Source organism: Rhipicephalus microplus, chromosome 8 (genome assembly GCF_043290135.1).
Source record: "Rhipicephalus microplus isolate Deutch F79 chromosome 8, USDA_Rmic, whole genome shotgun sequence".
In the NCBI taxonomy this organism is placed as follows: domain Eukaryota; kingdom Metazoa; phylum Arthropoda; class Arachnida; order Ixodida; family Ixodidae; genus Rhipicephalus; species Rhipicephalus microplus.
The window spans coordinates 111,415,209-111,487,297 of NC_134707.1; the positions used below are offsets into that span (position 1 = coordinate 111,415,209).

A 72,089-nucleotide genomic window follows, 5' to 3' on the forward strand; every position below is an offset into this window, starting at 1 on the left:
TAAATACCCACATTACAAAGACTACATGCACTAAAATCCGGAGAACTCTGAAGAAAACACATTTTAACAGGGCCTCTCAAACCTTGCCACCCTCACCATATATTTATTTGTGGGTAATCAAGACTAACAGTACAATAGCGCTTTAGTACTCATAAAAATATGCACATCAAAATAGGACTTTTTTTTCAAAATACCCCTAAAGGCCCCCGACAAGGGCATTACATAAGGGGACATATAAATATAAATTTGAAAAATAACGGAGTGAAAATAACAGTAAAAAAGTGCAATCTTGACACTTGGATACATTTGGTAAGAAATAACAACAACAATAAAAAAATAAATGCAAACTACAACATTCGTTGAAATTAGGAACTGAAATAACTAGACACAAGCAGTAAAAAAGCTAGAAGTGCAAGCATAGAAGGCAGTTACAGAATGCCTTCTAAAACACGGTACATGAAATACAGGAAATCTACAAAGAAGTACACAAATACTTACAAAAAGGCATACGCTATTAAAAAAAATCATGTAGGACACTAAATGGATGACGTCAATGTGATAATGCCACGTGAAATCCGATTGAACGTGAGCACCGTAGACAATCTTCCTGCGAAGTCCCCACGCTTTGCATTTTTGGCCACTCCAGGCAGAACTTTCAACTAGTCATCTTCGGGTGACCTTATGGAATATATTCAGCAGTTTCTGGATGATGAAGTCATATCAATAGTGATAAACCAAACCAGCCGCAGAGCGGCTCAAATGTCAAAATGCTCTCCTCCAGGGAAGCACTTTTGCTTACAAAAATGGGTGCCAGTGACAAGATGTGGGCATTCCTTGCTCAACTGCTATTGCAGAGAACAGTTCACAAGCCTATACATGAGTGGTGCTGGTTCAAGAACAAGTTGCTGCCTACACCTGTTTTTGGAGAAGTGATGCCCTACCACCGGTTTCTGGTAATTGTGCAAATGTTGCACCTTGTGGACAATGCCAGCATACCCGACCTTATTGGCCATCCACAGCCGAAGCTTTACAAGATATGGTCAATTTTGGAACGATTGTAGAACTACCACTCGGCATGTATACTAGACAGAGACATATTGCCATAAAAATATCCGAAGGTCGGTAGTCCTCGTGAGCCTCTGCCTCGAACACCCTCGTTCTCTTCTTCTTCACGCGTGTTGGCTGTCCGGTGTAATACCGTGCGCATGCAGGGCCGGCTCGTGCATAGCGGCTGGCTTCATCGCTAGTAGTCGGGCCAGTAGCATTTCTCTTCGTTCCCGACGTCCGTGTTGCGTGGAGCAATGGCAATTTCTTGTGGCAACATCAATTGACAAAAGTTTAATGCTTTTAAAGGAAGGCTAGGATGAGCAGTACATCTCCCTGAAGACATCAAGATTTGGCTTGAAGCTTTTCTTGCTTTGTGAGACAATTTCGGGATATGCAAAATCGAGACGGGAGCCGTCAGATGAAAAAAACATAGTTGGATAACAGGATGAACAGTGGAAGAGCCTCAGACTAGCTGGCCGGCAATTCGATAGAAGAACCTATCTCTTTCAAAGGCCTTTGAAAAAGATGGGTCTTTTTATCGAAACTTTGGGAAATATATGTCCTCCTATCGAAACGTCGGCCAGCCAGTCTGAGGCACTTCCACTGTTCATCCTGATTGTGCAACTATCTTGGGTATATATGCGGGATGCCTCGATCTACAGACTAAAAGGCACAAATCTCGGCCCACCAGAAAAGCTCGAACTTTGTTCATCAAAGTTCGTTCATAAAAAAGTTACAAAGCTGTTCGAGCCCTTGCTAGGTAAGGGGTACTGCCTGGAAACTTTTATACTTTGCCAAAACTCGTCGACCTCCATATCAAACACCGCACGCGTGTGTACAACACCGTGAGACCTTGCAGAAAAGATGTGCCTCCAGATTTCCAGACGAAGAAGCTGGAGAAGTGAGCAGTTCAGGCCTACCAGCACGGTAAATGTATTGCTCTCCTATGGCAATACAAAAAAGTAGTATCTTTCATGAGTACAGTGTACACTGCAAGCATGGAGACATGCAAGGATTCGTAAGGACAAGTCATCACAAGGACAAGCATCGTGCGTAGATATAATCACACCATGGGTGGTCTGGATGAGGCAGATCATATGCTGTTCGACTACGCTGTCCCTAGAAAGTGGCAGAAGATATACTACAAAAAAGATTTCTCGCCACTTGATTGATGAAGCCGTATTAAACTCTTTTGTCTTGTGTCAAAAAGATGGCAGAAAGATGGGCCACCTTGACTATCGCCCCGCTATAATCGAGTCGATCCTGAATACGTAGCTTGATTCCTCAATAAAAATGAAACGCAAGTGACCGCTTGATGCCCTTAACCCTGTACGTCTCAAGGAACGGCACTTTCCTTATTACATCCCGCCAAACGAAGCCAAAGCAGCGCTAACAGGAAAATGTTTCATTTGCTGACGATAGAGAGGAAAAAACGGGAAGAAGCTGAGGAAGGAAACTCGCTTCTGCTACGTAGTCTGTAGCAAGCCACTTTGCATTATTTCATGTTCCAAAATTTTGCACACAGTCTCGAAGCTTTCGAAGTGAAATTCCCCAATGGTGTTAATTCTATAGAAAAGAATAAAAAATATGGAGTCTGGGACTGTTTTGTTTACAGGGTTTTTAATTTTGTAGCATCACATAGCTGGTTCTTATGAATATTTCCTAAATAAACCTTATTTCGTGGATTTGACCAAGTATGTGGTGGAAATATTTTTTAACATCGACAAGCTACTGTTTAAAACTATCAGATTCGAAATCAGCAACAAACAATTGACACTTTTGACCAAAATAAAAAAAATGAGTGGTTAAAGGGTTAATTATCGCACATGTGCCTTTTGAGATCAATTTTCTACGAAAATGCCTGAATACAAAATGGACATTTATACAGTTAATCGTCTGTATGCCAGAAAATTTGCTGTCTCGGAAAGCTTTCTTTAATAATGAAGAGAAGACAAAGTGGTCTCGTGATCAGCTGAAATGCACGCTAGGTGATAAAAAAAACTGTGCTATACTGCAACACAGAATGTCGCATGTTTCTAATATTGACAGCGCATCATGCCTTACCCATTTTATCTGAGAATATATGGAATATAATATAGCACCACTTACGGAACCCGAAATTTATGTGGACCTCCAAATTGTGGCTGCTCCAGCAATTTGCGCACTTGCACTGCTGGTGGGGTTCTTGCCTGCGATGCAGCCACTTTGAAAACTTTAAAAAATCATGTTTTTCAGTCGGAACACTATGCGAGTTCCTTCACACTGGCCATCATTTTTTAACCACACAGAAAGAGGAAATAGTTGTATCATGAGTTATGATGCTATGTAGTGCGGAGGACATGCTGCTTTTAAGTCACCGCTCCGTTGCAGTGACGCACAACTTTTATCTACGCGCATGAATTAAAAATGTCTTGTTTTTTGTTAGCCGCAATATTAATTGACAACTAACAGACAGAGAAGCCGACAAGATATTAAGTGTGGTTTGTCCATGAAGCAAATAGTCAGTAAGCCCGCATCTTATTAATACCTGCAGAAAGTTCAACTACGGTGTTACCTCAGTAACCAAATAAAGTTGAGCCTATTTTATATCCCGATTGTAGAATTCCACAATACTGCATGACATCTTTTTCTTGCTTCTCAGCTTCAATGTCCTAATGCATGTCACATTTATAAGCATAGTCATATTCATATAAGGTTACCAAAAACACAATTTCATGTAATTTTTCATTCATTGGTCAGAAAAGTATAAAAATGGCTTGAATGCATAACTTCTAAGTAAGCTTTGATGCTTAATGAACCTGATGATTTGTATGATGACAAAAAAAAACACAAAATGAAGCAATGAACAGATCACAAAATTACAAATGTAAATCAAAACACCACTATCAAGAAACCTTACTACATATTATTCTTTATATAAATCAAAAGAAATATGATTACCTAACTTAATACAAAGCAAATGAAAAATCAATAAACTAGCTTGAACGTCCATGTGAGTATAATACATTCTATATAAGGCACAAACAAGTAAGCTCAATAAAAACAGATGAATAAAATCACACTACGTAAAATGCAGACATCACTGAAAGAAGGTAGAAAGAATGATGCAACAAAAACAAAAAATGCAGTTCAAACTAAATTTTTTCCATCCAACAGTAGCATAAGATTCCCATTAGGCTTGCCAACTTGCACCTGAAGGAGGAAAAATAACAATGTGTGAGAAACGATGAACTAAAAGAGAATGACTATCATCTTTAGGAGCACTGCTACGTGAATTGCACTCTAGTTGTGCATGTCAAGTTAGAGCATGCTGTATTCTTGCATCTAAATTACCTTTTAATTGAGGTTCAATATTTCATAAGCCAATTACTTATAAAAATGTGTAAAACGAAATTCCCGCTTGCTGCAAATTAGAAAGACCATTACATGAAGCAGATTGTTACACAGGGATTTTCAAAAAGGTCGTATGAACATGACAGAACGTCCCGTGAAAAAACCACCAAGAAACTGGAAAATTCAACAGAACTGACTGAATACAACCTATTATACTTCTTTTTTCACTTCACCTCTAGACTTCATCAAATTTACTGATCAAAATGTAAAAGACAATGCCACCTTTTGAAAGGAGCTAAATAAAGTTTATTTTACAAGGTACATCACAGCAATGAATGCATTTAGTCTACTCAAAAATTTGAACAAAGATTGATGACATTGTAAAAGATGACTTTATAAGAGATGCTTTTAAAGTAAAAGTTATCACTCTTTTTCGGACAAAAGAGTGATTGCCATATGAAACAGTGAAAGTGTGCATCACAGAGAAAGAACACCCCTGTTCGGTCGAGGCAATAAGTCAGCGAAAAAAACACTTTCAGTAGCATTGTTTAGGAATGGCACTAGGACACTCATGATATTCATAGTGTGTGATGCTAGTCACTGCTCACGCTTTGCCTGTCAAAACAATAATGCTTCTATTAAACACCTTCCAACGAGGGTTCATCATCTTGAGATGTGAATTGCCATTTCTGTGCACAACTAGCAAGGAAAGGACCACATACGCTGAGCCAATGGTGAATTAAGCATGTTTGTTGCCTAATGTCTCTTCCCTGCTTGTGGAAATATTTTTGTGAAGTCCTTTTGGGAAGCCACTTCAGTGTTTGATGAGACGGTGGACATAGTGTGCTTCAGCAAGAATTTTCAATCTCATGTACATTTTAGGGAATATTCAACACGAAAAAATGAATATTGCAGAAAATTTGTTTGGGTCATTCATTCGTTCCTAAATATGAGTCCAATAGTTCGGTAATAATTTACACTGCAATAACAACTAACCTCTGTGCATGCACCAGATTTTTTTTTACCAATTCTATTCGCTTTAAATTTTCTTCACAGAACCTTAGCTCTAATAAATGCAAGTTTCATGCATTAATGCCTATCCCAAATTTCTTTTCTGAAGCTGGCCTCACTCGAAATTCACAGTATTACGTTTGTAAGTTCAGGTCCCCTTCCAATAAACTTTGTATTGTGACTGTAGCGCTGAGTCTCCACGTTCTTCTAGTCTTTTTTTGTTTGTGTGTTTGTGTGCGAGAGAGAGAGAGCTTTTTTTTACTGGTCCTACTGTGTTTAGGTGTGTGTGCATTGCAAGGGCCTCAGGTGGTGAAGAGAAATCAGGAGTTACCCACAATGGTTTCTACACCATAAAGTCATTCTCAAATATAAGCGGCCATAACTAGACACTGTCTGCTTCTTATCAGTAGTATCATATCTCAACTATGGCCTAAACAGACGCATGGAATCTAGCCAATCTCCTATCAAGATTGCAGATTCCTACAAGACTGTGTGCTATAATCGACAGTTGCACAAAATTATAAAATATATATTCCGTGGCAGGATTTGCCTGGTTTCTCACTTAACAATTTTGATGAGACAGTGCAGTTAAAATCGATACCAGAACCACCATTCTGGCTGCACGACGACAGCAAGCAACAGTACACGCAAAAAGAGAACGCAGGTGGCAACACCGCCTTAAAGAAACTCCCTCACCAGCTGCCGTAACATCACAGATTTGGCACTGTCTAGAAAGGCTTATGCAGTTCCTCAATATCTGGAGTTTAGCGTCCCAAAACCACACGATTGTGAGGTACAATAGAGCTCTGGAAATTTTAACCACCTGAAGTTCTCCACTGCAAGCCTAAATAAACTGCACGGGCCCCAATATCTTCATCCCCATTTAAAATGCGGCTGCGTTAGCTGGGATTCCATCCCACGACTTTCAGTCAGAATAGAGCGACGTAACAAGTAGACCATTGGGGCACTCACTGTTCCTCTCTTTATACTTGTGGAAAAGTGAAGCAGACTGTTTTATGAGTGAGCCAGACACTTAGGTTGTCAAATGTCATAGTATTTTAGTGCTGATGTGGACAAATTGTGAAAGAATACCTTGAAATCCATGACATTACCTTAGTAGTTTTCAGCGACACATGTAAAAGTGAATTTTGAAATAGATTTCCTTATCTATAAAAAAACTTAGAGCAGTGAAATTAAGAATATTGCAATTTTTAGTGTGCATTCACCAAGTCAAAATGTATAGTTTCAGTTCACTGTTCTTTTATTACGTGCCACATTTCTTTACATAAACAAGCTCAACTGAAAATACTAGAAAACCCAAATGCGTGGTAATGTGTAGAAATAAAAGCACAATAAAAAATTCCTTCAATACACTAGTGCCATGTAAGCAATGCTCACTGAAACAGAGGATCCATTTTATAAAGCTAGAAAAAAGAAACATCAACAAGATAACATAACATAAAATTTAAAAAGTAAATGCTTCGTAGTGTAAAAGAACTTCGTTTGGTAAACCACTTCATTCAATACTGCTAACAATACCTCATTCCTGTAATCAAAGTATATGTGAGTGTCAGTATTTAAAGCATGGTAAGCGATCCCTTATCAAATAAACAATCTTCAAATGGACTTCAGACCCATGCAGGTCTGGTGTATTCAAGAAACACAAAATTTATTGGCAACATTGACCAATAAAATTTCTTTCTACTTCGTATGATAAGTCTCTGGTGGACTCAGAGGACATTGTCGATCGTTCTCAATGCTTATAAACTGCGCATCTCCCAGTGGATTCTATCACCACCCACATTTTCTTTTTGCACTCTGTCTTGCTTATCAAGCTTCTTTTCGTGGTCAGGTTGGTGTTTTCGGTATGGCGAGATTGTAATTTGCTGATACGGAAAAAATGGTCTTTCCCTTCACAAACCTTTTAGGGTTACATGTTTTCTATGGACACAGAAGTTCGACAGCAACCTTTTCACAGAGGTATGAGGAGTAAAAATTCTTATCTAGTATGTAGATTCAAGTGTAGTAAAGGGCTTCATTGAGCAAATGAATCCAAAGCTGCCCACAGTTTCTGCATCATGTTAAACTCATCACTTTTAAGAACGAGCTCTCATAATTACAATTTACATCTCATCAATCAAATGAAAGGCACAAAAAAGCTCATTTGTGTTTTCTGATGCAAGCCAGTTTTTTTGGTAAAACTTTGTTCATATTGATCATTCGACAAATATTACCCTTGTAACCCTCTGTGAAACACCACTTTTGAAATGAAAGTTTTCGCTTAGTATATGTAAAAACCATTTCAGATAACTAAAAAAAATACTTGACACTACTTTTAAGAAAACTGGCACAATAAGCACCAAGAAAACAATGGTACACTCATACACCACTTTTTTTATCATGTGGCATAAAAGTGGTACATATGTGCTCCGACGTTTCTGGGTGGTATAAAAAGGGAAAACGTTAAGAAGAACAATGTTTACAACTTTAATGGGACTGTTTACTTAAGCATTCAATGCACTTGAAAACTTGGCATCTTCTACAGAAGTAGCTACTGAGCATTTAGGCCGAACACACACGAAAGCGACAGGCGTATACATCAGCCAATGCGATTTGCTGACTACAGTACTTCGCTACTACTAAAGCAAACTATAATTGATGCTGCTTAAGCAAATAAACCTTTTACTCCAACAAAATGGTAATTGTTGACCATGTCGAAGTGTATCAATATCAGCCAATCAGGAATAACACCATAACTAAGATCGAGCACAAAAAGGGACTGACAAAGGAAACTCAAAAATGAGAGCAGAAAAAATCTGTGCTGCGAGTGGTTTGCAAGGCGTTCATCAATATGTGGGTAAATTGGATCTTTTTAAAGAGATCTCTCAGTGATGTTTTCAAGGTGCTCATTTAGGCCAATACAGCAGATAGTGAGCAGTGATGAAGACATGAGCGAAATCCAATTTGCTGTTAGTGCTACATTTCGCAGTGAAGTGATAACTTGAAATAGTCTGATACTATTTCTCGGTAACCTGCACGACTAATAGAAGTGGTACCCATTCCGGCCATTTTTATTTACGGGTGTTATACACAATGAAAAATTAACACACATTTGTACCACTGTCCTACGAAGGATTAAGGCAAAATGACAAGCCCACCACCAAGTAGAAATCTAGCTACAGTGCACTGCAAATTAGTAACGCTGCCAGAATAAATCTTGGAAACAAGAGAGCACATCATTTTCAGCATAATATATATATATATATTATAAAGGAGATTTATCAAGCAGAAAGGTTGGTGCTTGGTAGGCTTGGAAGGCGATGCACCAGCCGCAATTTCCGAGCTCGAGCCGCTGCTGCACACTCGATGCTGCTGCCTCTGCGCCGGAGTACTTCCTCTTCTTTACAATGGCCCCACGGAGAAAAAAGGAGCCATCCTGGCGACATAGTCCTGGGCAGGCGCCGTTTAACCGTGGTATTGCTTGAGCCTCTGGACGTGTACAACATCGCGGTTGCGACGTCGCAAGTCTGATGGTGGCGTAAGAGGCTCAATGAGGTAGTTTACTGGCGAAGTTTGTTCGACAATACGTTATGGCCCATCGTACTTTGGCAGAAGTTTGGAAGAGAGCCCAGGTGTGCGATGCGGCACTGACAGCCATACAAGAGAACCCGAAAGAAAAACGGGAGTTGAGGTCTGGGCATCACGAATTGCTTTTTGCCTGTTTTGGTCATCGCAGGTAAAGCGACGAGCTAACTGGCGGCATTCTTCTGCGTGTCTGGCGGCGTCCAAGATCGGTAGGCACTCGGACGCGTCTGGTCGATAGGGCAAAATGGTGTCAATGGTGTGGGAGGGGTGACGGCCGTAGAGGAGGTAAAAAGGGGAGAAGCCTGTTGTCGCTTGCGTTGCCGTATTATAGGCGTATGTAATGAATGGGAGAACTAAGTCCCAGTTAGAATGGTCAGGCATCACATACATAGATAGCATGTTACCGAGAGTACGATTAAAGCACTCGGTAGCCCCATTGGTTTGTGGGTGGTAAGCGGTACATGTGCGATGTACAATAGCACATTCAGTGAGCAATTTTTCAATGACCTCGGACAAGAAGGGGCGGCCGCGGTCACTGAGGAGTTCTTGAGGGCCTCCATGACGCAACACAAAATGACGCAGTAGGAAAGTGGCAACCTCCTGTGCTGTAGCCGTTTTAAGAGCAGCGGTCTCAGCATAGCGCGTTAGGTGGTCAATGGCAACTATTATCCACCTGTTGCCAGTCGGAGTCAATGGAGGTGGCCCATAAATATCTATTCCAACCCGTTCGAAGGGTCGGGAAGGGCATGGTAAAGGCTGCAGTTCAACGGCGGAGGCGTGTGGTGGAGATTTTCGGCACTGACATTCGGCACAAGAGCGGACGAAGTTGCGGACGAAGGTATACATGCCACGCCAGTAGTAGCGATGTCGAAGCCTTTCGTAGGTCTTGAAGACTCCTGCGTGGCCACATTGTGGGTCAGCGTGAAAAGAGGAACAAATCTGCGACCTCAGGGTTCGTGGAACGACGAGCAGCCACTTGCGTCCCTCTGGTGCGTAGTTACGTCGATAGAGAAGCGTGTCACGTATCGAGAACTGTGGAACTTGGCGCCGAAGCGTTCGCGTCTTTGGGAGTTCAGAAGTGTCGGAGAGATGATTGAGGAGAGACGCAGTCCACGGGTCATTGCGTTGTTCGATAGCAATGGTGTCAAAGTCAAGCGATGACAATGTGGAATCGCAAGCGGAGTCAGCTGTGGCATTCTGGGACAGGGGGGAACGGGAAAGGGCGTCGGCGTCAGCATGCTTCCGTCCTGACCGATAAACCACGCGTATGTCGTAATCTTGAATTTTCAACGCCCAGCGAGCGAGGCGGCCAGATGGGTCTTTTAACGTCGAAAGCCAGCACAGCGCGTGGTGGTCGGTCACGACGTCAAAAGAACGACCATATAGATATGGGCGAAACTTTCCAAGGGCCCACACAATGGCCAAGCACTCCTTTTCTGTGACGCTGTAGTTGCTCTCAGCCTTGGTAAGTGTGCGACTAGCGTATGCCACGACGTATTCCTGATGTTCCGGTTTACGCTGTGCGAGCACAGCACCCAGGCCTACACCACTGGCGTCGGTGTGGATTTCAGTTGGAGCTTCAGGATCAAAATGGCGTAGAATGGGTGGCGTCATAAGAAGCCGTCGCAGGGTGGTGAAAGCCTCGTCGCAGGCAGGAGACCACGATAAGAGGTCTTTACAGCTGCTGAGAAGTTGCGTGAGAGGTGATATAATAGACGCGAAGTTTCGGACGAATCGCCGGAAATACGAACACAAGCCGATGAAACTTCGAAGTTCTTTGATGGTGGCAGGTTTAGGAAACGCCGTAACAGCTCGCAATTTCTCGGGATCCGGGAGGATGCCTTCCTTGGAAACAACGTGGCCCAAAATGTTCTGTTGACGCATGGAAAATCGACATTTTTTGAGGTTTAATTGCAAACCGGCGTTAGTTAAGCAAGTAAGGACGTGCTGAAGGCGACGTAAGTGTGTGTCAAAGTTAGGGGCGAAGACCACGATATCATCGAGGTAACACAAGCATATCTTCCATTTTAGTCCACGCAGGATGTTGTCCATCATTCGTTCGAACGTTGCAGGTGCATTGCAAAGTCCGGAGGGCATGACGGTGAATTCATATAAGCCGTCTGGCGTGACAAAAGCGGTTTTGGGGCGATCGGCCTCCGCCATAGGCACCTGCCAGTAGCCTGACCGCAAGTCTAACGAGGAAAAGAACTCGGCACCCTGCAAACTGTCCAAAGCATCGTCAATGCGCGGTAGTGGATAGACATCCTTCAGCGTGATCTTGTTCAATCGCCGGAAATCGACACAGAAACGAATAGAACCGTCTTTCTTTTTGACGAGAACCACCGGAGACGCCCATGGGCTCTGTGAAGGTCGAATGACGCCTCTGCGAAGCATGTCGTCTACTTGGTCAGCAATGACGCGGCGTTCTGTAGCGGACACGCGATATGGTCGTTGTCGCAGCGGTTAGTGGGACCCAGTGTCGATGTGGTGTTCTACTGCTAAGGCACGGCCGAGAGATGTTTGTTCAACGTCGAAAGAGTGGCGGTAGCTCTCAAGAATGGTGAGGAGTTGCGAACGCTGCGAAGATGTCAAATCTGCAGCGATGAATGGTTGAAATATGTTTGCCGACGTTGAGTCAGGCGCTGAGACGACAGCCAGTTCACAGACGGAGGTAGAAAGCACCTCATCAGGGATGGATATAATTCTGGAAGAACTGATTGTCTCAACGTGGCCAAGGCACTCGCGACAAAGTAGGGATAAAGACGACGACTCATGATTATAAATTGGCATTGTGGTTGACCCTTCTACAAGATCGAGAGCAGCAAAAGGCAGGGGGAGAGCTCTTCGGGCGACGAATATTGGAGATGGTGTGAAGAAGACCGTGCCGTCGGATATGGCGCTGCATGAAACTGGCACGAACGCAAAAGAGCATGGAGGGATGTAGGTGTCATCGCTAACGACAAGTTTAGCGGCAAACTGGGTGTCGACGGACGCTTGGTCATCCAGTGAGCAAAATTCGACCTCAGCCCTAGCACAGTCGATTACGGCGTTATGACGCGACAAAAAGTCCCATCCCAAAATGATATTATGGGAGCATGATGAAAGAACCACGAACTCTATCGTATACAGAACGTCCTGAATTGTCACGCGGGCTGTACATACTGCGGTCGGTTGAACAGGTTGAGCACTGGCTGTGCGAAGCGATAATCCGGAGAAAGGCGTCGTAACCTTACGAATTGAGCGGCAAAATCCAGCATCTATAACCGAAACAGCTGCACCGGTATCTACAAGAGCGACAGTAGGGATATTTTCGACGAACACATCAATAACATTGGTAGGTGACAAATGAGGAGTTGGGCAAACCGAAACTTGCGCAGTTCTTGCCTCAGGAACTGCGTCGTCTAGTTTTCCTCCTCGTTAGGTGCGGGCCGTCGACGCATAGGAGAAGGCGAGCGGCGGCGTGGAGAGGGCGAGCGAAGACGTCCCGGCCGAGGGCGGTGGTCGTCCTGGTAGCGGGCTGGCATTGGAGTGGAGGAACCGTATCGCGCGTTGGAGTCAAGCGGGAAGAAAGGCTCACGGCGGTTTTCATTGGTGATATGCGTCCGGCGGCGACAATACCTTGCGACGTGTCCGGGGTATCGACAAGCGTAACATATCGGGCGATTATCGAGGGTGCGCCACGGGTTGGCGGTGTTAGTGCTGGTCCAGTGAACTGGAGCTGGGGGATAGCTCGCGCGAGGCTGGAACGGAGGCGCAGGCGCCTTGCGAGTTGGCATGGCTGCAGCCGCGGCGTAGGTGAGAGGAGCAGCCACAAGATTAGGCTCGCGAGCAGCTGGTAAGGCCTCGGCGACCTCTCCTTGAATGACGTCACGTAGAGACGATGGTAAAGTTGTGGTAGCTTCTGGTGTGAAAGGCACCAAGGAAAGCTGTCGTGCAACTTCTTCGCGGACAAATGCTTTTATTTCGGCTATTAGTGACGCGTGGTCATGACCACTGATCACACTAGACAGCGATGCCAAATCGTGCGCTGGAGGACGTCTTGTCAGAGCTCGCTGCTTCCGCAATTCATCATAGCTTTGGCAGAGGCTAATTACGTCGTTAACAGTGGTCGGGCTTTTCGCCAAGGTCGGGCTTTTCGAAAATATATATATATAGTAATGAAGAGAAATAGACAACACCCGATCCTGGGCCAGCTGTTCTTATTCTGCCTCTTCTTCCTCGCTCACCTAGCATGCGCGTCTGTGCCAGAGTGCCAGTTTTGGTCTTCGTCATCACACTCGGCCATGACTGCAAGAATTGTCGATGGGCCACACGACAATGTTCATGTGGGTGAGGCTAGCTGCAGCAGTTGATTTTGCTTCGGGTTGGCGGGGTCGGCTGCATCGTCGTGGTCGGCCCCGACTACGCTGGAGGTTTGTCGAAATTGGCTCCGGTGGCCGACACCGGCTATGCCGTCTGGGTCGTTTGCTATGTCGTGGTAGGAACTGGGTCCTGGTTGGTCTCTTCGTTGATGATGACTCCGCGGGACGACATTGACTGTCGCGTGGCAGTCTATAGACTCGGCCACGCTGCGACTTTTCAGAGAAAGCAGTTCGACTTCGATTTTGTTTTGGTGGATTGAGCAGCCATTCTCGTGGCAGAAGTTTCCCGCGCAGGTGTGCTTTTCTTGGAGAAGGTTCTGGCGGGCGGCCCCGACTGGATCGACATGGTCGCAGGTTGATCACAGAAAGCTTTCCTTTGTCCCATCACATTTTAGAAAACAGGGCAGGAAATGGTGGTTCCAGCAGCGAAACAAGTAGCATCTTACGCAGCCGGCTGCGCAATTTCCGACGGATTGAGGGATGTTTTTTTGGTGCGATTAAACATCTGCACTAACTTGGGGTGAATCCTTCGTGGTGACCTGTGGCGTGGCTCCTGCACCGTGACTTGCGTAGTACGTGACTTGCGCAGCATCGTCGCTATGGGGCTCCCGGACGCTATAAAGTCAGCGATTCTTGAAGCCATGCTGCGTACTGGCGGGAGATCCTCGACGGAAGCCGTTTCGAAAATTGGAGACTCTACCGATTCAGGCAGTGCATGCGTCGCACACATATCCTCTTCCGTCTGGTCAGATTGGATGTTATTAGACTCAGCAGAAAGACCTGTCTCACTAGGTGGTAGAATGTTCAGTAGGATGGGGGCCGGTGCCTCTAAGTCGACCGGATGATCTGTGTTGGGGCCTCTTGCGGAGCGTTGTGCAAAGCTTGCCATCACGGACCTGCCGGACACAGCTGCACCATCTGGCTGGTGCTCCTCAGGAGCTCTAAATATGACCGCAGAAATGCCTGTGCAAGGCACAGTTACACGATCGTGATTGTTCCCTACATCTTGGTCACCGAGAGATGACAGGATGGTAGGGGCTCAAATTGCATCTTTTAGGTCAGGCTTTTCCCCAGTTTTGTCCTGAGAGAAGGTCAAGTTGCATGGGCAGGTGGCACAGGGAATCGGACTGAAAGCAGCTATGAGCTTGAAGCTCCACTCCGCCCATGACTGCTTCTTCCAACCTTCATACCGGTGCCACGCCGCTGCACCTTCCCGAAGACGGTCTATGGCCGCATACCATTTCTCATTCTCTGTTCAGGCCGCGCGCATTGCTAGCACGTTGACGGTTGCCACCCAGCTGTCGGCATTGTTCCAGAACCCGTCGAGTTCTGGCAGTTCGTAGGTGGATGGCGATGGTGGGGCGGCTTGTGAGAATGCTGATATCACTGAGGCAACGCCGTCGAGCTGGTCTGATAGCTGCAGGAGGGTGCCCCAAAGCTGCCTTCGTTGCTCCAATGGGCTTGCCTCAAGCTGTTCTTATTCTGTCTCTTCTTCCTCACTCACCTAGCATGCACGTTTGTGCCAGAGTGCCAGTTTCGGTCTTCGTCATCACAATGTATATATATATATATATATATATATATATATATATATATATATATATTGTGAGCATTATTTATGTGTCCCATCTTTTCATCTGTACATATTCATCCTCACCACTCCAGTTTAGGTTGTGGGGCACATACTCGAGAAAATAAAAAAGAGTCTTGAGGGTCCTGGACGCCGTCTTAAAAGCGCAGGCGTTGTTGCAGACACGTGAGCTTAACTTCGTATAGGCCCGGGATGTGAGCTCGAAACTGGTGTGTCAGTCATCGAGGCCAGTTCCTCCCTCACGACGTCGCATGGACTAGTAGCAGGTGGCGTAGTTCGAATATCAAGGTGGTGAGGTGAAGCCTGTGCATGAAGTTCCTCGCCGATTATAGAGCGGATCAATGCACGCAGCTCTGTTGTGTCATGACTCGAGCTCAGATCAGACATATCAGGTTGCACAAGAGTGGTCTGAAGCTCCTCAAGGCGCTGACAGGTAGTGACAACATCGGCTACGGTTTGAGGATTCTGCACCACAAGCGCATTAAAAGCGACAGTCGCAATGCCTTTCAGCAGGTGGCGCACCCGGTCGTTTTCCGCCATATAATTGTCGATGCGGCGGCAGAGGGTGAGAACATCTTCGATGTAAGAAGTGTAAGACTTGCCGGGGTGTTTAACACGTGCACCAAGCCTCTTCTTGGCGATATCCAAGCACACTGATGGGTAGGCAAACATCTGGCGGAGCTGATGTGTAAAGGCGGGCTATGTCGGAAAATCTGCAGCGTGGTTGAAAAACCACGTTTTCGGGACACCTGTCAAGTAGAATGCAACGTTGGTGAGTTTTCCAGGCTTATCCTAGTTGTTGATCTCACTACTCGAGCCAGTCTTCCATGTCTTCACCCAGAAGCCCTGCGAACAGCGGAGGATCCTTTTGAGGGCTGGTGACGAGGTGAGAAGGATTTCTTGGCGATGGCAGTGGTGGCGAAGCTGGTGCACTGGGTTGGTCGGCTTGCGACATTACCGAACCCAGGTCGTTTAAGCGGCGGCCTGAAAGGAACTCCAGGGATGCGTTCAAGCAGATTCTGGAGGTGTCTGAGAGTGCGAGAGGACGCAAGAACCGGGCAGCACTCTCCAACACATGTAAGATGGCGTTCAGTTTGTTTGTTTGTTTGTATCCTTTAATCCATGGCTCTTACCCACTCTGGGGGATTGGCCAAGAGAACAAATAGCCTCATATGAACGATAACTGCATTATTGCTTACAACGAAAAAAAGGGGGGGGGGAGTTGTATAGTTAAGACAGTATGTTGGGAAAAAAAAGAAATAAACCAAAGATTTAGATAGTGAGAAAAAATCAATAACAAAGTAGACAGTAATAGCTACAACTTGATTTTGGGAGCCAACCAGACAGCTGGTTTTGCCAAACCCGATTAATTTGGTATGTCACGGATTTATCCAGAATCGAAAATTATTTTTCGACCCGTTTTTTTTAGTATTTGTTAACGAAGGCTTAATGTTGAAAAACGTTTAGAGTCTTGAATAAAATTACACACCGCATCGAATGCATCTCTGTGGCAATTTCCCAAAACAGAGGCACCAAAACTTAGAACATTTTCTGCGGTTAAGTTTAAACCTAGCTTCGCAAATGGAATAGCTAAAAGTCGTTTCCTAATTAATGCATAGTTACGACATGTGCCAAAATAATGTTCAATAATTTCTGATTCTTCGCAGAACGGACAAAGGGGGGAAAGTGTCAGACCAGCTCCGTGTAAATAAAAATTTAATGGGGGGACACGGCACCGGAATCTAGAAATTATCATTTCAAGTTTTTTTGACGGACTCCACTGGGCTTTCCATGGAAATTTGAGGTGCTGATAATCTGTCCATTGTGTGATATTTTCTAAACTATCTAAACGGTGTGTGCAGCTCTGACAATTTCTGAACAATCTCATGCCCTAGCAGCGTTCCACACATTTGCACCGCCGCATTTAAAACTCCTCAAATTAGTGTGGGTCCCAGGTCACTGCGGATTACAATTAAATGAATTGGCAGATGCTTTGGCACGAGCATCACTCGATGGACCAGTAATTTCAGTACTTCCCGAGTTAGAATACTTATCAGGGGTTAGATATAGGAAATTCGATATTTTTACAGATGGCGTTCAGGACCCTCAAAACTCTTTTTTATTGTATCGAGTATGTGCCCCACAAACTAAACTGGAGTGGTGATGATGAGTATATACAGATGAAGAGATAGAATGCATAAATATTTCTCACAATATATATATATATATATATATATATATATATATATATATATATATATATATATATATATATATATATATATTTATATATATATATATATAAATATCTGTTTGACGCTTCTAATACCTGTTCTATTCTATTGCCTCAACGAATGAGGGCCAAACAGCCACCACGCAGCTATTCTTAGCGCACTGAAAGCAATAAAATGCAAACGGATTCACACATCACCACTGGAAGCATTGCAGTATCAAGAATTACCAATGCAAAACGTTCAACATACAGGACACTAATAGCATTTACACAACTAATTTTGCTGGGGCAACTGATAAATGAACAAACACCCATATTAAAAATATTGCAATTTATCATGATTCAAAAGCTTGAAAATAAAAACATTCCAAAATACATATGCCACAAAAGTGATTAGATTAGATGTTTCGAGCTCTGTCATCAAAAGTGCCATAAATTGTAGTGAGCAAGAGAATACAGGACATTTTTTTGTGCTCTTGCACGCTAATTCTTTATTGCTCAATAACATAAACTACGTAGTCCTGTTGTTGCTATTCCTATATGTATTTACCTGCTCTGTATTTCTATCGACGTAGTCCTCAAATAGAGCACAGCGGTTGGAGAAGTGTTAGAGGGCTCTTTTGACGCGTACTGAACAGCAATAACAGAGTTGTCGCTGATATTGGTGCCCGAGAAGTAACAAAGGCACATCAGAAAAAGAACACTATGATCACAAGCAGTCAAAAAATTTCTATTCACGTGTATTCATGGGCTTTTTATGACTTGTATGAGACTTAAAAGTTGTGTGGCTTGAAAAATGCATTACGTGAATGCTGACAAAATGAATACAATGTGTGCCATTGGGATTCCGCCGTAATTCTCTTGCTGAATGTTCAAGACGGGAACGAAGAGGAAGCTCGCAGCCTTCAAGTCCCAACAGCTTTTCAAAACTCCTGCACGCTTCTTCAACTGGTCTTTATTAGTACATTCGACAAAGGCTGCCAAATAAAAAGTTTCGTAACTGCAAAAAATTTACGGACATCTGTAGATACAAGAACAGTGTTGCTGATATGGGCAGCTTGCAAGGAGACTCAACTGAACTAATAAAATCTCAAGCTATAGATCAGCCAACACTGCAAAGATAAGATTCTTAAATGCAAGTCCTACATTTCACGGGAGCCAGAATCTCGTTACGAACCTCCACCTCATGCGGGCACAAAAATGTCACTAAGTGCAACGCAAGACAATATGAATGTACGTTAACAAAACTAGGCAAATTGTGAACAGCTGCAAGTGATACAAAAAACCTGAAGCATGGAGCAAGCATTCCTAATTTATTTACCTCTCAAGAGAGTTTCTTCCTCAATGAAATAGTGTAGTGCTCAACTGATTGGAACGTATGTAGTTTTCTTCAATGAGAGAAGCAATGTGTCAGGTGAACAAATGCCTTTATGAGCTATTTGCCAAAACCACATGTAAGGAAGAAAATAAAAAAAGTAAAAGAACAGAACACAGGTATTGCAGTAGAAAGTTATTTTACAGAGAGGGGTCCATAAACAAAAAAAAACTATCCCAGTCATGAAACAGGTGCCTGTATTTCTGGTGCCAGAGTGACCATGATAGTAATAATATATTTATTAACTCTAGGGTATTACAAGCTCAAACAATGGTGCAATCACAAGGCAGCCTTAATGAAGAACTCAGCATTATATTTTGCCGCCTAGAGTTTTTATATATGGTATTAATATACGTACACTGACGATGCTCCATGGAGGCCCCTCCCCCCTCGAAATACGGCTGTCATTGTCAGGATTTAGTGCTGTAATGTCATATAGTGTTATGGCTACGGTTTTTATAAAATATTTCTCCCTGTCAAAGTGTTCAAAAGCACCGTGTCGGATGTAGCCGAATAGAGGAGTCACTGGGAATTCCACATAAGCATTCACTTGTGATGGCACCTGCGCAAATGCCTGTTGAGGTTGCACTTCGACACGAACGTGTAAGGACATAACGGGCACTTCAACGGTCGATCGCTTGTGTGAGTGTACAGATGCCCTCTCATTGTGGACTTTCAAGAGTTCCTGGAACACAGGTGGCACTTTCGTGGTCGCTCGCCTCTGTGAATGCGCAAGTGACGTACCAAATGAGATTTGTCTGAGAAGCTCTGAGGGCAGAGGTGGCACTCGCCTTTGTGGATGCACAGGTGACGTACCAAATGGCTTTTCTGTAAAAACCTCTGCGGACACAAGTGACACCGAAATGACCGCTCGCCTGTGTGAACACTCGTGTGCCTTTTTATATGAGACAAGATATCAGTCTCATAGTCACAGAAGTCACAGCCGTGGCAGTGTCGATAATGTGACATCAGACCGCTTTTGCTTGCTGGGTGAGTGGACCACTCCAGTCCTGCACAAAGAAAATAAGACCGGTGAACTTAGCACTAGTTTAAACAGCAAAGCTATTTAAGCGTTTCATTGTGCCAGTTTGTGTGACCAGCTCAACACGAAGAGGGTATGTGCTAAGCACCTTTGAGCATAGCATAGTCGATCATAGTATAGCAATATAGCACTGAAATCGGAAAGGAAACTGAAGGGGAGGCAGAGTGCTGCAAGGGTAAGGAAACGGTTGAGAAGGCAATATATAGCACAACCATTGACAGTGTAGCACAGCAAGAAATGTGAAATGGAAGTCAGGGTGAGGAAGTGATAGGAGGGTTAGAAGGAGAAAAAGGAGTGAGAGGGTAATACACAGCATAACCATTGACAGCATAGCACAGCAAGAAATGTGAAAAGGAAGGCAGGGTGATAAAGAGATGTGAGGGTTACAGGAACACTCAAGTTAAATAAAAATTTACGTCAGAGTGAAGACTTTATGAATTGTGAATTCCATCTCACATGTCGCACTATATTCTCTGAATCTCATGTTCTCAAGAGGTACAATTATCGATAGGCAGTGTTTACTGACCATGCCAAAAAAGTGTTGTAGGGTGATTTTCAGTAATACCATCATAGCATACTTAACCTATGATCTCAGGAGCCAAATCAAGTCAGTAAGTAAACTAATTTCATATCTCGGCACGTATTCTCTCAAAACTTCATGTTACAATAAACTTTAGCTATATTTACTATTTATGTACTCTATGTCACGTCTCTGCTTGATTTGTATACTAAAATGTCTTCATGTATTAGATATTTACTCGCCTAAGCATGCTCAACTAAATGTAACATAGTACCCAAATGCACGTTTTATCTACAAAAAATGCATTAACCACTTAATTTACCGTATAAATGTATTTAAGCAATGAGGCTGAAAAGAACAGAGGCTCCATAAAATAAAGGCCCCAATCAATACCAAAGTAAGCAAATTAAAGGCAAAATTAAATAGTAAAGGCACAGAACTATAAAGAAACACTGTAGCTTAAATTTGTCTTCTTTTAATCAGCTGATATATTAATACTTTAGAACATGCAAGTGTCAGTATTTGCACCACACTAAGCGTGCCTACGACAAAAGAAAAAAAAACACATCAAACTAGCTTGAACATCTAGGTGAATATAGTAGATCCTATGAAAAGTACAAACATGCGAGCTTCATCGAAAGAAAAACGATCACATTACACTATATATAAAATGCAGAGACTCTTGAAACAAGAGAAGGTGAAAGACGACGAAGCTGTTGCTGCTTGGCTAAGTAGCTCTGTCTGGTGGCACTGGAACTGTTCGGACGCCATCACCGCTGATCTTCCGCTGAACCGGGCTTCGTTCTGAACCGGGCTCGTCCCTTCGGACTCTTTCGGACGGTGGTTTGGCTGAGTTTTTGGGTGAATTTGACCTGTTGAAACTAGCTGACGTGGCATATTACTTCTTTAAGCAATCGAATTAGTGCTAATGTCTAATTCATCTCCTGGCCAAGGGCATAGCCCTTGGTCAGCCTCCTTGCCTAATGATGAATTGTCATTGGAATGTTTTTTTCCGCAGTGGTGTTGGAAGCATCCCTGTTGCGCTGGTGCCCTCGAGTGGTGGATTTATTAGGCTCAATAACCCGAAGGCGATCCAGGTGGGGTTGCAGGCCATGACGCCGCACTTTCAGCTGATAAGTGATGTTCGTCAGTTCGGAAGAGGTGGTTTGGTATGCAGATCGTCAGATCCTTCGTGCGTTTCTGACATCCTAAAATGCAAGACATTTGCTTCGGTCCCGGTAAGTGCATTTATCCCGCCTCATTTAGCGTGCACTAAGGGAATTGTACGAGGAGTCGACTCTACATGAACGCCCGCTGAGACTCTGGAAAAGCTGTCTGATGCTGGGGTCATAGCTGTGTACCGATGCAACCGATTAGTTAACGGTGAGAAAGTCCCCACTGAGTCGGTTATTGCTACCTTTGCCGGCACTTCCTGTCCATCCGAGTTGAAAATATGGCCGCTCATTTTCAGAGTCGAACGTCTCGCTTCTCGTCCTCTCCAATGTCAAAACTGTTGGCGTTTTGGTCACAGTGCAGGGGGCTGTAAATCAAATTCACGTTGCCGCATCTGTGGTGATACCCATCCATCGAAGGAGTGCATCGCCGAAATCGAAAAGTGCTGTCTCTGTGCAGGAAATCACGCGGCCGATTATCTGAACTGCACCGCAAGGTCCAATGAAACGCAACTTCTAGAAATCATGGACAGACGTCGTTGCTCGCGGCGAGAAGCAATAACAGTTGTGAAGGATAGAGCCTTTGGATATGCCGGAGTCGCGTCGAGGCACGAACAACTAAGTGAGACGAAGATTCTTAATCTTATTGAGGCTGCAGTAGAAAAGGCGATGTCGAAAGTGCTGGAACACATAGTTACGAGCGTGAGTGAGTGCATCTCTCAAGTGTTTTGCTCACAGATGACACAGCTGGCTTCTGCGATAGCAGTACCGATGGCCAAGTCGGCACCTTGTGCAGTGGAAGTTATACCGAATTTAGCCCCACAGCGACAATCCCGCGAGGAGAAAACCCCAATTTTGTCCGTACCTTCTACGTCGACCCACGTGGAGGATCAGAATGAAATGGACGTATGCCAAGATTTCAGGCGTCAGAAGCGCACTGGATCTCCATTAAAATCTCCTTGCCCAAACACAAAACCCAAAAAGGGCAGCGAAAATGCCAGTGCACTTTTTAAGGAGAGTATTTTAGAAGCTGCCGTTGCTGAAGTGTTTCGCTCGTCAACATAGATACCTTGAAAGTACTACAGTGGAATTGTAGGTCTTTGATTTCTGCTTCTACTGACTTACTTTGCTTAATTAATCAGTTATATCTGGATATAATCTTATTACAAGAAACCTGGCTTAACCCTGTTAAGAATTATCATTTAAACAATTTCAGAGCATTTCGGTTAGACCGTCCATCACTAGGAGGTGGTCTAATTATACTAGTCTCGAATAAATTTTGCCGCACAGCGAGCATAGCTTTTCAGCTTATGTCCACAGACTGTGAAATTTTGGCAATAGACCTCTGTCTGCCCGGGCACCACCCTTTTTCACTTATAAACGCATATTTTCCAACGGGTTTGCATGATACTCAACAATTAGATACTGCCTTAGCTAATTGCAAGAATGATTTCCTTCTGACTGGTGATTTCAACTCACATCATGTTTCATGGGGATTTCGAACAGACCATTTTGGTACTCTTCTGTGGGATTGGATGATTAATAAAAATCTTACCTGCCTAAATGATAGAGAGCCTACTTTTATTCGCGGACGGACACGATCGGTATTAGATCTCACGTTTTGCAGCCCAAGTGTTTCAATAAAGTCTTGGAAAACAATTGATTTCTCTTCAAACAGTGACCATCTTCCTGTATACTTTGAAATCTCATGTGCTGTGAAATCTATTGAAAGGACAAAGAAAACATTGATCAATTACAAAAAATTTAAAGACTGCTTGCGTTCCAACATTAGGGCTGTGTCCAGTGGTCAAAATGAAGACCTCGGCAGAAATCTCTGTTCTGCTTTGAAAATCTCCAAGAACACTTCAGAATTTGTAATTGCTTCGTCGTCATCCAAAAGTGCCCAACGTAGTAGATGGTGGAATGATGAGTGCACACGAGATTATAGAAGAAGAAAAGCCGCATGGAAAAGACTTATATGTAATCAGAGTCCAAAAAATTGGAAGGATTATCAGTTCATTGCGGCAACATTTAAACGCACTGTATCGCGAGCGAAAGAGCAATATGACCAAGAACATTTCGAGTACCTGTCTAAATCAAATAACAAACGTGCTTTATTCAACTTCCTTCGTGGTAGGAAGAAGACCCCTATACCAGGAAACGTTGACTCAGTAGTTTACACCTCACAGGAACTACAGGAATCATTGAATCAGTTGGCTAAAGAATTAGAAAACAGGTTCTCAACGCATCTTCCTAATTCGGCTTACACAACAACCATCTATGACTACACAGAAATATCGACTTCCGAATTAAATCAGGCTATGGAAAGATTGCCAAATGCTGCACCAGGCCCCGATGGAATAACAAATACAATGCTAAAAATACTTCACAGGGAATATCCGAGTGATCTGTTAGGTCTCGTCAATTATTCCCTTAGAAGAGCATGGATCCCTTCTGAATGGAAGATTGCGAAAATTATGCCATTGCTTAAGAAACAGGGGGCAGGCTATAATTTAGACAACATACGACCGATAGCGTTAACATCTAATGTAGTAAAACTTATTGAAAGGGTACTTCATGGTCGTATAATTAGGTTTATTAACGAGAAACAACTGTTGAGTTCTTCCCAAATTGGCTTTAGATCTGGATATTCCATAAGGCATGCACATGTAGATCTGGAAAGTCGTATTCATATTGCCTGTCACAAAAAGCTTTTTGCGGCTTTAGTAACGTTAGACATATGTAAAGCATATGATAGTGTAGAGTATTCTATCTTGACTAATCAGTTATGGAGTCATGGACTTCCACCTTATATAGTAGCATGGGTGACGGAATTTTTAAGTAGAATAGAATTCTATTGTTATCAAGGCGGTTTCTCTTCCTGTAAGCACAAGCAAACCCGAGGTGTACCTCAGGGGTCAGTACTTTCCCCGGTTTTATTCAACATATTGCTTAGTACCATCCCCGTTCATCCAGAAGTGAAAACCTATGTTTATGCCGATGACATTGCTTTCTTTGCTATGTCACATGACTTCCACTGTCTCTACACTATCTTGCAAACATATCTTAATAAAATATAACATTCGTTGGATGGATTGATGTTGAACCTCAATACCGGTAAATGTGCTATTCTCGTTTTTCCAATCAAAGATCCCGTGCACATATCTATTAATTACAAGCTTCAAGATATCCCACAAGTACAATCATTGAAATATCTTGGAGTTATGTGTAATGAGCATCTAAATTGGCGCCCTCACATTGAATACATCGCGACAAAAGCAGTACGCGCGATGGAGGTATTGCGGAGGTTGAGCAATTGCAGATCAGGTATGAGAAGAAAGGCACTTTTGATTATATATAAAATGTATGTCCGACCTGTGTTGAAGTTTGGCTGCATTCTTTTTTCTGGTGCGCCAGCCTACAAACTTCGGCCGCTCGTTCTGTTGGAAAGAGAGGCTTTACGGCTCTGCTTAGGACTTCCAAAGTATACTGCAAATGCAGTGTTATACCTTGAAGCACGAATACCAACCTTATTATGTCGCTTTAACATTGTTACTGTGCAGACCTTTTTACGACTATATGAAGCACCGTTTAACCCTGAACAAATTATTTTTATTTCCAATCCTGACCTATTCTTCTCCGTGCATTGGCCCAGATTTACCAAACCACAAATAGTATTTGTTCAATCGTTACTTGAGCCCCTAAATGTACACGTTCGTGATCTGATTCCTTTAACTGAGCAACAAAATTCTCCAGAAATTGTTTACCATGATATCTTCCCAACTCACGCAAAGCTATTACCTACAGGCATTTTAAATGGTTTATTGCAGGACCATTTAAGTACTCTGCCAACAAATGTCATTATAGCAACGGACGCATCTCAATCACATGAAAAATCAGGCGTTGGAATATATTGCCCCGTACTTGAGTGGTCATTTTCACTTCGCTTACCGGAATTTCTTCCTGTCTTTCTGGCTGAATTCATGGCAATAATGTTAGCTTTGCGAAAGGTAAATATTTCCATTCCAGTTGTAGCAGTTATAACTGATTCATTATCAGTGTGCTCTTCTCTGTCCGCATCTGGTCACTCACCTATAGTGAAACTTTTTAAATCGTTAATCCCCTGTCATCTCCGAAGTATTCATTTAATCTGGACACCAGGGCACAAAGTTTTGTTGTTAAACGAAAGAGCTGATTCTTTTGCGAAGGCATCCCTTTCGACACCAATTATTCCTATTTTCCCCCATACAGTACACATTACGGTGGCGCGATTTCGCACACTTAAAATCAGGCAAAATTTATCTGACCCTGCACTGACGGCTTCTCCAGAGTACAAACACTTGTTATTTCCCTGGCGCAGTGAACTGACTAAATCAAGGATGATGGAAGTTGTCATCACGAAATTTCGTTGCCGCGTTACCTCCCTCAATTTTTACTTGCATAGATCAGGCATATTGAATTCCCCTATGTGCATTTACTGTAATCAAGAGGAAACGATCAGTCATTTTTTATTACATTGTCGCCGTTTCGATTTATTCAGGCAAAGCATACTAGCACCACCTCTTCAAAGACTGGGCTTGCAACTATCACAGCCTGATCTTCTTTCATTTGGAGCCTCTACACTGGGTTTCAGCCACAGGGATGTTTTATTCGCCGTTCAAAAATACATCACTGCGACTAAACGATTTTCTTGCTAAATTGCTGTCTCAAAATTTGTCTTATTTTTTTTTCTGCAAACTTGATATCGGTATTTCAAATCAAAATTAAGTTACAAAAAAAATTGTAGAATGACACAATGCTGAAAGTTTAGGGCAAATTCACCTTAAAATCGGCCAATCCCCTTCTTTGGGTACGAGCCATTTCTACAGGGAAACAACAACAACAACAACAACAGCTCTGTCTGCATTCATCGTTTATTTTTGTTTATATTACGACTGAGCACTGCTCAAGACGTCGGACGACTCGAAAAGGTACCTGCCGTATCGACAAACGACGGGTGCTGCGCAGCCCGCCACGTCGAAATGTGCTAGAAGAAACGAAACAAGCACATTGAGAACGCCGCCATGACCTCCCAATGTGTGACACCAGGCCAGAAGCACCAGCTGGTTTGCGCAAGCATTCCTGACTGCAAGCGACAACACAGCGTTGAATCATAGGACGAAGCAACTGTCGTCGGAGACCACAACGGGGCGAACCTTACAGATCTAGACACGGATGAGGGTGGTTTCCGCATTGTGCGACATCGCAAAGACAGGACGCTGGGCATTTCTATGTTAATTGCTCCAACATCCGAAGCAGCTAACTTGAGGCAAGTGAATCCTATTGACCTATACTCGGAAATTGAAACGATTCTCGGTGGAGCCCCAGTCAAGAACCATTTCACAGCACAGGGAGCCCTGGTCTTGGATATAGAAACAGAACACCAAGCCAATATGCTTCTAGAGACCAACACTATCTGCGACCTTGCCATATCTGCCCGTGTACCGCAAAGCTACATGAAAAATACATGCATTAGAAAAGGAGTCCCAAGATGGTACTCGGACGAAGAGCTGTCAACCTACCTGAGACCTCAGGGAGTATACCACTCAAGAAGAATCATGCGATGGGTCCCAACCTCATTTTCTGAGTGGGAATCAAGGCGCACTGACTCTGTTGTTCTCACTTTCGCTCCCAATTCGGAACGTCCAGAGAAGATCAACCTTGGCTTCACCAGACACGAGCTTGTAGACTACGTGGAAACGCCGCCACGCTGTTTTAAATGTCAGCGTTTTGGACATGTTGCTAAGCACTGTCGTGGGGAACAAAGGTGTAAGCGCTGCGGGGGGCCTCATGACTTTAAGTCGTTTACAAGTAAAGAAAAACTTTGTACAAACTGTGGCGGCGACCACCCAGCTAGCTACGGCCGATGTCCAGCACGAACAGCTGCGCAGCGAAGAAATAAGACGTTTGTCCTCAGCCCGAAGACTGTGAACGAACCATCGCTCACAAAAAAAAACGTCGAGCGGCCCACAACATGGCGGTTTGGACAACGAGCACGCAGGAAATTTTCCGCACCTGAATCCAACAAGAGCTGGTACTGAGTCAACGCAAGTGCTCAACGCTGGTGAGAAATGTATCACGAAAGAGTCCGCCAAGCGCACCTACGCTGATGCACTGAGCCCACCTCAAGTACCATCTGCAAGCAAACAGCAAGAAAACCTCGAGCACGTTATTCGCACTCTGTTCACTGCAATGCGTTCAGACGTCGCTAAGATGCCTGCGAGTTCGACAAAGGACATATTGGAAGCACTCTTGGCTGTAGAGTCAGTGTTACTTTGCTCTGCTTCCACATACACACAGTAGAGTAATGGCAATGTCTCACCCTCCTGGTCTATTTCGTCCTTCAAAAGTGCCCTTAATAATGCAATGGAACTGCGCCAGTCTTTTAAAACGTCTGAGCGAACTCAACCTTTTCCTGCGCGACATTCCAATACCGATTCTAACCCTCTCCGAAGCCGGTCTACCGAATGCAAGGACGCTCCCAGTGTACACCTGACACGGCAACCCGAGCATAACGTCGTTTGCAAATGGAAGCGCAATGATATACATAAGGCGGGAAATACCTCAAGTCGCCTTACCAGTGCAAGACTTTTGTTCCAACTCACTGAAAGTCGCTGCTGTGCAAGTGTGCCTGGAAAACCGAAATCTGAGTGTGGTATCGGTGTACATAGGCCCACGACAAAAAGTTCTCCATTGAGACTTTCCTAAAGGACCTTTACACTCTATGTCCCGCTCCTCGAAAAATCTGTGGTGATTTTAACACACACCATCCACTCTGGGGAGATAAGAGTGTATATTCCCGAGGCAAGGAACTTCTAGCAGCTGCGGATGCTGCCGAGGTATGTGTGGCGAACGATGGCAAACCTACATTTTTCAGGCCACCAGATTCATGGAGTGCAATAGACCTTGCACTTCACTCCACTGACCTTCTGGTACATCGACAAGATAGGTAGCGACCATTTCCCCATCTTCACCAATATCTTGTGATTTCGAACTGCTGGTCGACAATTCTGCAATGTAACACGCTGTGACAACTACAGAGAAACGTTGGACAAATTCACTGGTGATCTGTTCGCAGATATGTTGCAAAGCAAGCGAGCGGCAACTTCGTTGTTGAAACTGCCCGACCATTTCCCTGCTCCTGATTTGAAATTGAAGAACCTCTGCGCAGCACGTAGACGAGCGGAGGGGAAACTAATGAGAACAAAAAGAGATGCGTCTGCGAAAACCACATATATTAGGATAAACACTGCGATTCGTCGCCATACAAAAAAATTAAGACGAAATCAACGGGCCGCTTTCTGTGAGAGTCTACCAACGTTTACGCCCCTGACAAGGATATGGGCAGTAATAAATAGTCTTTCTGGGAAGATGCGCTCACACAGGCCATTCGAAGCACTCGCTTTGAAACAAGAGATAGATTTGCAAACCCTTGCAGAGGATTTCGCAGACGTGTACACATCTGGCAGATCAGCACGAGCGGCGATTACTCTGTCATTGCAGTCTTTTCACACGATGGATATGCCATTCACCTTTCGAGAGCTAGATATGGCACTAAGCAAATTAAGAAGACGCTGCGCCGTGCGTCTTGATTTGATCAGCAATGAAATGCTGACAAATCTGCCATATGAGCGAAAAAGGCCCTTTTGGACATATTTAATCATATCTTGAGCACGAAAGAGATGCCATTTGTTTGGAAGACAGCATGGGTGGTGCGAGTCCTAAAGTCCGAAAAGGATCTTGCGAGCCTCGCATCATATCGACCAGTACCTCTTACATCATGCGTATCTAAGTTGATGAAAAGATTAATATGTACAAGACAAATTTGGTACCTTGAACAAGGAAGACGATGGCCATCGTGTACAACCGGATCTCGCCCACGACTGAGTGCCCAGGACAATGTTTTGGACCCCTTAAGCCACATCGAGCACCACCACGTCAGCGGACTCTCGACACTCGCTGTCTTCATGGACGTTGCCAAGGCATATGATTGTGTGCTTCATGCAGGCATCGTGAACGAACTCCAATCCACGAGTTTGTCGGGAAATGCTCTTCAGTTCGTACACGATTTTCTCAGAGACCGCTATGTCCGTGTTAAGCTTGGAAATATAACGAGCGAAGAGAGACGTGTTTCCCTCGGCGTCCCACAAGGAAGTGTTCCATCTCCCTTGCTCTTTAACGCTACCATGGCCAGCCTTCCTGACACTCTGCACCTAGCTCTGAAAGCAGTCAAAATATCCTCTAGCCGATGACATCTGCATTTGGATCTTAGGGTACCGGCACAAACATTTGGCCCGGATAGCACAGAGCGCTATTTCAATCATTGAACGTGATTTGTTGACTCTTGGTCTATCTTTATTAGCGGAAAAATCGGCCTTCATGCTCTTCCCGGGCGCGCGACGGAAGTCAACACGTCTTTCACTGAATATTTAAGGCCACTCAATTTGTTGTGCAACAAGTGTCCGTTTCCTGGGCATTACCATTCACAACAAGCTATTATGGCGACGTGCGGTTGATGGTATAGTCACTGCATCAGTGCAAAGGATCAACGCTCTTCGTCGCACGGCAGGGGTCCGTTGGGGCAACAATCCTATGTCCATGCCTAAATTGAATGACGCGGTTATAACAAGCCGCATTCTTTATCAGCTGCCCCCGATGTCACCATAACCGATCCAGTTCGAACGCCTAGAGGCATGCACAGAAAGGGTCTTCGCTTGGCGATGGGAGTCCCTCAGGCGGCTTCTAACACGAAAGTCACTAATGAAGGCGAGTCTCTTCCGCTCCGCCTTTTGGCGTCTCAGGTCTTATTGATGCAGCTGTCAAGACTGGGCGAGTCCTTCGCAGGCACAGCGCTTCTCCGGTGGCTAAGAGCAAGAACGGGCTCACATTTCAACGCGGCACTAAACACATTTCGATATTTAGGCTTGATACTGCCTAAACGGCGCCCTATGGACCCGCTATGGTCTTTTGTAAATGTTGCGTGTAACTTCAGCGTACCCAATCTACCAGCGAAGCGCACCATTCCAGCCACGGAAGCAAAATTTCTTGCGCTGGACCACTAGAGCACCATGTACTGCAGCCAACTACAAGTGTACACCGATGGATCATTGTGCACACAAACAGATAGCTGCGCAGCGGCTTTCTGTACACCCTGCCTTGGCGTGTCATGATCGGGCCGCCTGGATCGCGTGGTTTCGTCCAAAACGGTAGAAAGCGCTGCAATCACGGCGGCTTTGCGAAAATTGCGATGCTTTCCTGCACGAAAAGCTGTCGTGCTGACGGACTCCAAATCGGCGCTACAAAGACTGCATCGTGGCCTACCTAAAGGAAAGTTGACCAGGCAATTTTTGGCACAAATTAAACACCTAAATGCAAGAGTTTTAACATAAAGTTCCAGTGGATCCCATCCCACGTTGGCATTGAAGGCGATGAAAAGGCTGATGCCCTTGCATGCGAAGCACGTACATCTGTTCCAAAAGTAAGAACTCTCAAGACTTACCAGAACAACAAAGATGTGATACGCAATCATTTCAAAATGATCTACAAGTTTCCACACAAATCATGTGTAATTCATGGACTTTCTCTTGAACAGGCGACGCTGTTGTACCGCATAAGAACCGGCTCCGCATACACCCCGGCATGGTCGTTCAAGACTGGGAGATACGCTTCCCCCTTCTGTGCCTTCTGTGGTGACATCGGGGATATTGAACATTTCATTTGGCTTTGCCTACAGTTTTATGTGCAAAGAGCAGCGATGATCCGCACCTTGCGAAAAGGCTGTCATAGGCACCAGACAGTTGATGACGTCATTTTTCCTGAAGGACCCACGGCAACTAGGAGGAATGTACAACGAATTTTGTTGGTCTTCCGGCGAGACACTGTGCTGTCTGACACGTGGTGACAATTTACAAATTCAGGAAATGCTCAGGCGGAACAATTGCCAGCCATGCAGGCCAGGCTTACCCCGCCTGCTGCAACACCAACACCACCACCACCACCACCTACTGAAACAAACCCACAATCCCCAGGAAATGTATATTTGATAGCACGATCATAATGAAAATGCAATGAGAGTTTAAGTATTACCTGAAGCTTGTAAAATAGAGCTATTAACACAGTATTTGAAGTGCAATGTGTTCGATCCAACAGTTCCCTCAGATTCTCTCCATATTCTGTGACAGGAACCTAAAAAGATAAAAACAATGCATTAAAAACAATGAACAAAAAGACAACGGCAGCTATCAGCCCCCAAATATATTTGCAAGACACTAATATAATTCATTTTTCAAGCTTGACCGAGCACTGCTTTTACAAATAAACTGGGCTTCTATTTGCAAACTATTTTCAAACCAACTAGTTCACAATAAAACTTAGTAAAATAAAATCATTGTGTGGCACAACTAATCAAATATTACATGACTAGTAAGAGCAGTTTGCTGGAAGCAATACTGAACCTACATAAGGCATATCACTTCCACAAACCACAAAACAAACAGCTACGATCAACTGTGAGATGCTCTAGCAGAGTTGCCAACTGTACGGCAACTACCATACTTATGTATTTTAGGAATTTTTCGGCCCGTAGAGGGTTCTAGGGCGGCAATGTAGGTATATTTCAACATACTGCTCGTCGCTGACCAGTGAGAAATGTTGAAGAACTGCCCGACATATACAAAAGTTACGTTCTTAGAGAGAACTGAATTGGAACTGTCCTATTTAAATGTCACCAGAACAAAAGATGAAAGATAATTACGTCTCAAACATCATTTTGCAAGGTTTGTTCGTTAATTTTTTTTCATAGAACATCATTTTCTGTTGTAGAAATTCAACACGATACAACAGCGATGCCAGTTGTCATTGTGGCCTGACATACTGCCAAAATTTTTCATGTCATCTTGACATCATTGTGACGTCACAAATGTGACAGCTAATAATGGCGTCATCAGATGTCATCGTCGCAGGGTCATAAGTGGGCCTATCCTTGAGGCACCCCATACGCATGAGTGTTATAGAGTATACGCTATCTGTATGGTAATGCTGTTACTCGATGCTATTTCTATGTGTATAAAAAGATAGGGTATTAAAAAAGTTGTTTAGGGTAAGGTTGACCTTGGCTTAAATATTCTGCGAAAATTGGTCCACAACACTGTGCTACAGAAGCACTATTCACGTACGTTCTTATATTATATATGTTTGGCGAACAAAACTTCATGGCAATTTAATGGGCTTATAACACTTTAATGACTATGAGGTAGTGAACAGCTAGGCTTGGGTTCATACGTATGGTAAGGCACATTTACTTTTGTTTATTGAAACATTTATTTAACCTTACTCACATCATTAAGACACCAGTTAGTGAATGTTTTTATTTAAACTTTCTTGCATCACCAGAGCACGGTTTAGTTAAATCTACTCTGGAGTTTATCACAAGGCATCTTTGGCAATCAAATCCTCGTTTAGACAATGAAAATCCCCCATTCACACTCATTCTATAGCTGTTCACTGGCAGCGTGGCATATCTGCTAGCCTATGCACCTTCAATTACTATGAGAGGCAATTCGGTGGAAAGTCTGCCTAGTGGCAATACTAGGAAAGCAATATATGATCTAATTTTAAATACGAAGAGATCACTGATCACCATAAATAGAGCATAAATCAAATATAATGATGAGAACTTCTCACGATTACAGCATAAATGAGCATTAAAAATTCACCCCAAATCTTTTGTCGGATACCAAGAAAGAATTACCAATGCATTTTCCCAAAACCTAGTGTCTTTTTTTAGTGCACTTGGCATGCTGCACCTGCTTTGAAACAAATTTTTTACTTGCTTAACTGGAGTAAAGAAGCACTCCTATTCTATGTATGCAACAAGACTGTAAGTAAAACACTTCAAACCAATAAGAATATAGTATAAAAGTGAAATCCATGCACACAGTCTCAAAGAGAGCGAATTATAAACTCGACATAGAACTGATCATATTTTAAACCCCACTAAAAATTCTCCTAATGGTGCCAGCAGTAACGGAACCGGAAAAGGAGTAGTAACACACCCCATAATAAAAAATAACATTGCAACATCTAAACGACGCAAATATTCTGGCTTTACTGCACGATTCCCCAAATACCGGCATTGACATAACTCTTTCAGGTAAAAACAGTATCAAAGAGTCGTCAAAAAGAAAATATTGTGCCAGCATTCAGAAGCATTCCTCATTCAACTGAGCATGTCAAAAGAAAATGGCAGTAAAAAATGGCAGCTTAATACAACTTCTCACTTCACATACAGCTTCGTTGGCACTTCCATAACTCAAAATACCATAGGAAAGGAGTGACGAAAAAAACCATAAGGTAGAGTTGGGTGTTCGAGCAAATGTTCTCACGTTTCTAATGACAACCTTGCTTTGATAGGCTCATTCAGTAGACGAGCCAAGAAACAGCTCGATCAAGTCTTTTCATACTCTTCCACTCGTGGTACTCACACAAGCAGACCATCGGGCAATATTTTCACAAGTTGACTCATCTTCCTCAAGGTATGAGTGATTTATTTAGTGCCCCCGTGTATATGCTTTATACCATCTCCAGCAAATAATGAAAGAAGGGGAGAGGGCAACTGTGGGGGAAAGTGTGTGAGATCTGCTCTAGGTGAGTTATTCAGAACTAATAAATTTTCAGCATTATGAGACAGTAACTTTCTTTTTGCTGTTGAACCTTTTGTATGTTGAACTTTTTCCATGTGAAGACGTTGCCAAAGCCTTGATAATCCAAAAAAAAACAACAGGAATACAAAGTAGCGAGGACAGAAACAGTACGAGGGGAAAAAGAAGCAGATAAATGCTTCTTTCAAAAGAACACTCGACACTCCCGCGATGAAATAGCCGATTAAGACATGTTTATCATGCAGTCTACCACATTAACCTCGCTCATGAAAAGTTGTGTCTTGTAAGAAAAAAATATATGCCTAAACAACCCTCATAATAGTTCACCGACCCCGAATAAGTGAACTGAAACAAGTGATACAAACCCGTGGTATTTCAATATAAAGGAAATATATGAAGGGGGGGGGCAAAGATGTTAGAATAATATGAATAATCAATATCCCACCTCGGGGTAAGCAATGAGGGAGTTAGAAAGAGGGTTGCCAGATTCAAAAGGCAGAAAGTAGCCGTAAAATTAGAAATACTAGCTAAATAGTAGCCAAAAGCAGCCATGTGCACGTAAAAAAAAACACCTGCGTCTTTTTTTATATAAATGCCTAAACTCAACAGCATAACGGTGGATATGTAAACAACTACAAAAAGACTCTTTCGAAATCATAATATGTGAAATTCAAGCGTGAATATCTCCCTTTAATAATTATCTTGTCCCTGATGACAATGTTTCTTCTGTCACTGCCAAACTTAGACTCCCTTCGCACGTACCTGAAAAACTAGGGCACCTGAAACACTAGGGCTCATTTCTCCCCTTGCGGAAAGACTCGCGGGTATACATTTTTTCCGCTTCCCTTCAGGTGCCAGTGAAGTCGCGCTCCCCCAACATCTTAATCTGCGTGCAAACGTCTTGCATTTGTGACTGCACCCTTATAGCAGGCCCGTAGTTTCTGTTGCTTTTTGATCCCATTCAACAAACGTGAACGAATGTAAAGGAGTTGATGAAAGCAGTGAAATCCCAGCGACTCGCATCAGAATGTCCAAAACAGACAACCGCCAGGCAGGAATGGTGCCTAGAATAGCGTAAGTAAAATGGTGTTGCATGCGCTGGCTGTTCTCGGAGTTCACGAGTTCTGAGAAATTGATTATGGTGTGCTATGCTCTGAACAAGACCGGAGCCCATTCCTTCATCACTAGAGAATGGATCACACGACATTTTGTGTGGTACGATGCTGCTCCTGTTCGCGCCGTAAGTTCTGCAAACATGAATGCATGTACTAGTTAGAAAAGTATATGCATGGCATATCAATGCTGCACAGTGAAATATTCAGCACAGTTAGAAATCTCTTGATGTAGAGGGAAATGACGGCTGCACACTTGAAAACCACCGAAGACACCCTGTTGCAACGCAATTGTTTCAGGAAGCAGAGCACGAAAGATGCGAAAACAAAAAAGAAGAAAAGGACAATACGCGTTTTTGCGCGTATTTAAATTTTCTAGCGCATATATGCAGCGAACAAGCTGTTTTTATGTCAGTAGGTATAGTCTGGTCGAAGGTGCATTGCAGATTGAGACCTCGTAAACATTCTTCAAAATGATTGCCTTGCCGCCGCAGATTGCATCATAAAACCTCTGCGATTGGAGTACTTCATTGATATCAAATCACAGTGCAACTGTAATATCAACCATGGCTGCTAGAAAGTCTGCCTGAAAAATAAGGCATGCAGTCACTCTCATTCCACGTTGTAGGCAGAGCCGTCCTCGATTTGTGAAACGCACTTCACCCTGACAAGGACTATGCCATGTACACATAACAGAGATGAATGATTAACGATGTCTTCTCCGATGAGGAAGTTGGTCGCAATGATGGGTCTTTGAAAACTAGTCCAATCAGTGGTGCGACGGGAGGCGACTGCTGCGAACGGCCACTGTATCGGTGATTTACTGTAGTTTACTGCTCTTTTCCATACACTCTTCACAAACACATACACAAGAGGAGGGGAGGGGGTAGTCTCACGACTCACATACATGTACAGAGTCTTCTCCAACTACTGCCGATGCTCACGCCACTAAGAAAAGCTGATGCCTTTGACCCCCCCCCCCCTCCCTCGAAATAAATTTCTGGCTACGTTCATGCCCTATTTGGTTGTAAGTTGTAGCAAGTTGTCAAAAATAAGCCTGGTGATTGGAATATTGCCTTGGTAGGTTTCTTTTTTCTATGACAGGTACTGAAAGGTAAATGCCACAAAACCGTCGAGGTAACAGCACAGCAAAAGACGGAGTGGTTTCGCCGCATTAACCACCAAGACTTCCTGCCCTGCCATTCCACTACCATGTTTACTGGCTTCACCGGTGCTAGCACTATAGAAGAAATGCGATTAGGAATAAACATGAGGTCGACTTGCCTTACTGGCAACACGACCGTGCTGTACACGGCAGAGCCTCGAAACCTGCACTAAACAGGTGCGATGACTCAGCTGCACATGAGCATGGTACCCAGTGGTTATTGGGAAGAAAAAAGCCACTGACACGACTGCTAAGTTAAAGGTAGCAATTTCAGCAACAAAAAAAAAACACATGGCACAGCAGCTTCGCAGCGCAGCACAACTAAGCCTTCGGGTGAAAGGAAAGCTTGAATTCCCGAAACAATGACAAAACACTTACAAAAGCTGGAGCCTAGTTAATGCTTAGTTGCGGTGAAAGGTCCCAGAACGCACATGACAAGTCGGCACGCACGTGAAACGGGCAACCACAAGCTACGAACTCTCGAACGGCACGCGTGTAATGCGTGCGTGAAGCCATGGTGTGCTAAATAGTATGCGTAATGGTCCCAATGGAAGAACCATGGTCGTATTTGCAATCAGGCCACCAGATAACGCCGCATTCAAAATGTGTGCGGAGTGCTCGAAATTTGAAATTGCAGTTCGACACCATCTGCAGTTCTTTAGCAAAAATTTCACGTAACACGATTGTGACTAAAGATACTTCAAAAATATATACAACTGAACATATTTTAATACGTCATTGCAGAAAATAAGGTTGCATATGGTCATATAGGCTTGCATGGTTTCTGTCGCACAACAGCGACCCGGATGGCCTCCATGCCTGCTGTTCTGACTGCAAGAAGCATTCTCTTCGATCCCTATTAGGTCAATGTTCGGGGCTGATTTTGTGATCCCCCCTTCTCCTCCCACCCCTGGGCGCACACCTATCTTCCCAGGTACGCGCGCACGTACGTTTATCTTATGAGAACATGCGGAGATAAGACACATTGATTTAAACGTTACGAAATGACGCTAGAGATACGCGCAGATTCATGTTGAGCAGTCGCAGATGTTTTACTTAAATTGTTTACAGTTGCATAGTGATACCAACAGCAGCATGGGTATCAGCAACACCTGAAGCGGTAGTCTGATATTCATGCTAGTGCTTGCGAGGATGGTAAGCCTCGACACTGACAGAATGAGTCTCTTTGATTTGGCTTGCACTGCCTGCACTAGATCTAAAAAAGTGTTTCAGTGGTGCTGTGGGCGCGCAGCACCGGTTCAGCAAGTGCAGCCGCGACACTAAAGCGCGGCGGCTACTGCCAAAACGAAGATGCAGGTGCAGGATGAGTTGGTCAAACGGACAACTTGGCGTGTATCGATGATGTTTACAAAAACACTACCGCGATGGTTGTCTTGATAGCTGCCGTAAAAAAAAATAAACTACTCGACAGCATCAATGATTCGAACAATGCAGCAATCCTTAATGGAGGTAATAGAGAAGGCGTTTTGTTGTGCGTAAAAATCTCAGTCATGTTCCCGGGTACATAAATCCTTTAGCTGGGGACATATAGTTAATATAGTGACTCTATACAAACTCATGGATTGGGGTACTGTCACTGCGCAGCTCAACTTTCAACTCTGAGCATTGAATCATGGCCGGGCTAGACTGCACCTGCGCGCTCGCTCCTTACAAAAGGAAAGAAACACGCGCAGGTGCAGTTTAGTCCGGCCGTGTTTAAATAAGTGGTAGTCACCTCCGAGCAACCCTGTGCTCCCACAGCCTACGCTTTGGTACAATGGCTAGAATCCTATGCATAGGATTCTAGCCACTGTACCGTGATATCACTTCCGCCGTTGTCGCCATCTCCCTAATTTGCACCAAGAAACCTCGCTTCACTGGTGCACAAACTGCACCGACCTGCACACTTCTGTCGCAGCTCGTGCCGTGCTGTGACAGGTGATGAAAGATCGTCATTGTACTTTTAAGTTGACTCAAAAAGAAGTTTTTATTCAATTTAATTGTCCAGAGTGTATGCACGCGTAAACATTGCTGCTTTTCTCCAGCGTCACGCGAGCAGATTAAAAAAAAAGCATGTTTTGGGCGCCAGCAACCGGTGCGGATGAGGTAAGTTGCAGCGCCACAGGGCGCATAGCGGCAGGCACTAATGCCAGATAGGGCGTGCTAGCGCTTCGCTTGCTAGGCAGGTCAGTAAAATACAGAAGGTCGTGGTGCCAACGTAAGCCTAAGTTGTTGCAAGCAAAATTCAACGCAGCCACCACCTCAGAAACAGCAGCGATGACCGGCGATTTGTGCTTAATACGTTTTCGTTTTTAATCTGTCATTTTAAATGTTTGACGAAAACAATCTCTTCACATGCCTAATACCATAGTCATCATCATCAGTAAGCCCGCGAAAATTGAATGCGGAACTTCAAGGCAGCCAAAAATGCCATTTTATTGTTATTAATAATAGTATTATTGTTATAACTTGCAGAGAAATTGCAAGGCTCCTCTGAAAATGGAGCAGAGCCACAGCCACACGCATTCACAGCCCTGCCCTAGAACTCTCGTATGCGAGGCCTTAGAACATGAAAAATATTATGAATTAGAGGAAATGAACAAAACCATAACCACAATGATTCCTAAAGCGCAACTGCAGTTAGGTTAAAGCACTAGGGCAAGACGTAAGCAAACTCTCCCAAATCACAAAAAAGAAACAACAATCTACAAAAGCTACTCACTCAAGATCTAAAGTGGAATTAACTCAGCTAAAAGGGCCGATTAACAAAAAGAATATTGCCGACATGGGGATTTATAGCACCAAAGAATTAGATGAAGAATCGAAAGAACGGACAGAGCATGACAACAGGAAACTAATTACGAATGCACACTCGAACAGATAGAGTAACATAATCAGCAGTCTCAATATAAACAAAGTTAGAAAGAAACAAAAAATCAGAAGCATAACCAGGAACGAATCTGCTTGGATACCCTACCTTGAGAGAATGGAATACAGCCCTACAAAACATGACCAACGAAAAATCGTGCAGTGAAATTGTTGACCCAATCAAAGATGAAGATCTCGTATTTGAAAGCTTGTAACGCTTTCTGAAAAAGCCTCACGTACTCGCGAATCAAATGCACAACCTAACTGTAAAAATGCATACCAAACAAATACAGAAAAACGAGATTGAAAGATTTGAAGAATTATACACAGATCAACAGATGTCCCACTGTGGATCATAGTCATGTGCTGTCAAACTGAAAAATCTGCCAAACAGAATACATCCATTTACTTAGCTTGCAGAGACTAATAAAAGGCATTCGACTCGGTAGAGACACCATCAGTCTTAGAGCAGCTAGTGCATAATGCATGCATGAATACTCTAACCAACATCTACAGAGAGTCCGCAGCAAACAGCCAGACAATGAATTTCATTAAGGTCTTAAGGGGCAACTAGAAGGGTCCCTTTATGGGGAAGGAGCTGTCGCAGAGCAGAAAAAGTTTATTTGTGAAGTAGATCTGGCAAGGAGACGAAATCTGAGCAATATTTACCGCATGCTTAGCAGAACTATTTGAGCCAACATGTTGATTAGAAACATAAATAAACATTTACAAAGTATATCTCGGTACTTACGCTTTGCAAATGACATTTTGCTTTTTAGCAGTGTTGCCGTTGAACTACAATGAACTGAGGGTGTAAACCAAGAAAGTGTTCAAGTAGGGCTACAGATAAATAAGTAAAAGACAAGAATCTAATGTTAGGAGGCAAAACAAGAGAGCAAGAGTTTGCTATGGCACACTAGAATCTTTACATTGTAAATGTATTTAAGTCAGATATTCACAGGAGACACTACTCATGAAAAGTAAATACTTCAAACAACATGGATGAGCTAAAGCTTTAATGGCAGAGTAAAATGAGGTTCTCTCTTCTCGATGTAGACGAAACCACTCCTCCCCACTCAGCGCCCGAGGCGCACCAGCCGCGGTGGTGTAGCAAAGTGGGAGAAGAAACGTACGCTGCTATTCCAATAGCGGCTATTGGCCTGCTGGTCGCTTGACGATGAAACAGAAGCAACGCTGAGGAAGTTCTAGATGGTTGAGAAAAACTTGTATTTTCAGATTTTACAAAACAATGGACATCAATGTTACAAAAAAAAAGAAAGAAAAACAACTTGTAAATGAACCGACCTCTGTAGGGCGACCCTACGGGGTTCGGCGGAGCCGATGGTGCATAACACCGCAAGCTCGCTTCAGAACACTTGGCGGAGCCCCGGGGCCTCTTCTTATCCCTTCCTGGCGCTCCGCCCTTACCACACTCTCGGCAAATAATCACCTGCTTGTCCTTTGATTGGACAGTACAATAGGTAGATCAACAAAAAAAACCGCCACGAGGATGCCGCCTTCGTGCACGCGGTACTCATCCAAAACGTAAAACAACCAAAACGTAAATAAAACAAAACTAGCAAAGCATAGAGGCCAGGGCCAGCTTCGCGGCGCACAATTATCTAGACAGAGCTAGCCGTACTCGGTATTGCGGCCGTAGGGCGACTTCCCTCTACCACGTCAATTTCTTGACGACGAGGCTATAATCCTCTTGCCTCTGTGCGCCGTACGACGAACCACTCGCTGACCGCGCATATTTCTGCTTACGAGCTCCTTTGCCCGGATAAACGGGGACGCAGTCGAAGACATGCCCGATTCAACAATAGGCAACCCAGGCGTTGAATGGGCGGCCGTTGCCATTTCCCGTGTCGCGAGCCCGCTTCTGAGAGTTACTGGACCAAAGCTGGACCTGCTGAAAAGGTCGTCGGTGACTTCAGAGTTTTCGCAACGCGCGCCGCCGATTCTGCAGGCGCGCAAACAGTACGTGGCCGGGCCATACGCCGAACCGATGCGAGGAGTCACCGCGGTGCGCAGGGTCTCAGAAGAGACCCGTTGATGCGCCGACTGCCAGTTCCGAGAGGCAATTAGGGGGCCGTCACAATGACGCTTATAATCTCACCCCTTTTGTTGCCCCGGTTGGTTCCATTTTCCTAGAGTTAATGGTAACTCGAAATGCTCGACCATCTCTGGGGTTGAAAAAAGCAGGGTAATACGCTGGCGCTGTGTGTCTGCGCTCGTGGCAAAACCGGTTAGTCGCGCTTCGACCGCTTGTCACTCAAGCAACGCTGCCTGCCCGCGGCTGACATGCCGTCCCAAGGTTACGCCGCAAAGCAAATAAAAGCACACAAAAATTGCCGCGCTACGAATTCTTACCGCGGTCCTACACCCCTCATCCAAGACTTCGCAACAACTTGCCTACAGTTTTGCCGAAGTTAACCAACACACAAAAAACAAACCGCGCTCAACCAGTGGGTGTACGGTGGGTTAACAGCTGCATCCAACGGTTGGGGTGTCCCACCCACTACGCAGTTGTCGCGCTGCACCTGGCCGGCAGCAGCATGCGCAAATTCTCTCCTGCAAAGGAAGCGCGCAAAGAGCCCCACTTGGTCTCGGTGGTCAAAAAAAAACAATGGAATAAACCAGTCTCCAGCGCCAGTTGACATGACAAAGCTACTTAGTGAGCTGCCCTGCTCTCTTAAAATAGCGAGCCTAATCAAAACATCATGCGGCTGAAACGCGGTATCTAGTAGACCCGACCAAACATGCCAGAGCTGCTCGCTCCGCACGCCTTTCCACCAAACGCTTATGATGCATGCAACATCTGACATTCCCTGCCGTGGGCAATTCCTTGAACACTCTGCAAGAGTTTTCATTCCCATAACACACACTCCAACACATGTCCCAGAACAATTGGGCGCTGTTGCTCCACCCAACATAATAAAAAACGCAACAAAAAATATTGGCACGTAAAAGCAAACAGACACCACACGCAGTTCACACCACTACACTTAGTAATTGTCACACACTGTTGTATGATGTTCAAAAGTTCCATCACCATTCTGAAGTGTTATTGCCATGTTTGCACCACAAATCCGTCACTTAGTCCCGTGGCACATAACACTCGTTCCCCCTCCTTCACTGATCGCCGCTGCGGGGCTCTCAGGCTACTGCACCTCCTCCCAGCATTGGTTTGTCAGCCGGGAAAGCGCATCGGCATTAGCATGTGCTGTACCCTTTCTGTGTGTCACTACCACGTCGTAGCGCTGCAAAGCCAATGCCCAACGTATCAACTTGGCCCCTTGTGGCGAAGCTTGAGTGAGGTACGCGAGTGGGTTGTGGTCGGAGACGACAAAGATTTTGGCCCCGAATACCCAGGTGTCGAACTTTTTGAGTCCCCAAATGATACCAAACGCCTCGCGCTTTATTGTAGACCATTTCATCTAAGCAGGCGTGAAGCGATGACTGGCAAAAGCAATCGGGCACTCGGTACCGCCATCGATCATTTGGGCCAAACAAGCTCCAACAGCGATAGCGGAAGCGTCCGTAAAAAGCCAAAACGGCTTGTGAATGTCTGGAGTGGTTAATTCAACAGCGCTGCACAGGGCACCCTTGAGTTTTGCAAATGCCTCGTCGGCCTCGGGCATCCAAGGGATGTGGTTAGGAACATGTTTAGCCGTCAATTGGATAAGGGGCTTGGCAATGCCAGCAAAATTGGGTACGTAACCCCGGTAATACCCGCACAGACCTAGAACACTCCTGAACTCTTTTATTCTGGGGTACTTGCAGCCCCTCAATAGCCGCGAGCTTGCTAGGGTCTGGACCATGCTCTCCCGATCCCACAATATGTCCGAGGTAGCGGATAGACGCGCACGCCACCTGACATTTTTCCATGTTAGCTACTAGACCTACAGACGTTAGGGCGGAGAACACAGCGTGGAGGTGCCGGACGTGCTCCTGTAGGGACCTACTGAAAACCGCAATGTCATCCAAGTAGGCACAGGCATACGCCTCGTGGGGTGCTAACAGCTGGTTCATACTCCGCTGAAAGCTGGCTGCCGCGTTCCTGAGCCCAAACGGCATTACCCTCCAAGCAAGCTGACCTAGGTGCGACACGAACGCGGTCATGCGCTGTGACCCCTCCGCTAAGGGAACTTGCCAGTAGCCTCGTCGGAGATCAATGAGAGTTATATAACTAGCCTGACTTACATTCATGATCAATTCTTGAGGGAATCCCATCGGGAATGCGTCTGGTTCGGTTATGGCATTTAAGCTTCTGTAATCGACACACAGGCGCACCGTGCCATCTTTCTTTGGGATGCACACAAGGGGGTGAGCAAATGGACTTTCGCACCGGTATAATAAACCAAGCTCGAGCAGTTCCGCTATCTGTTCTGAAACCTCGTCCTTCAAGGCCACTGGCATGCGATAAGGGCGGCTACGTTTCGGCGTGGCCCCTTGCATAAGCCTTATCTTATGTTCGCCGACTTGCGCGATCCCCACTTCTCTGCTAAATAAGGCCACATGGCGTTCAAACACCTCCCGTACTAACACTCTCTCAGGGGGCTGCAAATGAGCCAAGCTACCCGCCGGTAGGATAGATGCTCTGTCGTGCGAGGTGACAGGACGCGGCACGTATTCTACCTCCCCGAACTAGTGGTCATCATGGAATATGACACCAATGCCAGCGACACGGCACGTGTACGGGCGCAGGTGGTTGGCATGCACTAGCATACGCTTACCAGCCGGCGTCTCTAAGTAATAGGAGTGTTGGCGGTACTTTCCTGTGATCCTGCACGGACCTACCCATTTCGGTTGCATCTTATTGGAACGATTGCTATCAAAAACAAGCACCTGCTCCCCAAGTTGAAACTCCTTTTCTTTCGCACGAAGGTTGTATTGCGTCGCGTACGCCCTCTGCTTTTTATTTGCGGTCGCGTTAGCAGCTTCCGCGGCTATCTCCAACTGTTGCTTCAGTTTTCGCATATACTACGCCGGCTTGTCTGCCACTGTCGCGGGCATTGCCTGTTCTCCCGTCCAAGCCCTCTGTAGGATCGCGAGCGGACCGACGGGTTTTCTGCCGTACATCATCTGGAACGGGGACACGCCCGTAGTATTGTGAGGAACTTCTCTATACGCCTACAGTAGAAGTGGCACGAACTTGTCCCATTGTCGCACCTGTTCAGATATCACATGAGATAGCATGTTTATGAATACTCTGTTCCACCGTTCAACCGCTCCGTTGCTTTCCGGGTGGTCCGGTGTCGAAAACCGAGGGGAACAGCCGAGGCGCGTCAGGAATTCGCGGGTCAGCGCGGCGGTGAAATTGGTCCTGCAATCTGAACATACTACCTCTGGCATCCCGCTGCGGCTGAAAATTTCCAACATTGCGTCGCAGGTAGCTTTAGCTGTCAATGACTTTAGACATATGACCTCGGGCCAGCGGGTGCAGAGATCTATCTTGCACAACGCGTAGCGGTGGCCGCGAGTTGTCGGTGGCTCAATTGGTCCTATGACGTCGATATTGACTTTCTGAAAGGGGTATCGGGGCCTTACGATGGGCGCTATGGGAACTCTGTCGGTCTGCATCCTGTCAGCCCTGATCTGGCACGCGTGACAACAATTGCAGTAGTCTCGGACGTCCTTTTCGATACCTGGACAAAAAAACACTAAGTTTAATTCTCGCTTTCGTCTTACGAAACCCCAGGTGTCCGCCCCAATACGACTCATGCGCCAGGCTGAGCACATCAGCCCGCCGAGTGGTCGGCAAAACTAGCTGCTTGATCGGTTGACCCAATACCTGTTCTCGGTGATACAGCAACCCGTTAATCACCAGCATTCCACCTCGCCCTTCCGCGGCGTATTTCCATGCCCGGCCCAACGTTTCGTCACTCTTTTGTTCCTTACGCAACGCCTCGAAATCGCTCCTCTCGCCCCTTGCGGCACCTTGCGACACGCAACTTGCCTCGTTCTCGGCGGTGTGTGGTGTTTTCTTTCTAGCGTTACGCTCTCCTTCCGGCCTTAATTCTCCCTCCTCTACCTCCATGGCTGTAACCACTTCTTCCTCCCGGGTGCGTTCGACCTCGCTGGGCTGTAGTACCCTTCCCTCCGCTGACCGCGGATAATCCGGAGTCGGTCTACTCTGCTCTACTACTCTCCCATCTAGCTTTGCGGCCGCCTCTCGTTCGTCGGAGAAGTTTCGGGGGGATAGTGTCGCGTCCTGTTTGTTGTATTCACACTGGCTCTGCTGCAACGCGATCCAATCGCTCGCCGAGAGCAGGCATTCACTCACGCTTAGTTTATCTGTGACCGCACACAAGACCGGTGTGGCCTGTGAAACTTCGGCGAACACCGGTTGCCCCTGTTTCAGCGTTAGCGGGAGCTCTACTAGTTTGGCCTCGACTCGTTCACCAAAAGCTGCTCGGAGGCTTACGCGGCCATGGGCCTGGATAAATTCTTCAGGAACCGCGCTTTCCTGCACTACCGTAATCTAGGCGCCTGTGTCTACTATTGCATTTAAAGTTTTATCTTTGCAATTCAAAGTTACCTTCCACAAGTGGTCGGCAGGCGTTACCTTATCTAGGCAGACTCGAGCGGTGAGTTTATCATTTCCCTCCGAAGCGCTAGGATTCGGCGCCACTCTTTCAAGATAGTGCGGGCAGTTGAGTCTATTATGAGTGTTTGATCCACACTCAAAACATCCCGTTTTCCTCGGTTGCCTACTTGAATTATACGAACCCTTCGGTCTCGTGTTCGAACCCTGACTCAGACCCGATGGGCTGCTACTCTGGTGGTCGGTCGTCTTTTCTACCCCTTTACTGCTGGCGTTACGCGGCTGTCCTTTCTGCGCTTCCGCACTGCCGTTCGCGTCTTCAAACGTGTGCAAGAGCCTTGCAAATTCTGTGCTTTTGTACCACGCTGCCCCCTCACGTCACCTCAAGTATTTTAATGCCTCTTCAGACAACACGGTTTTCAATTGGTCTACTACCAGTAGTTCCAAAAGCTCTGCGAAGGTGGACACGTCTCTTGACGCCACATACAATTTTAAGTAGCTGCCCAACCTTGTTGTAAAAATTTTCCACGTCTCTGTTTTTCGTTTACGTGCCCCTGTGAATTTCTTTTGGTATTCTAAGGGAGACAGCTTCAGTTCATCAAGCACTACTTCCCGCACGGTTTCATAGTCCCGATGTTGGGCGGGTGTGAGCCGAGTTGATAAATACTCTATGCACTCCACCACGAGTGGAAAGACTATTATCCCCAATAACTTTGAGGTACCTCATATGCCTCCAGAGTGTGCTCCACTGACTCGAACCAAATTGGGACCTCCGCGTCTGCGGGAAATTTCGGGAAAGCGCCCACTAACAATTTGGCGTATTTGCGCCACTCAGTGTTGGAGCAGCGCTCAAATGTTCTGCCAGCATCACTCACGCCACCTGATGGGCTTGCCGGACGTAATTTAGCAAGCTCTAACTCCAACTCCATTTGCCGGCATCGTTCCCGAGCCATCTTAAAATCATGATCTGCTTGTTGTCGTGCCATCCAAGGGACGTCACCACTCCCATCCTCACTCGCCCCATCTCAACCCTCCATCCTGCTGAATGTGGTGCTAGCCTGTTTGCCCCGCAACAACAATACAGCAACGAGAAAGGGAACTCACGTTAGCTCTGTCTCTTTGCCGTGGCATCGCACTGGCTCGCTGCTGCAGGCTTCTGGTCGATGCCCCACCTCGTCGTGGACGCGCCTTTTGGGTGTCGAGAACTCGTTCGAGGACCGCTTTGACCCAGTCACTCCCTCGGTGTCTTCCGGGAACACCAGGCTATCTGCAGCTTCCAGCTGCCGCAGCTACTTGCTGCAGTGTCTGTCCCTTGGTCTGATGCCGATTGGCGTCTTCATGTGTACTTCGTCTTTCCTCTCAGCCAGTTTCTTCCTTCTTCTACTCCGTCCACAGCAAGCCAATCCTGTCGACTGCGCCAGTAAAGTCAGGTTCTCTCTTCTCGATGTAGAAGAAAGCACTTCTCCCCACTCGGCGCCCGAGGCGCACCACCCGCGGTGGTGTAGCAAAGTGGGAGAAGAAACGTACGCCGCTATTCCAATAGCGGCTATTGGCCTGTTGGTCGCTTGACGATGAAACAGAAGCAACGCTGAAGAAGTTCTAGATGGTTGAGAAAAACTTGTATTTACAGATTTTACAAAACAATGGACATCAATGTTACAAAAAAGAAAGAAAAACAACTTGGAAATGAACCGACTTCTGTAGGGCGACCCTACGGGGTTTGGCGGAGCCGATGGTGCCTAACACCGCAAGCTCGGTTCAAAACACTTGGCGGAGCCCCGGGGCCTCTTCTTATCCCTTCCTGGCGCTCCATCCTTACCACACTCTCGGCAAATAATCACCTGCTTGTCTTTTGATTGGACAGTACAGTAGGTAGATCAACAAAAAAAAACCGCAACGAGGATGCCGCCTTCGTGCACGTGGGACTCATGCACTCTCCCCAAACAACACAACAACCAAAACGTAAATAAAACAAAACTAGCATAAGCATAGAGGCCAGGGCCAGCTTCGCGGCGCACAATTATCTAGACAGAGCTAGCCGTACTCGGTATTGCGGCCGTAGGGCGACTTCCCTCTACCACGTCAATTTCTTGACGACGAGGCTATAATCCTCTTGCCTCTGTGCGCCGTACGAGGAACCGCTCGCTGACCGCGCATGTTTCTGCTTACGAGCTCCTTTGCCCGGATAAACGGGGGCGCAGTCGAAGACATGCCCGATTCAACAATAGGCAACCCAGGCGTTGAATGGGCGGCCGTTGCCATTTCCCGTGTCGCGAGCCCGCTTCAGAGAGTCACTGGACCAAAGCTGGACCTGCTGAAAAGGTCGTCGGTGACTTCAGAGTTTTCGCAACGCGCGCCGCCGATTCTGCAGGCGCGCAAACAGTACGTGGCCGGGCCATACGCCGAACCGATGCGAGGAGTCACCGCGGTGCGCAGGGTCTCAGAAGAGACCCGTTGATGCGCCGACTGCCAGTTCCGAGAAGCAATTAGGGGGCCGTCACAATGACGTTTATAATCTCACCCCTTTTGTTGCCCCAGTTGGTTCCCTTTTCCTAGAGTTAATGGTAACTCGAAATGCTCGATCATCTCTGGCGTTGAACAAAGCAGGGTAATATGCTGGCGTCGTGTGTCTGAGCTCGCGGCAAAACCGGTTAGTCGCGTTTCGACCGCTTGTCACTCAAGCAACGCTGGCTGCCCGCGGCTGACATGCCGTCCCAAGCTTACTCCGCAAAGCAAATAAAAGCCCACTAAAATTGCCGCGCTACGAAGTCTTACCGGGGTTCTACAGGCAGACATTCCAAAATGATAAAAGGCAATTTACAACTGTCCCTAAAGTAGAAAGTGGTGAACTGTTGTATGCTGTGAGTACTAACAAATGGTGCAGAAACTTCAATGATAGTAAAAAATGAAAGAAAAAAAGTCCAGAACAGAGCAAGAACTATGCAAAATAGAAACAGAAAATGGTTAGCATAACATAGAAATAATAGAAAAGCTGAGCTCGATAGAGAACAAACAGGGCTAGATGACATTCTAGCTGATATTAAGAAAAAAAGTGAAACTGGGCAGGTCAAGCAATGTCAGGGAGAGACAAGTGACCAGTTAAATTGCGTGGCTACAAAAAGATGAGAAAAATAGCTGAGAAAGGCAGAAGGCTAGATGGGATTGGCCCGCATAAAGTTGATTTAGCTTGCACAGGGTTGGGAAAACTATAGGTAACTGCGAGAAGCCTTTGTATAGCATTGGGCATAAAAAAGGCTGATATACAAAAAGAGCATGTGTTATCGAGCCGTTGCACAACGCAGGGTAGCTTAGATTTTCTCAGATTTTGTAGAGGAGCTTAGACTTTCTCTTTTTCGAAGGGCACTGCTAGAGGTTTGTGATTATCGAGTGCGACAAGTCATAGGAACAATTGGTGTCGGAAAGACATGGTTAAAAAGACTGTAAAGTGTTCAGGATGTGGGGTGGCTTTGAAAGTGGACCCAAGTGTAGAATCGCAAGAAGAAGAGGCTGACACGAATTGTAGGCAATGTGAGGTTTGGAAAAAATTAGATAAAATGATGGTTGCCCAGAGTAAACTGCTGTTGAGAATCACCGAGCTGAAGACTGCAATGCCGGCACAGCAAGAAAAAACGAGGGCAGTGGGAGAAAGGCTGCAAGTCCACCAAGGCAGCACTAGCCAAAGTTAACAAAGAAGCGGCCGACGGAGACAATAGTAGGACACCGGTAACCATAACAGCAAAGAAGAGCGAGCAAGGAAGACTGGAAAAAAAGAGGTTCAGCCGGTTTAATTGTCGCAAGGCCCAGCTTCAGCGCAGTAGTGGTGGGGCTGGGAGGGGACAAAGCAGCTGGCGTCACAGGTGCAAGTAACCACCCGGTGCAGGACGCTCCAGCTGAAAAGTCACAGCATGTGATAATCACCGGGAACTCAAATTTAAATCGATGCGTAGAAGCAATCAAAGAGAGGGTAAGTGGTGACAAGAGAGTTGCAGTAGGGGCGTTCCCAGGATGCTAGCTGGAAGACGTCCTGAGGCAAACGAACGCAAAACTCAAAGCTGCAGCTGATAGACAAAACCTCGTGACAATTTCAGGTGGTTTAAGCGATGTGTTAAATGAAGATATGGCAGGACTCGCAACAACACTGGCAAAAGGGGTCGATGACATGCGCGCCACTTCTCCTCCGGTATGGGTAGTGAAATGCACAATACCGGAGGTGCCGGTGCGTGACGACAACCTACAAAGAGTGGTTGTCAGCGCAAACCGAGAGATACGGCAGATGAGTCGAAAGAAAGGCTTTGAGGTGTGGAAATAAACAAAGAGGTGCATAGGTTGGGTTGTTTTCAACGAGACAGAATTCACTTCGATGGGCGACTAGGTCAAGAAATGGGTTAGCGACTTGCAGGACGCGCAGTAGGTTTTTTTGGGAGGGAGGGGGGCACGCGGGCCCGTCGGGGTGCAGGCTAGCTTGTAACGAGGAAAACAACCAGGGAGTACTCTTTGACAGTAATATCGACAGATACGATTCCAAAGTGGCACCAGTATGTAAGATAGGTAGAGTCCGGGGCAGAAATCGGCGTGGCCACGAGCGCCGAGCCAATTCATACAAAGGTTATATCAATATGCAAGGTGGCAAGAACAAGCTGAAGTGGGAAAAGATTAAGGAACAGCTAAGAAAGGAGAGGCCGATGGTATACGGTTTTGTAGAGGCACATCTGAAGGACATGTAACAACCTCCTAACCATCCGGACTACGCGTGGTTATTGTACTAGAACAGAAGGCAGAAGAAATGGGGGTGGTATTGGGGCATCGATTCATAAATGTACAAACTGGCAAAGGGTCAAGGAAGAGTGCAAGGAACATTTATGGCTAAAAGAAAAAGTGGAAGGGCAAAGGGCACTCCTTGGTTTGGTGTACTTGTGGACGAGAGCAAAAACCAGAATGGAAAATCAGGCAAAGGTAGAGTGTATATGAAATGATGTAGAGAAATTAGGGGGAGAGTGCGAGATAATTATACTAGGAGATATGAATGCACACGCAGAAGATATAAATGGGTATACCGACTCAACAGGCAAAATGATCATGGATATGTGTGAAAGGCATGATTTGATCATTTGCAACAGTACCGAGAAGTGCGAAGGGCAAATAACATGGGAGGTAGGAAGGCTGCAGTCTACGATAAATTACGCACTGATGTCACTTGGTATGTATGATAAGCTCAGAAGAATGCACATAGATGAAGATGGCTCCAGAAGTCGGGGTAGTTATCACAAACGTATCAAGCTTAGTTTTGGAAGAGCAGTGAGACTAGGGAAACACAAGAGGAGCAAATACAGAAAAATTTTCATTTAGAAAGGTAAATATCAATTGGCACTAAACAAATTAAGAAAGTATTCACTGAGGATAATAAAAGTGTGGGCATACACAAATCTAATTAGACTGTATGAGCTAAAGCTTGGTAAGGCACGTGACAAGTCACCCCAGAAAAGAAGACACAAACACAAAAGTTGGTGGAATGAAGAAGTTTGGAGAGCCATAGCAAAACTTCAGAAAGCCTCTAGGGTACACAGACATGCTAAGCAGCAGGGTGAACCAACAGATGATGTTGAAAGAAAATTGGAAATCTTTCAAAGCTGTAGAAAGGAAGCATCCCTTCTGATCAATGAAAAGAGTAGAAGAAAGGGAGCCCAGTGGCTGGCAGAAGTACATAATAAAGATAGAAAGGCAGCTGCGAAATTTTAGAACCATCTAAACTCCCTAAGAAATGAGACGGGCCTAGAGCAGAAGTTTATAACTACAGCTCAACGTGCTAGGCTAGAAGGGGACGAAGCTATTGAATATATAAAAACCAGGGCGACAGAAAAATTTCAACAAAAAAGCGCTTTAAGCACCACAATAGACAAGGATGAATGAAGTGGTGCAGTGGCTCCATTTTCACAACGAGAGTGGGAAAGGGCTGAGAAGAATGTTCTTATAGTAGTACATCAACAGGCCCAGATGACATACCAATTATCCTGATAAAGTCATTGGATCTGAAGGCTAAGCAGACTTTGAGAGCGGCAGTGAGCAAAATAATAATCGATGATGAAATCCCCCATGGATTCAAACTTCGCAGGACGAGCATGATCTATAAAAGAAAGGGTGACAAAGCGGACATAATCAACTACCGTCCTATAACAGTGGCATCAATGGTCTATAGGCTGGCGATGCAGATTATAATGGAAAAAATGCAGGCATGAATATAGGATGACAGTGCTGGGGAACTGCAGAATGGGTTTGGGAAATGCAGGAGGTTGGAAGACAATCAGTTCTCACTGACACAGTGCATCGAAATAGCAAAAAAGGAACACAGACCCCTGTGGCTAGCATTCTTGAATATTAAGGGAGCGTACGATAGCGTGGTTCAAGAGGACTTGTGGGGAATACTGGACACACTAGGTGTGGAAGATGGAGTCACTAATCTTTTAAAAGATATCTACAAAGGTACCAAGAAAGTTTTAAAGTAGGAAAAACAGGTATCCAAGTCTGCAGAGGCGAAACGGGGGCTTAGGCAGGGGTGTCTTCTGTCACTCTTGTTATCCAAGATGTACCTACAAAGACTGGAGGCCAAATGAGAGGGAAGTGGACTTGCCTTCAACCTCTCTTTCGTCAAGCAAAGAAAACACATTGAACAGACACTACTGGCATTGATGTACGCAGATGATAAAGTGCTAATGATTGACAACTAGAAAGATTTGCAGAGATTGATGGGCATCTGCGCTAAGAAGGGAGATAGGTTAAATTTAGGATTCAGTAAAGAAAAATAAACAGACATGATTTTTATTGATAATGAAGGTAGTGAGCTTAGAATACAGGAGGTCACGCAAGAGATAAAAGATATTTACAATTATTTGGGCGTATGGATAAGAAATGAGGCCAAGTACCTAAAGCAACACTAAATATACGTGTTGACTAAATGTAACAGGAATGCAGCGGTGATGAAAAACAGGGCACTGTGGAATCACAATAGGTATGATGTTGTGAGAGGAATAAGCAAAGAGATCATGGTTCCTGGTCTGACGTTCGGAAATGCAGTCTTGTGCATGAGATTAGAAGTTCAAGCAAAATGAAAAATTTGGAATAGGTAGGCTTGCTTTAGGAGCTCACGGCAATACACCAAATCAGGGAGTACAAAGTGATATGGGATGGAAATCATTTGAAGGCAGGGAAGCTAGCAGAAAGATAAATTTGAGAAGCGATTGAGAGAAATGGGGGAGAAGCGTTGGGCTAGGAAGGTATTCAGCTACTTTTGCATGAAGAATGTTGATACAAAATGCAGGAAGCGTACCAGAAAATTGACTGGTAAATACTTAGAAAACAGCAGAGAACCAAACCAAAACGAAAGATCGGTTAAGAAGAAGGTGACGCAAGCTGACAGCGATATGTGGAGAATTGTCATGATTAAGAAGTCCGCACTAGAGATCTATCGAACTTTTAAGCAGGAAATCGCCAAGGAAAGTATCTATGAAAATACTCGGGGTAGTTCTCTACTGTTTGAGGCCTGGACGGGAGTATTGCGAACCAAGACATGTGTGGCTAAATACGAACGGGTAGACACGGTATGCAGTGCGTGTGGAGAAGAGGAAACTGCCAAACACTTAATAATGTTCTCCAAAGGGCTTCACCCTATAGTTCAGGATGATGGTAGAGAGTTTTTCAAAGCACTGGGGGTTTAGGGACAGAGAGGGCAAAATAGACATTAAGCGGGTTGAATTGACAAGAAGTAGGTTATCTGATTGGTGGCTAATATCCAGGCACGAGTTAAAATTAAACCCTTCATTGCAAAGTACGAGGCCTCAACCTCACTATTTTAAGGAAAAAAAATAATTTAGTTTTTGGTTTATTAAGTATTACGGCTTGGTGGCGCCAGCCACCGCCCGATCTATAGGGTACAGTCATTTCCATCCATCCATCTATATTCGGTGGAGTTCTTTCGTGTGTGGAGAGTGTTTAACAGAGGGTAGGTGCAGTGCCTCCCCACTGCTTCTCTCGCCATTTGCTCTCTCTGCTTTGCAACCTCGATGCTGAGCATTTAGAAAAAAGGTTTGCGTAAAAATGTGTTTTGTTAACTTTCATTTTTTTCAAGGTATTTACGCCTGCTGTGTTGCAAAAACTGAGACAGCTGCATTTGTAAGTAAAAAAAAAACATTGAGACATGGTGCTATCATGTTAATTGCTTTGCCCTTTCGGGGAGATCGAATTCTTTTTTCAAGATTCCAAGGGCCCGATCCTATCCCCACTAACTCTTCAATTTTCACCTTCTCATCTCCCCCCTCCCCGCATCGTGCCGTCGCGGATCCGGGGAGCCCCGCGCCCCCGCCGCAGATGAACATACCAGCAGTTCGCCATCGGCCATTTCGGTACCGGCGCACAGGTCTACACGCAGTCCCCGAGGCAGCATATTTATGAACTTAATATAAAAGTGATCACTTTTGGAAACAACAAACTTGCGTGGCAATATCTTAGCCACTGCAGTAGTGCAGTGCAAATAATGACCACACCCATGGTGTCAAGATCTCTACCTGCTGCTGACACTACAATAAGGTTGCGAGAAATGCCGCAGTGAAGGACGGCACACTACCTTGGACCGCGGTGCCTCGATGCTGTCACACAGCACCCCCCTCCCCCACCGAAGTGTGACAGTCATGCCTGGGTATTGAACTCGCACCTTCAAGCATAACAGAACATTTTAACTGCCGGTTGCCATAGAGGGTGTACTACATATGAAGCTGTAATGCTCAGTTTAGGTTTGCACATACACTCATGACCAATACAGTTTTATTTCTACAATGCTACAAGATTTAAATACGCTCATACATTTCTACTTGTGTTCTTTACAAGAGCCTCGTGTTGTGGAATGAATCTGCGGATACCTAGTACAGATTCATCACACCAAGAGGATTTTTAGAAGCAACCACCCTTAATCAGCGTTGGCCTACAACATATCATTCGTTCGCCATACAGCAGAGCAGCTTGCTCGTGTTTCGATGGAAGTAAGTTGCTAGATTGAGCTTTCTCTAGATTTATTTTCCTACAAACATTTTATTCACTATTTTCAAGCAGAAATGTATGCCAACAAGCACTACAGTGGATTCCTAGATTGCTCTAAAAGCCACAGCTAGACAAACTTAGAGATAATAAAACCACATTATTCTCAGAGATATGAACACTAAAGTATGTCAGAATAATCAAATTAATATGGCAACAGTAGATTAATGCACTGAAGCCACAACTTAGTTTGCCTTCGGGTATTGAACACAAACAACAAAAAATCTGTTCAAAAATTTTCACGCAGGTATGAATTATCACAAATTATCAATGCATGAACACAATACGGAATTTTATTAGGGCCCTGGAAACTCTTGCACAAGCGACAATATTAATTATTACCTTGCAATATACCTCTTGGTAATCATATAATGTGATAAAATATTCTTTAGTAATAAGACTGTTAAACAATTGATCACAGCAAACAAGTACTTATACAGTGAAACGTTGCAAGACTGCTACATCACGCACTGAAAAAGCTGCAAACAATTACCCATATTACAGAGACTTGATGCACAAAGATCCTCAGAACTTGGAAGAAAACACATTTTAAAAGGTCCTCTCAAACCTTGCAACCTATGCCATATATTTTTTGTGGGTAATCATGACTAACATTGCAATATCGCTCTAGGATACATAAAATTGTGCACATCAAAATATTTAAGACTTTTTTTTCGAAATACTCCTAAAGGCCCTCGACAAGGGCATTACAATCAAGTGGAGAAATAACAGTGAAACTAACGGTAAAAAGTGCAATCTTGGCAATTGGCTAGTATACATTCGGTAAGAAATAACACTTACAACGACAAAAAATAAATGCAAACTACAACACCTATTGAAATTAGGAACTGAAATAACTAGACACAAATGGTAAAAAAGCTAGAAGTGCAAGCATAGAAGGCAGTTACAGAATGCCTTCTCAACTGAGGTACATAAATACACCAAATCTATAAGAAAGTACACAGAGACTAAAAAAAGGCATACGCTGTCAAAAAAATCCCGTAGGACACCACATTTACGTAATACTTTCAGTGAGTAGAAGATCTTGAAATTTCGTTGTGTTTTTTCGCTTCGTGAGATGTGATTGAGCGTGAACAACGCGGACATTCCTCCTGTGAAGCTTCCACGCTTTGCATTTTTGGGAGAGAAAGAGAGAGCTCTTTATTGAAGAGCAGAGAATTTAGACAGCGTGTGTGTGTCGCTGACTTGCTAATCTGTGTGGTGAATGGGATTGGGGACTGAAAGGCCAGAAGAGAAAAAGTATTGGGAATTGAAGTGGGAAGAAAAAAAAAGTAAATGTACAGACATTTGTTTGTCTCTTGGGTGGGGACATGTGCTGACAGCATGACTTATTACGTGTTTTCAACGTGCCTTTACAATCTGTCTACCTGAACAAGGTTGTCTAAATACCCAAATAAAAGTAAAGTTTCATCGCATGACTGTTGCATGAAGCTGGAAAAAGGGCGCAGGACACAATCAACTGATAAAGTTCTTTGGGTGCAGTGTTCATAGCATGCAGTGTTCATATGCATGCAGTGTTCATAAAGCGCACGCTCGGCACTAAAACAAGATACGGGTTAGAGTTTTTATGGAGCCACAGTTACTGCAATATGGACTGTTAACTTCATCGATGCGATATCGTAAATTGTTTCCATAAGCACTGTTCAGCCGGAGTGGGCAAGTGGGCAATTCTGTTGCTGAGTGGTCAAGATGAGGACAAAGGTATGCCCTTAAAGCTCGCAGTCTGCAAGTCCCAACAACTTTTGAAAACTCCTACATGCTTATTTTACAGGTCGTCTTTAGTAAATTAAAAAAAGACTGCGGATCAAAAAGTTTCATAACTCTAAAAAATTTACAGATCTGTATATACAACAGCGTTGCCTACATAGACAGCTCGCAAGGAGACTTGATTGAACTAATATAATCTCAAGCCATAGATCAGCCAACACTACAAAGCTAAGGCTAGTCGATGCTTCGTCTACATTTCGCAAAAGCTCAAAGTTGTTGCGAACCTCCACCGCATAATGCGGGCAAAAAAAAATGACGCTCCGCCCAACACAAGACAATGCAAGCGTTTGTTCACAAAACAAGGCCAAATGTGAACCAGTGCAAAAGTTAGAAAAAAACCTGAAGCATGGAAAAAGCATTTCTGATTTATTTACCTCTTAAGTGGCTTTCTTGCTTAATAAACTAGTGTAGCGCTCGTCTGATGAGAACTTATGTACTTGTCTTAATGAGGGAAGAAATATGTCAAGTGAACAAATGCCTTCACGAGCTTTTGACAAAAACTAGATGTAGGGAAAAATATATAAAAATAATAAAAGAACAGAAGACAGGTAATGGAGTAGAAAATTATTTTACGGAGAGGGGTCCATAAACAAAAATCTGTCCCATTAATGAAACAGGTGCCTGCATTCGTGGTACCAGAGTGATCATGGTCCAGTAACAGTATATTCACGTGGACTTTTCATTTAATGTTTGTCAATTTGAGTTTATGGCGTTGTTTGTGAAATGATGAGGGAGCAATTTCTAAATGACTTTGAGAATTGTGAATTCTGTCCCGCGTGCTGCACTATAATTTGTGAATCTAATGCTCTCAGGAGTCTCAAATATTGATTGGCAGTGTTTATTTACTATGCTAAAAAAGTGTTGCAGGGACATCTTCAGTAATACCGTCATAGCATGTTTAAACTCTGAACTCAGGAGCCAAATCATTTTAGTAACTAAACCAATTTCGTATATCAACAACTTACACTCCTGCACCACATGTGTAGTATTTGCCAGTCCTGCTGGGCACTCGGAACACAGGCGCGGTGCAAAAGTGCCAGCCAGAACAACACTTTTAAATGCTACGGTGACACCGGCCGTAAGCACATGTAGATTCGGCCATTGACAGTCAAGGCATGCCGCCGTTCGACCGGGTCGAAATTCATGCTTTCTGCGCCGTTCACGCATCGCGATAGTAGGCCGTTAGGCCCCGTTCACACTGAGCATTCTGGCCGCCGAAAGTGCTCCGAATCCGGTTCGGCGGCGGCGAGATCCGGCGAAAGGGCCCTCTCCGCACCGATCGTTTTCGGACCGATTTTCGCGGTGTCTGCCGCCGAATCGGTCACCGCTTACCAATAGGAGCGCAAGTCAAAGAATTTTGAAAAAAGGCGGCCAAGCCCTACTCACTTGTTATGCCGCAGTGCACGTAACTGAATGTTGAAACCAACGGGAGTTTAACCTACTTTGTGCCTACTTTGCCTCCGTATTTCGTGAAAGAGGTGACCGAGATTGCTGTTGGCGTGACCGAGCTTGTTGCGGTCTTGCAGAGCAAAACCAACCCACCAACGCTGCTGGCGCCGGTGGTTTTTCTGCTCTTCATGCATTACAAGACAGCCACTTGCCACCAAAGTAAGCAGTACTGGCTTTTCTTGCTTTTTGCGTACGAGAATCGTCAAAGTATACACCACCGGATAGCGTAGTAGCGTTTGCGAGCCGCGACAACAACCGGGTGACAGCGCATCCATCCCGCGTTCACCCCGTGGTAGATGGCATATTCGGCGGCGCGGCGCACGTCCAGTACAAACGACACTGCGTTTCGTTGGCAGGGGAATTTCGGTCGCTGTAGAAAGCGGATGTTTCAGTGTGAACTAGGCATTATAGTTGTACTGAACATGCGCGGTGCATGCATCCACACGTGAGTCTTAATACGTATATCCTATTAATGGCATGCGGCCTGCGAAAGGGTACGGCAATAGTTTTGTGCCTCATACTACATGCATACTGCATGAAAATCGCTGCTGTCAGGTGAAACAGCTGGAGTCACGCTTGAATAACACAATAAGTTTACTTACTTGTGTACTATACACGGCTCGTAGATTTCCTGCTGATTGCGATTATATCCTAAGGCGGTGGAGCTCGGCGTTTTTCGTTGTGAACGGAAATCTGTGCAATCGCAAAACACCGCACTGGCACGATTTCCACGTTGCGCTGTGCTCACCAATCTCTTCCTCTTGTGCTGGTTGTTGTCGCATCAAATGACAGCTCGCATCAGATGACAGCGCAGTGGTACCCAGATGACATTTTATAAGTAGCAGCAGCGTGAATAGGTGCTTTTAAATGCGAAGCATTTCTTCGGCGACATTGGCGAGAACTTCAGCGACCTTGAGAGTATTTATCTATCTTGCCGCCTACGACATTTAGCTGCCCTGACCGTTCCGATAATGGTATTGAGACCAAATTTGGTATGGCATAACATGCTTCTATGAAGAACATATTTGACTAGTCGTAAATCATGGCATTCATGACATATATGTAATGACTTTCATGTTAAGACTAGTCAAATACGTTCTTCATACAGTCATGTTTTGCCATAACAAGTTTAGTAGAGATCCATTATCAAAACAGCCAGGAAACCTAAAAGTCGTAGGTGGCTAGATAGATAGATAGATAGATAGATAGATAGATAGATAGATAGATAGATAGATAGATAGATAGATAGATAGATAGATAGATAGATAGATAGATAGATAGATAGATAGATAGATAGATAGATAGATACGCTCCAAGTTGCTGAAGTTCGCCAAGAAATGTTTCACAAAAAAAGACACCTTTAGCATGCCTCGTTCCAAAAGGCGATCAACTACCACCAGTTCCTCGTTGATTTAATTGATATGTGGGATTTTTAACGTCCCAAAACCACCACATGATTATGAGAGAAGCCACAGTGGAGGGCTCCGAAAATTTCGACTACCTGGAGTACTTTACCGTGCACTCAAATTTGAGCACACATGGCTACAACATTTCTGCCTTCATTACAACTGCAGCCGCCGCAGCCGGGATTCGATCCCGTGACCTGCGGGTCAGCAGCCGAGTACCTTGCCACTATACCACCGCGGTTGAGCACCATTTTCTCGTAGAATGCGTTAAATGTAACGTGCTTTAGAGGTACTTATCATCACGAAATATCTCCGCGACGACAATTTTCGTGCATTCGTAGCGTTTACTACGCTACCGGCCGGAATCGTATCAAAATAAAAAAAAACCCTCGCGCTGGCATCAGGCAATTGTTTATGGCGATGGCTTCCGGGACACCAACGACGGCTTCAACCACGCACACTCGATGCGCCATCCACGTGTGTTTAAACAACGCCTCATCTAGAAAGATGCCTGCGACATCGCAAGCTTTCCTATGGAGACGGAAGGTTCCCCGTAGTTCAGTGCTTTCTCCGCAAAGAGTGCTCGCAGCCGACACTACTACTTCCGCTTGATTCGGAAGTGACGCCATTACCAAGACACGACCATGTTGCCTTCAAGTCGGATGATTGATATGGGGGGTTTAACGTCCCAAAACCACCATATGATTATGAGAAACGCCGTAGTGGAGGGCTCCGGAAATTTCAACCACCTGGGGTTCTTTAACCTGCACCCAAATCTGAGCACACGGGCCTACAACATTTCCGCCTCCATCGGAAATGCAGCCACCGCAGCCGGGATTCGAACCCGCGACTTGCGGGTCAGCAGCCGAGTACCTTAGCCACTAGACCACCGCGGCGGGGCCCTCCAAGGCGGCAGTAGACATTAATTTAATCTAAGAGGCGGTAAGGTTTAAATCGGTCGCCGCAGCGAGCGCTCGACGCCGACACTGTTTGCACCACACTCCTAGAAATTTTTGACATTTAACCTTCTCGATTACTCTGTCATCAAAAACAATAGTCGCGTTGCAGTTTAATGGTTTATTAGTCGCGGCAAATATCACACATTTTGTTTTAAAAGTACTCATTTGTAATTTGTTCTGTTTTAATCATGAAGAGAGTTGCTTCATATAGTAGTTCACCTTTGACTCGATATCTGGTATAGTGGCTGGTTTAAAGAAAATATTAGTATGGTCAGCGTACACTACTATTCGTAGCGACTTCGGGATATCACACAAGTCATAGGTATACAAGATGAACACCAAAGTTCCAAGTATTGAACCTTGTGGGACACTCGTAGTGATTTCCGCCTAAGACGAAACATCATTATTTATTCTGACGTACTGATATCGCTTTGTTAGGTAATTACGCAATAGTTTGAGGGCGTTACACCGAATACCATACTTTTCAAGTTTATCAATTATTAAGTTTGGCAAACCGAGTCAAATGCTTTTCTGAGATCAACAAATAGATATAATGTATACGTTAGAGTTTTATACTTGATATGCTTTCATGTTTAATAATAAAAAGAGCTCCTTCACAAGATTTTCTTTTCTGAAAACCGTACTGCATGTCACTGATTACGGTTGCACGGCGGGCTTGTTGGTTATTCATGTTGTTCGAGGTATAGCGCATCTAGGACGGGACAGAGAAGAAGACACAGAACACATACACGGCGCTAACTTTCAAAAATGCGGTTTGATCCGAGAAACAGCAAAACTTATACCCAAACATAGCGCGTCACAACCACGTGCTAGAACCAGAAAATTGTGATCTACTGCAACTTATGCGACGTCCAAATAATCGAATTCTTTCAATGATAATGATACCGATGGCTTGCTTATACAGGCGTCCCCAAACTTAGCATTGAATTGCGCTGCTATAATGAGCCTTGTCAATTGGTTAGTGCTTTTTCCGATTATGCTGGTGCGAATAAAGAGGGGTCGGCACCCGCATTCTTTGCAGTGAATTGCAAGAAAACCCTCAGGCTGTGCCTTGGCCCCGTTATTCTCGTGTTCATTCAGCCTATCATTGATGCATCTACCGGTTTGGTCTATATAGCATGCATCACATGTTAATGGGATCCGGCAGTTGACTCCTGTGATGCACGTGGTAAACCTATTACGGTGATTGTTTTCGCACAGAACTTTCTCTGGGCGCTCCGGATTCGCCTTTCGGCTAAGACTGTTTAGCTTGATGGGTGCCGAGAAAACTGCTCGTACATTGCAATGTTCCGCTAATTTTTTCAGGTTATGTGAAACACCATGGATATATGGCACTACAGATAATCCTTTCCTTGCCGGCGTAGCGCACGTTTCCACGGCTCTGTCGGAGCGGATTTGCTTCAGAAGGCTTTCCGCGACAGAAGTCAGAACGTGTTGTGGGTACCCCGAGTCAGCTAAACGTTTTGTTTGGTCTCTCATGCTTAAAGGCAAACAATGCTTGCAGGACTTCTTCAAGGTGCTAGTAAGGCACGTCCTAACAATTCCTCGCTTGACGAGCTTGGAGTGTGCTGAGTTATATATATGGCAGTATAGGTTTGTTAGCACGAGGGTGCTAATACCAGCATGTCTGATCATAATTGAAAACAAATTGGACATCTAAAAGTCGAATCACATTGTCACACCGCATTTCAAAGGACACTTCAAGGGGTTCAAGGCTCTTTTTAACAGCGACTTGGATGCTAGGACACACTTCCTCAAACTGTTTGGTTGAGCTGTCAACAAATAAAATGAAATCGTCTACAAAACGAATTATGTTAAAAACACACGACTCTTGTAGTACATTGTTGAGGTCTCTGTCTAACTTAGTTAAGTACAAATTGCTCACAACCGGAGTGAGACAGGATCCAATACACACCATTATTCTGCAGATACGCTGATCCCTTCCAAGTAATAAATGTAGACGACAGGTAAAAACTAAGAGGCTCAATGAAGCTCTCTGCGGAAACACCTACTTCGTTCTGAAATTTGGCAGCTCCAAATTCTTCAATGGATTCGTGAATGCACGTCATTAATTGGGTGGGGGGCAGTGAATAATAAAGGTCCTTTCTATCTGCTGAGAAAGCTTGTATTCCTTAATCAGCATGCTGACCAACAAATTCTAATATCTGTACAGAGTTTACAACAAGAAAAGGGTCGTTGATGGCAAGAATGTTAAGCTTATCTATTAAAAACGATGCCATGCACTTTTGCCAAGTAAGCCTTTCTGATATGATAACCCTTAACGCGACGTCGAATTTATGTGTCTTCGCGCTAAAAAACACCGTCAAGGCTAAGCTTCTTTGTCTTTTTAGCGCTTTTTTGCGAGCCTGTTAAGTTCATCTGCTTGCATAACTTAGTAGCCTTTGCTCGAACTTTATTGAGCGAAACACGAGAATGTTCACTGAAAACTGTTTTGATGGCGTCACTTGTCTTTTTGTCAAATAATTGGTGTGAAAGGACGGTAAAACCTCCTTCCCTGTCGGCGGGAACGACACATAGCGAATTATCACGTAAAAAACTGACAGTGCGATTCACAGGAAGTTTAGAACCAGAAGGTTTACAACGCGTTAAAACATCCATGCCCGCTCAATTCATTCTAGAAGTTTCGTTCTCAGGTGGTCGTTGAGAAACTTGACGTACAATAGATAACAGCTCACATTTGTTTCTCCTGACATCCACGGCGAACTTTGGTGCTAATCCAAGGAGATGCATGCTATATAGGGCAAACCGGTAGATGCATCAATGATAGGCTCAATGAACACAAGAATTACGTGGCTAAGGCACAGCCTGAGGGTTTTCTTGCAATTCCCTGCAAAGAATGTGGGTGCCAACCCCTCTTTAATAGCACCAGCATGATCGGAATAAGGAATAACCAAATGACAAGGCTTATTATAGAAGCGAAATTCATTGCTAAGTTTGGGGACGCCTGTATAAGCAAGTCATCGGTATCATTATCATTGAAAGAATTGCATTATTTGGATGTCGCATGAGTTGCAGTAGATCACAATTTTTTTTGTTCTAGCACGTGGTTGTGACGCGCCGTGTTTGGGTATAAGTATTGCTGTTTCTCGGATTAAACCGCATTGTTGAAAGTTAGCGCCATTTATGTGTTCTGTGTCTTCTTCTCTGTCCCGTCCTGGATGCGCTAAACCTCGAACATCACTGATTACATTGTATTTACAAAAGAATTTCTTTAGTCTAACGTTCAAGGCACTCTCAAATTCTTTTGATAATACAGGTAGAACAGAAATGGACCAGTAATTTCTCATAAGATGTTTATCACCTCCTTTGTAGATTGGGCACACTCGTGCCATTTTCAGTAGATCGGAAAATATACCACTTGCAAACATCGTGTTTATGATATGAACTAAAACGGGTGCGATAATATCCGCAATATATTTAATTGTTGCTTCTTGAACGTCATCATGACCAGCAGATACATTGTTTTTCACTTTAAGGAGTAGTAGAGTAACTTCAGCATCTGTAACAGGCCTAAGTATAATTGAGTTGCAGAGACGGGTACTGTTCACGATAGGTGGGGTCATATGTTCTTCCTTATTAGGATACTGCGTGCTAGAAACATAATATTCATTTAAAGCAGCTGATGCCTCCGTACCTGTCAACACTCCAGTTGGTGCTGTTATGTTGATGACAGTGCTCTTTTCTTCATAGCGTTGAGCTCTCTAAATTCATTCTAATTTACAAAATAAATAAAATGTTTCTACTAGCCCTGATGATCAATTGTGCAAGACAGTACACAACAAATAGGAGTGAGAAAAGAAGAGACGGCCGGGTATGTTACAATATAAAGGAAGGGTCATGAACTAATGAAAAGACAAATTCTAATTTTTTTCGGAGGCGGAATGTCGCACGATTACCCTGAATCATATTGGCGATTTCTTGAGATTGTAATTCAGAAATTGTAGTAGGCGAGAGCTCGAGTAACATATTGAGTGAAAAAAATATGCATTATGAGTCGATTGTGCCGAAGACGACATTGAGAATGGACAGAGGGCAATGATGGGGACAGGTTTTGGGGTTATTGAGAAATTTGCCTGTGTGAATTGATAGCGAGCTGTAGCTTGAATAACTGATATATACTTGTTATATTAAGCTTGGAAAACGATGGTGCTGTGTGGTCATTTGTTTAAAATGTTCAATATCAGGCACATATATTTTTTGAATATAATGATTTATCAAAATTTGTTTAAGTAGTGGTACCCCAGATTAGGAGACAGTATTGCAGACGATAAAAATGAAGGGCATAATAAAACTGCAGTTTCAACCATCTAGGTACCAAGGCGCAAACATTATATAGTATTAAGATTTACCTGCCCATATTTGCATGATTTTTCTTTACATACTGTGTCCAGCTCATATTTTCTTCAAAAAAGAACACCTAAAAATTTAACACTATTAACGCGTTCAATAGCGCTGTTTGTAAATTTTATACAGGCTTTGTGGTCGTCCGGCCTGAAGGCCCCGCCTCCGCTCAAGGGGATCCGTCAGCCGAAATTCGCAGGACACGAGCCAGCAACGCAAAGAAAAAGAACCGCCTTTAATTTACAACTCAAAAATTCACAACCGGCCTTCCGGACTGGTACAACACAGCACTAGCGTGCACAAGAAAACTGAAAACCCGGGACTAACAATCCCCACAGACTGGTGGTCAATGAAACGTACGCAGCAAAACAACGGTAGGAAAGTCAGCGTGAAACGCAGGAAACCAAACTCACAGGCAAATTGCGGTAGGATACGAGCCATAGACTCGCGTTAGCCGACGCCCGCAACCAGCGTGGCCTCCCCTCTGTAGCACGCTCGGAGAAAAGCCGCATCGCGCCTAGCCCGACCGACACCGCATCCCATCGCTGGCCTTTCACAGAAAAGCCCTCGGGTGCAGCCCACACCCCTTCTTATCTGCCAGCCACTTTTTCGCCACATGTGACTTTTTTGGATGCTGACGCTTGCCCCGCGCATGTGCAATGCGCATGTGCTCTGCTCGCCCTGCTTCCACCGTGCAAGCTGCAGATAAGGGACCATCGGTCCGACACTCCCCCCCCCCCCCCCCCATAAGATTGTTGGACACTCCACTGAGTTTCTTAGTTCGCAGACTACTAAAGGCCTAAGGTGACATTTAGCCTAAGGTGACATGAACGCTATATAAATACAAAAAAGTAAACAAAGAAGTAGTCCCTGATTAGTGTTTACAGTTCCTCGAGCACCACAACACTTCATAATTATTCGCGTTTTTCTGGTGACGCAGATTTTCAGGCACCACAACACATCACACTCGTCGCATGTCTTTGTGATGAGTTGCACCAAATGGAGCCTGCACACACATCACACATCACATACATTCAGACATCACATACATTCATGACCTGCCTTAGTCCATCTGGTTGCACACAGTGGAACGTGCTCGTAGCGTGTGTCGATGTTCTGCAGCTGCCTGGCGTTCCATGACGGGTGTCAGCCTTGTACTTTGTCGCAAGCTTGTACGAACTGAAGCAGCTGCGGGTGTTCTGCGAAAGCCAAGACTTCTACAGCAGGACAAAAAAAGCACCGCATCCTGATCGACAACACCTCACATGCACGGCAGCAATGTCGACTATAGTGAGGGAATGAGTTTACACGTCTAGTGGGCACTCTTAGTAGGCTTTGAGGTCACACATGCTTACAGGGCCTGTTACTCAACCACCGCGTTTGTTTTCAGATGGTATCTGAACCAAGAAATTCGCTTTGAAGTCACGTAGGAACCATCCAATCGTGGTGCGAGGGAAGCAGCAAACCTTGCTGCGTCACTGAGTGGATGCGTGCGATAGAGCACCTCATCACCGACCGTGAACCCGAGAAGTCGCCCGCCGTTGTTATATTCATTGCAATGTTCCAGGCGGGCTAGTTCCAAATTGTCCCTGGCTTCCCGTAATGTTTCGCTCAAGCGACTGGAAAGATTGTGCGCGAACGTCATGTAGCTGCAGCGTGGTGATTTGGAGTCATGGGTGAGCGCTTGTTCGATGCAGAACTTTAACCTGCGACCTAAGAGAATGGCTGCCGGAGTAAAGCCAGTTAGACGATTCACCGTTGTTCGTGTGGCGAATGCCATTGCCAGTACGCGGGTATTCCAGTCTCTGTGCCGATCAGTGAAAGCCACCAACAACGTATTAGTGTTTTTATTGACGCGCTCCGTATTGGTGGCCTGAGGGTGGTAAGGTGTCGTTCTTTCGTGGTGTACACCAATGACTTTGGAAGTGTCCGCAAATATTCAGTCTGTAAAATAAGTGACATTTTCAGTTTTTAGCTGGTTTTTGAAACCGAAGTGAGTGAAAGTTTGCAGCAGACCATCCCAAATGACTTTTGAATCAAGATGGCGTAGCGGGAACAGCTCTACCCATTTCGAAAAATGGTCAGTGACTACTAACAAATACTACACCCGTTAGCTGATCTCTGGTACGGGCCTATTATGTCACAGGTAACGATTTCCCATGGGCACCTCCTTTCTACAGATTCATGAGGCCCAGTGGTTTGCCTCCCCTCAGTTTTGTGGTCTGGCAGGTAGGAATGACGTCCTTTCTCATGTGCGGCCATGTGGCGACACGAGACAACTTTTCAAAAGTTATCTTGCCATCATTGTGAACAGCGAGGCGTGTGTCATAAAAGTACGCCAAGGAAGTTTTGCATGGAGTCTGAGCAATAAAATGCGAAACAGGGTTTTCAGGCCATCATCGGCTTGCAAGTAGCTGCCACGGGTGTTTGCGGACTGCGTGTTCTCTGTAGGGCTGAAAGCACCCAGGCCACTGCGTATCTGTTTGCACTGGTTGTCGCTTCTCTGAGCGTCAAGGAGGGGCTGTCGTGAGACTAGTGTTTCCCAGGCATCTTCAGGTACTGTCACGACCGGGACCTCGGCAGCTGTTTTACCATCCCTGGAAAGTGACGCTCGGAAAAGCACGTCAGTCACTTTGTGGCCGGTGCCTTTCTTTTATTCTACTCTGTAATTATACTTCTTAACAGAAAGAGGGCGCCGCGCCAGACGACTGGATGAATTTTGGAGTTTTAAAATCCATGACAGCGCCTGGTGATCAGTTTGAATCGTAAATGCAGCTCCATCCAGATACATGTCAAGTTTCTTCAGTGCAAATACGACTGCGAGACACTCTTTTTCTATTACGCTGTAGTTCCTTTCTGCACCCGAGAGCGTGTGGCTCACAAATGCTAGGAGGTGAAGCATAATTTGGTAGTCTTGGAGCAAAACTGCTCAGATACCATAATTACTTGCGTCGGTCTGCACAGTAAAGGGTAAGTTTAGGTCAGGAAAGCGCAGCTGCGCTGTATCAGCGATAGCCTCCAACAGAGCTTGAAATGCTGCCTGCTCCTTGTTAGTCATAGACTAATCGGTACCCTTGCGCAAGAGCTGGTGAAGTTGTCTTGCCAGATCGGCGCGGTGAGAAATGAAGTGGTGGTAGAAGCCCACCTTACCCAAAAAGTGATGTGGGCTCTTAACGCTCGTTGGTGCTGGAAACTGCATGATGGTCTGAAGTTTTTGTTCATGTGGCCGTATTGTGCCTTCCTCGACAATAAAACCATAGGGGTTAATTCTGTTTCGGACCACCTAAACTTTCCGCGGGTTGATGGTGATGGTTGCGTGTTGCATTCATTGTAATACAGTGGTCGAGTGAGCGAGGTGCTCGTCGAAACTTTGTGAAAACACCACAACGTCGTCTATGTAAACAATTGCATAATTGAACTTCGCATCTCTAAGCACAATGTGTAAGACACGCTCAAATGTGGCCGGTGAATTGCAACACCCAAAAGGTAACTTTGCAAAATCCAACGATCCCCTGTGACAAGTAATTACCACATTTTCATCATGGCACTGTGATAAAAGAGTTTGCACAAAGCCTCTGCTACAGTCAAGGGTAGTGAAGAATTCGGCAGCCCCAATGGAGTTCATAAAAAATCCATTGGTGGAAATGGGTACGAGTTTAACTATGACTGAATTTAGGTGCCAGTAGTCAACGCACAGCCGCGAAGAGCTGTCCTTATTTGAAGCTGAAACAACCGGAAACGCCCAAGGACTGTTGGACGCTCTTACAACAACAGTGGCGAGCATTTAGTTGAATGCGATGTCGAGAAGTTTACGCCTGTGGACGCGGATTGAAAATGCGTAGGGCGGACGTCACCCGTGTCCATCCTGTGTTCCAATACATTAACCTTGCCAGGAGCCTCAGTTAACATTGCCGCGAAGGGCTTTAGGGCTGTTTCAATTCTGGCTTTCAGCTCTAATGGTGCTTTGAAGGATTTGATAACGGTCTAGAAGTCCTCTGTTGTTTCCAAAGTCGGATTCGCATTTGTTGCAAGCAGATCAGACGAGAGTTCTGACGAAATAGGCAGAAACGTGAGTAGTTTTGCGTTCATGCCATGGCTGTAAATGCGCGTATGGATATCAAGCAGGATTGTCGACTTTGCTATAAAACAACGTCCCAAAAGTAGGTGTAGGAAACGTTGTCGAAGTTTTCGCCCTTCGATTTTAACCGCTAAACGAGCTGCAAGTTTGACAGAGACAACTTGAGCAGAGACCATGCGCACATTAGTGTTTATCCTTCGTAAGGCCAAGCGTTTCTTCTCAAAGGCGTTCTTGATTGGATCCCCGAAAACAGAAACCACTGAACCAGCATCTAAAAAGGCCGAGACATTTACTTCAGCCACGGAAACCATCACCAATTGAATGCTTTTTCGCATGGTGAATGAGAAGAGTAAACAAGTACGAAAGATCGCTCCCCGTATTGTTAAGTACACTGTGGCTGTTATGGGGCAAAGTAAACACTGCTCGAGCATTGGCTGGTTGTTCCTCTGGTAGTTGTCTGAGTGTAAACAAATGTAGTTTTATCCGTTTGGGCGTGCGTTGCTTTGTCGAAGGTTTGCCACGGCTGTTCTTCCTGTCTGCTGCATGATGTGAAGACCAAACACTCAGCATCGAGGCCTCCGCGACGCGCCTGGGTGCTCTTGAATACGATCCGTAGCCCTCAGGGGAGCCGCAGTAGGTTTTCCAGGACTTGCGTAAAATAAGAGTACCCCGGAGGGCGGTAAAATGTTGGCCGGTGATTGGCGTGCACTCACCATCACCGGCCCTGCCCCTTTCACAGGCGGCCAGGACGTCGTCCGCTTGAGCACTGGCTCTTGTAGTTGCCCCGACCTCCACATTGAAAGCATACCAGAGGGTTCCTGCCTGTGCCTCCTGTATCAAAATGGGTGGTGGCCGCTACGGGCTGAACTTGAAGGAAGGCGCCGAGAGAGGGTGTCCCACGTTCGTGGGTCGTTAACACAAAGGCGGACAGAGCAGACAGGCGTTGGTTGCGGCCTGAATTCCGCCACTGCTTCTACTTGGACGTCGAGCGAAGGAAATGAACGACCCCTCAAGTACGCCTAAAAGCGTGGGTGTGACTGCTTCGCTGCTCAAATGACTTTTTTCGCTTCAGATGCTGAAAGATATTGTGACCATAAGGTTCTTGTAAGGACCCTATGTATTTATAGAGGCTTTCATCCTCAGCCTGTGTGTGCCTGCAAAGTTCATCTTTCATGCGAATGACCTAGTCGGGGGGAAGAATTTCGGCATGAAATAGCTGCTCGAAGTGAGACCAGCTGTGGAAAGACTGGCTACAACGCCAACGTGCAGCAGATCCAGACAGATGGACGCGCAGAAGGCGTAGCAGAAGAGTTTCATTTGTGAGGGCATGCACGTCTTAATATTACTATAAATTTTACAAAAAGTCTGCGACCGACTTCTTGTCCATGTGCCTCTCGTAAGAAGACACGGCCAGCTGTAAGCGAAAACTGTCGTCTGGTGTAGAATGGCAAGCTAGCAGAGCGGTCAGCTGCTCGTTGATATGACACTTATCTGGCGCGAACGCGTCCTGTTGCACCTAGTCGGCCATAATATTAGCTTTCGTACTTAGGGTTATCCCCTTCCCGAACTGTAATTGTACCGGAACGTAAGAGCATTGGAATATGCGCAAAGCATATAGCATTTCAGACGGGCAGACTAGATGGGTGCCTTATACGAGCTCGCAAGAAAATAATAACAACTTTATGAGAAAACCACGTTGGAAGGAACAGAAGGAGGGTCGACTACATGCGAAAACCACGTTGGGTGCCAGATGAAGGCCACGCCTTCGTTCAGGGCGGTCAGTCAGCCAAGACTCGCAAGTCACGACCTAGCAACGCAGAGCAAAAGAACCGCCTTTAATTTACGACTTAGAAGAATCGCAACCAGCTTTGCGGACTTGTACAACTCAGCGCTAGCGCACACAGGAAAACCAAAAACTCTGAACAAACAATCTCCGCAGACTGATGGTCAATGAAACATACGCAGCGAAACTATAGAGAGACTACTTACATAAAGAGCGAACACTCTCCGTAGGGCCCTGCGGCCGAGCTATTGCGCTGCTTTCAGCGCCACGAGTGGTTCGTCAGACCCGATAATTTCTTGAGCATAAATAAAAAAACATTTTTTTCTTTCCGACGCTGGTATTTGAACCCGTACTCTCAACTTCCGAAAGCAAGTGCCTTTAACACAAGGCTACACATCCATGCTTCTACGAAGGGTATACATCTGAAGTGCATCTAAACCACATGATTGTGCCTCTTTGAACAAAAAAAAAGGCAAAAAGACAACATTTTGAAGTCATACTTTGATGTTTTCTGTTGTAAGGCAATAAATGTCCCGAGCGAGACTTGATGTAGAGCAGATATAAAAAATTGCAAAAATAATGAAATTTCTTCTTTGCCAAAAATTGATGCCAAACTGGGGTACTCATTGTCTTCTGAGGAGGCCATTACATGTCTTAACAAAGGAGTAAAAGCGACGGTGGGTACGGCGTCTAGCGGTCAGTCGGACCATTTCTTGCTGAACCGCGAAAAGGCTCCAGTGGCCACTCTTTACATAGTATATTTCTCTACGGTGAAACAACGGCAGGAAAGCCAGCACGAAACATAACAGCAGGAAATCAAGCGCACACGCAACTTGCCGTTGGATACCAGTCATCGACTCATGTTAGCCGACGCCCCCAAGCCGGTGTGGCCTTCTCTCTGTAGCACGCGTGGAGGAATGCCTTATTGCACCTACCACGACCGACACCACATCCCATCGCTGGATTGCTACCGGAAAACCCCCGGGCTCGTCCCGCACCCCTTCAAATCTACCAGCCACTTTTCCGCACCCTGTGGTTTTTTTGTATGCTGACGCTCATCCCGTGCTGGTGCAATATGCATGGCTCTCCTCAACCCTTCTTCCACCGTGCGTGCTGCAGATAAGGGCCCATTGGCCCGACAGGCTTATCATGGCTTTTGGAAATAATATATTTAGCTTTTTTACACTCAGTGAAGTTGGTTTAAATGCAACCAGTGGGCAGTTTGGTTAGCTGCCTGTTTGCTGCATTTTCAAGTGTAAGTAGATGTTTACCTAAAAAAAACATAGTCTCATCGTCTGCATGGACAATTATGTCAAGAGTTTGTGGTTTGTTCAAAATATCATTTATGCAAATAATAAAAATAAAGAACCAGAACAGAACCTCGCAAAACTCCACATTTTATGGGTTTAAATTGAGAACAGTAGCCACTTAGGCTAGTGAATTGTATCCTGTCTGATAAATTACTTCGTATCAAATTTTACACACTACCTTTAAGTAAG

At 44.9% G+C, this 72,089-nt stretch overlaps 1 long non-coding RNA gene across 1 annotated transcript; it reads right to left on the minus strand.

Moving 5' to 3' along the window:
* Positions 1-19,173: 19,173 nt before the first annotated feature.
* LOC142768724 (uncharacterized) lies at positions 19,174-43,432 on the minus strand. The gene is made up of 3 exons (XR_012885413.1): positions 43,320-43,432; positions 31,396-31,494; positions 19,174-19,546 (listed from the first exon to the last, which is right to left on the minus strand). It is a non-coding gene; the product is annotated as an uncharacterized LOC142768724 (long non-coding RNA).
* Between the last annotated feature and the right edge of the window lie 28,657 nt (positions 43,433-72,089).